General features: G+C 39.3%; 3 long non-coding RNA genes and 1 pseudogene across 3 annotated transcripts; 2 read left to right on the forward strand and 2 right to left on the reverse strand.

The window, feature by feature from the left end:
• The first annotated feature begins 23,702 nt into the window (after positions 1 to 23,702).
• On the forward strand, positions 23,703 to 28,643 carry LOC135758087 (uncharacterized). The gene is made up of 3 exons (XR_010536418.2): positions 23,703 to 23,851; positions 27,270 to 27,341; positions 27,427 to 28,643. It is a non-coding gene; the product is annotated as an uncharacterized lncRNA (long non-coding RNA).
• An 8,712-nt stretch (positions 28,644 to 37,355) lies between these two features.
• LOC135758094 (uncharacterized) lies at positions 37,356 to 45,742 on the forward strand. The gene is made up of 3 exons (XR_010536419.2): positions 37,356 to 37,469; positions 38,252 to 38,905; positions 45,448 to 45,742. It is a non-coding gene; the product is annotated as an uncharacterized lncRNA (long non-coding RNA).
• A 2,351-nt stretch (positions 45,743 to 48,093) lies between these two features.
• On the reverse strand, positions 48,094 to 49,848 carry LOC135758095 (uncharacterized). The gene is made up of 7 exons (XR_010536420.1): positions 49,821 to 49,848; positions 49,081 to 49,142; positions 48,929 to 48,981; positions 48,733 to 48,794; positions 48,570 to 48,644; positions 48,408 to 48,456; positions 48,094 to 48,321 (listed from the first exon to the last, which is right to left on the reverse strand). It is a non-coding gene; the product is annotated as an uncharacterized lncRNA (long non-coding RNA).
• Positions 49,849 to 57,230: 7,382 nt separating this feature from the next.
• Positions 57,231 to 59,185, reverse strand: LOC141282371 (uncharacterized; annotated as a pseudogene).
• Between the last annotated feature and the right edge of the window lie 12,904 nt (positions 59,186 to 72,089).

Genomic DNA, 72,089 nt, shown 5'->3' on the forward strand with positions numbered 1-72,089 from the left:
CAGTCGAGCCACTTCAGATCGCTTGGAGAATAATGCAGAAGGTTGGCTAGTGTCAGGAGTAACCATCCTGAAGGAGCACTACGCTAAGGTGCAGAGGGAGATGCTAAAGGAATTGGAGGAATTACAATTGGGTCAAGATCAGAGGATGAGAGCGTTTGAGGTGGCGTTTAGGTGGGCAAGCAGAGACATCAGGGCCCTTAGCCAGCAGGTGCTGCAGGGAGTCTCTGCGAAGTTACTGCTGGATGGGGGCTTGGGATTAAGGGGAGACGGAGGAGAGGAGGAGAACCAAGGAGAGACTTTGGTAGGGCCTCTGGTGGACAGTGATGTTTTGGAATCACATCGTCGGGAGAATGGACCCTGGAGCCTCAGAGGGAGGTTTTGGTGATTGGAGACTCGAACATCAGTCGCTTGCCCGATCCGCTACAGGCGGAGGAGGTGCAGAAGGCGAGTTATTGGGAGCACGTTGGACACACGATGGGCCTCTTCTTGCTAAAAAAAACCCCTGCCAGCCCCTCAGTAAGAAAGGTGATCATCTGTTGTGTAGAGGTCTTCATTTTGTACCTGCACAGGGGGTGAAATGGGATAGACTGCATGCGGGGAGAGATTTGACAGAATACCATAGTCGTATCAAACTGGCTGCTTTTTTCAGGATGATGAGGGGGGTGATGAGGATGAGAGAGAGAGAGGAGATTTAACTTGAGGTCAGAATGGGAACCTGAGGGGGATAGGGTACCAGAGGTGGTGTGGGACCTCATACAGAGGGATAATGAAACCATGCAGAACATGGGCGAGAGGAAGGGGAAACCTAATCTATCTGGGGCAGAAATGGGGGCATTAAGATCCCTTCAGAAAAACAAGAGTGTTATTATCAAGCCTGCAGACAAAGGAGGGGTGGTGTGATTATGGATCAGGTCCAGTACAAAAGGGAAGCCTATTGGCAGCTCCAGAATCAGGAGTTTTATCAGAAATTAGACAAACCTATGTATCAGGAGACCGCGGAACTGATTAGAGAAGAGCTACAGGCTCTGGTGGAGTAAAAGGTTCTCACTAAGGAACAGCTACAGTACCTCATAGGGCAAGGGCTACATAGGGCCAGAAGGTTTTACATACTTCCCAAAACTTGTAAGGTTAGGGACTCATGGCCTTTCCCAGACATGCCACCAGGCCGTCCAATTGTGTCGGACTGTGGGAGTGAAAGTTATGGGGTAGCAGAGTGGCTGGATAGCCACCTGAACCCTTTGGCAGCTAAACACCCCAGCTACCTTAGGGACACATGGGACTTCTTGGGGAAAATCAGGACCTTACAAGTAGGGGTTAATTCCAAGCTCTTTTCAATGTATGTGTCTAATTTATATACAGACATCGACATAGGGAAGGGTTTGAGTGCAGTGAGAGAATGGTTGCTGAGGTATCCAATGGAGGGGAGACCAGATATGGCCATTTTAAAGCTACTGGAACTCAGTCTTAGGCGCAATGATTTTGAGTTTGCTGGGGATTTCTTTCTTCAGGTTAAGGGTACAGCTATGGGGAAGAGATTTGCCCCGGCCTATGCCAACATTTACATGGCAGAGTGGGAAGAAACTGTGGCTAGGAAATGTAGGGAGTGGCCCACTGTGTACTGGAGGTACTTGGATGATATTTTCGGCGTTTGGGAGGGTACAGACCAGGGTTTTAAAGATTGGGTAGAAATCCTGAATAGCCACCATGAGTCCATCCGGTTGCAGGTGGAATGTAACGATGTGCAGATTAATTTCTTGGACATGACTGTATACAAGGGACAGGATTTTGAACAGACAGGAAAACTAGAGACTAAAGTGTATTTCAAACCAACTAACAGGCACATGTTGCTACATAGAGCAAGCAGTCATCCCAGACACACTTTTAGGGGGATTGTGAAAGGGCAGTTACTCAGGTTTAAGAGGATTTGCACGAGGGAAAGTGATGAAAGGGAGGCTAGGGTACAACTATTCAACCTTGAGAACCAGGGGTTATCCCAGGAATTTTTTGAGACAGATACAGAAGGAGGTAGAGCAAGGAGAAGGGGCACCCCGAGGGGAGGATGGGGTTAGATGTATAACGTTAGTTCTAGGATATTCTGAGACAAACAAAGTTTTGGCTCACAAATTAAAGGGGAACTTTAGGGAGGTAATGCAGGGCCAAGAGTTGGGTCAAAAGGCTGGGGTGCTTGTGGCCTTCAGGAGGGGGAGAAATCTGAGGAACGTACTTGTCCACAGTAAATTTTCAGAGAACGGTCATAAGAGTATAGTGGTAGGGAGAAGGGCAGAAGTGAAAGCAACTGGGGGGATAACCTATAAATTTCCAAGGGGGACAGAAGAGCTATAGGAATGGAGTTTACCTATTGCAGTGCAGGAGGTGTTGGAAGAAATAAGTGGGGGAAACTGGAGGTAAGATTAGGGACAGGATTTATAGCCACAAGTGTAACATAAGAAAGGGATTTTAGGTAAGGGGCACGTGGTAGCACATTTCAAAAGGCATGGACTTAAGAAATTAGTGTCTAGGGTCATAGAGCACAATGAGGGATGGACAATCCAGGTCAGGAGGAAAAGGGAGAGACTCTGGATTAGGAGGTTGGGCACTACTTACCCAAAAGGTTTAAATATTAGGTTCTGAAGAAATGATGACATTGGGTTAAAAGTTTTTTTGGGAGGAAATAACAATTTATTGTTTAAGTAAGTAAAACTTTTTTCGCATTTGACACTTGTTTTTGGTCATTGGATTGGAAACCCTGTTAGGGGTTAGATGGGAAAGAGTAACTCTAAAATAAGAACAAGATTAATACGACTACCAGGTTGGGGTAGGGGTTATTATGGTGACACCAAGTCGGTAGTGCGTGGGTTCGAGTCCGAGGTGGGATTATTAGTTTTTGAGAGCAGGAAAGGTTAGGGTTAGGTTAGGGTTAGGAGTTAGGGTCCACTCTGGCAATACTGGAAAAAAGGTGACATTGGCGTTAGATAAGCTGAAAAGGACAATGATGGAGATAGACAAGTCAAGTCAAAGCAAACTTATTTGTATGGCACATTTCATACACAGAGGTCATTCAAAGTGCTTGTAACATCTGGCTGGACGTCAACTGGAGGTCTCTTCAGTCTGGGTCGTTAACAGTTTCATGCTGTGACCCTAGATTGAATTTTGTCACCAGGTCTGCTCAGACGCTTTCATCAGAAGATCCTAATCTCCTGATAACACACATTTCCAGACCTATCGACTCTCTCTCTGGCTGTTTTATTGTGTCAATCTAAGCAAATTAACACCTCAAAGCAAACTTCAAACCGTGAGCAGAGACGAAGCAGCCATGACACAAAAATGTGTCTGTCTAAGATCACAGCTAAGACCAAAATAAATTGGTTTAAATTGTATATATTATATATCCTTGTATTGCATGTTTGTATCTGTGATGAACCAATTTCTTGTAACACTATAGGGATGCTTTGTTCATCTTAGCATGTCTCATAATTCACATTCATGAGATTACTATTTGATGTGTGTTTCAAACCATATTAATAATCCCCTTTTCCTTTCCTGATCAATGATGTGCATCATCTTACCATAACTGATATCAAACTTGTTAAATATTAATCAAAATTATTATTTAACAAAATCTTTAGCATAGTCCATCTATGCAAATGAGTCTGGTAAAACAAAGACAAAGTTTTCCTACTCTATCAACACCCTTTTGGATTGGTCATCTGAACTTCAAGGGGTTGGTCTAAACTCAGGTTAAGAGGCCTGCACCCCAATTCATCGATGCTCACCGCACACAGCTCACACACAGCACGCCACACGGCTGCTCAACAGCAAGGCCATGGCGCCCAGCCGGGCTCGCTGTGAGACCTGTCCCTCTCTCGGATAGTTTTCACGGGCACCCTGACACTTGGACAAACTTCAACAAATTGGACAAATTAATCGCTGCAGATTAACCAGACTGACGGATTAACCCAAAAAGGAACAACTACGGACACCTCCAAGGACTCAAAAACTCATAAACTCAGGAACTCTCTTTCTCGCATACGCGCCCATACAGCTGGACATACACACGTGCCTCACAAAAGCCAAACGCAAGTATCGCTTGTTCATTCGCTGTAAAAGTTATTGCCCCTTTTAATTAAGGTGATTCTTAGAGTTCTGATGATTTGTGCAGAAGTTAAGTCTATAGTGATATTGCCCTTCTTTTACTCTCTCTCTCTCTCTCTCTCTCTCTCTCTCTCTCTCTCTCTCTCTCTCTTAATTTTCCATTCTTTCTCTTTCATATATGTTTCTTGTTTGTTGTTTGTATGTATAGTTAGTCTTGTGTGTTTTTGTAGTGTAACGTAGTTTAATAAACCGGTTTTGCCTTTCACAATTGAATTGTTTCTGTGTTCAATGCTCATGAAATAAATGTCACTTAATCTGCCGTTAAGATCTTAAAGCTACATGCTTAAAAATACTTTATAGCAGTAAGAATGTTATTTTCTAAAGGCCACGGAATTAACTTCTTAAATGTACAATTATGAGTATTTGTTGGACAAATACATTAATTAATTGTTATTATTATTCTGCTAAATCAGTTTAAAATCTTAATAATTTGTATAATTAATTAGTTAATTGTACTTATTATTCCATTTAAGCTAAATATGGGAATTTCCCCAAATTCCCTTAAATTCCCATAGTGTTTCGGTCGGAGGTTTATGGTGTTTTAAATAACGCCGTTCTCCTCCTCCCGCTGATTCGCTACATGCTTAAAATAGAAATGAAAAAAAAAATATATAAGAGAAAAAAGTATGTAGAAATAAGAGACATGATAATTAAAAATATCAATAAAAAAATTATGTGATTTTAATAAAAACAATTATGTGAAAAAGTATAAAACAGGAATAAAAATCACAATATATATATGATATCTTCTTCCCCCGCGCTGCTCACTACCCTTTCACAGACTCTTCACAATTTCTGTCATGTGGCCCGTCACACTGAGCACTTTTGGGATTCCCGTGCTGTTCATTACACTTTTCATAGACTCCTTCGCAAGTACTGCCTTGTAGCCCGTCATACTGAACATTTTTGGAATGTAATTCTCGTGCTGCCCTGCACCAGACAATTTCGCAATTATTGCTGTGTTACTCTAAAGAAACACAGCTAAAGGCCCTATGGCCCATGGTGGTTAGGCGAGCAGAAGGTGTATGAAGGAGACCCAATGAGGAGGAGCGAAGAGTTCGAGCGAGGGGCTGGGGCTGAAAGAGGTCGGAAAGGTAAGGTGGAGGGAGGCTATGAAGAGATTTGTATGTGAGGAGGAGAATTTTAAATTCAATTCAGGATTTGATTTTTCTACTGACGTCATTAAAGCAGGAAGTAGAGAGCTGTAGTCCACACCAACCATTCGCTGTAGGCTTTGAAAAGGAAATTCTGTTAAAGAAAATATATCGCCTGGCAATGAACTTCATAATTTTACAGGTATTATTTATGCTATTATAGCAACATTACACACTAACTAGGATTTACATTTACATTTATTCATTTAGCTGACACTTTTATCTAAAGCGACTTACAATGGCTTCTGGTAGTGAACGGTGGCGCACATTTGGCTGCTGCTGCTCCGGTTGGATTATACTCACTAGTGTTTTAAGTTGTTTTGAACTGGATTTTAAACTGTTTTAATCTGGATTTTATCCGTTATTGCACATACTTGGCGTTTTTATTAAACCCACGTTCTTGTGTATTACGGTAGCGTCTTCCTGGAGTTGCTGTCGCTTGTGTGCTTGTTGCACGAGGATAATGGGGTTTAAAAAACTTCCAATATGGCTTGTATCTTCCTGGATTACTATCAGCATACTCTTGAATACCGTGGCTTCAACGTATCAATACTCGGCAGTGGAGTTATTACAGCTGAGGTTTAGTCACGCCGAACTGCCTCTTGCCCTGCACTTCCATCAGGATATTATTTACCAGCCACGACGTAAATATATTTAACGGGGATCTCGCCGCAACTTTAAAACTGAACCCTCCTCAAGTATATTAAAATCCTTCTGGTCCTCTGCTCATCGTTCCCCAAGGAAACCTTTACGAGCTGTTAACTACGCGGTGCTGAGAAAGCTATCTGGATCTACGGGTACATCTAATGGTAAGACTGATTTAAATTTTGGTCAATGGAATATTTGCTCGCTCTCAAATAAAGGCCCTTTTGTGTGTGACCTGCTTTCAGATCGTAAATTTGACTTTCTCTGTTTGACGAAAACATGGCAACAAAACAATGACTTTTCCAATCTCAATGACTCTACACCCCCGGGCAATGTTTATAACTGTAAGCCTCAAGCAACTGGCCGCGGAGGAGGTGTAGCCGTACTCTACAACGAGAAATGGAAAGTCCTTAGTTTATCTCTGCCAGACTACACCTCTTTCGAAGTGCTCGCTATGCAAATTAAAGGGGCAACTCCAACGATTATTGCAACTGTATATCGTCCTCCTAAGGCAAATACTTTATTCATACCGGAATTTTCTGCCTTGCTAACATACTTGTGTGCCCTGACAAACAATGTTATTCTGTTAGGTGATTTTAATATTCACGTTGATCGTACGACTTGCACACTTACGAAGGACTTTCTACACTGTTTGGAGAGTTTCGTTACAAAACTATATATAAATGCTCCAACCCATATAAAAGGGCACACACTGGATCTTGTATGCTGTTCTGGCATAACACCTTCTAATTGTACTGTGACTAATATGTCAATATCAGATCATATGTTGATATCTTTTAGAGCCCAGGTGCCAGTTTTAAGCATAATTTTCCTCGCACTATTACCTTCAGGAATATAAAGAATATGGACAAAATGTCATTTTCACATGAAATAGCCTTTCTATCTGATACTGTATCCCAGCTGTCTGCTGATGAATTAGTATTGCATTACAACACTGGTCTCCAGAGTATTTTGAATGGTTTTGCGCCATTGAAAACTAGATGTGTCACCTTTGTTAACTCCACTCCGTGGTTTTCCCCGGAACTATGTGAACTAAAACACAAGGGCTGTCGCCTAGAGCAGTGATTACCAACCAGGGGTTACGCGTACCCCAGGGGGTACGTGTAGAGTTTCCAGGGGGTACGCGAAAAGATTTACATTTTGCTTTGATCTCATTTACTTTTAATAAAAATGTCTTTCGTTTGTCCAGTCATTTACCTAAGATTGATTTTTGTGAGGAAAGCATTGTAAAAAGGACAACTTTGTAATTTTAATCTTATCATTAATATAATTAGCCGTCAAGAGTAAATGCGCTGCATGATCCAAAATGCAATAGCGATGTCCAACTCAAGAACGATCTGACTATTTTCAATGAACCTGAATAGTTTCTAAAGACACAAAGTTTATAAACTATAAATAATGTTCAAATAATGCTATAATATACATTCCTGCTGCCATTACATTTTCAAATTATGCAAAAAAACTTTTGCATTGTTTTTGGCTAACATATATTGTCCCGTATGACGTCTTTTGTATTTATAAAGAATGTCTTAACACATTTTGTTTCTCTTTATATTTGAACAGAATAATTTAACTTATTTGCACACTTTAATTATCAGTAACTTAAATTGAGATTTTAGTAAATTTAGGGCATTTACTAAAAAGGACGTGAGAGCTCAATTCCAAATAAGCGCCGGAGTGGATAATTTGCGTGTGATTTACTACAAAGGCGCAAATAAAATACACAAGCACAATAATGACATAAGCACATTTCTATAATGACCACTGCAATCTATTAGAGCAGCGCAAATTAGTACAGGGTCGCAAATAAGAGAACTCGGCAGGACATCGCAATGAAAATGCGGACTGCGGAGTGTGAAATTCCAACTAAGTGAAAGTAAGACGAAAGATGAACGGTAAAAGAAGTTTTGAAATACCTGATTTGACTTCTCCTCGTGACTTCTCCTCCTCTTTCCTCCAGCAAATTAAACATAGCTTGGCTTGGCAAACTATATACATATATTTTTTTAAGTATGTTCCTCTGGCAAAATTTAATACTCTCCTCTTTCCTCCAGCAAATTTCCTCCAGCAAATTAAACATAGCTTGGCTTGGCAAACTATATACATATATTTTTTTAAGTATGTTCCTCTGGCAAAATTTAATACTCTCCTCGCATTAATGTTGCTTCAAAAGAAAAACTTCCACAAATGCAAATGCAATAAGGTCGCAAAAATAACACCTTTTCAGAGCTAAATATCTACTGCGTGTCTTTAGTAAGTTCAGTCGTTATTTAACACCAAAATGATGGTTTGCGCAAGCTGTTAGTAAATCTGGCCCTTAAAGGGGTCATATGATGAAATTTTTTAATTTGTAAAATAAGTCTTTGGCGTTCCCAGAGTCCATATGTGAAGTTTTATCTCAAAACATCCTACAGATAATTAATTATAGTATGTCAAAATTGCCATTTTGTAGGGCTGAGTAAAATGTGCCGTTTTTGGGTGTGTCTTTTAAAATGCAAATGAGCTGATAAAATGCAAACACTGATCGCAATGATAGTGGTTTGTTGAAATAAACATGCTTCATCAGTCAGTGCTTTTTACGTTAATGTTTAAAATTAATAAATATTACTAATTATTTGTCTTTAAAACACAACTTAGGTATAGTTTCGATGAAGGGGTACTTGAGCCTTACTGATAGGGCTGTGGGGGTACTTAGAGCAAAAAAGGTTGGGAACCACTGGCCTAGAGCGTCTGTGTTCTTAAACTGGACTTGTGTTATGCTGAACATTTGCAGACTTATAAAACTGCTTTGCATACAGCTAAAACTGAGCACTATGCAGGACTAATTTATTCTACCGAAGGAAATACAAAAAAATTATTTTCTGTGATGAATACCATTTTAAAACCTTTGGATGTATTTCCTTCTCATGTGTGCTCCGTTGATCTTTAATGACAAAATACAAAATATTCACCAACAGATTGCATCCTTAAATTTGAGACCTAGTTTTTTTAATGAGTCTTCCGGTCTGCCTGTACCTTCACTACTATCTACCTTCCAAGCCCCAACTACTTTGGATATAATTCGGATGATAAAGAAAGCTAAATCTACTACCTGTCATCTAGATCCCATCCCAACATATTTGGTTAAAGCTTGTCTACCCTCTCTTTCACCTTTAATCAATGACATTATTTATACCTCACTTATGTCTGATATAGTCCTTGACTCTTTTAAAACAGCTGTCATTATTCCAATCCCCAAGAAACCAGGGGCTGACCTGAGTGACTTCAATGACTTTCGTCCTATCTCAAACCTACCGTTTCTCTCTAAAATACTTAAACGGGTTGTTGCTAATCAACTCCAGGAACATCTTTCCACAAATAACTTATACGAACAGTTTCAGTCTGGTTTTTGCCCTTCACATAGTGTTGAGACAGCTTTAGTTAAGATCTCCAATGACTTATTGATTGCTGCTGACGCAGGGAGTCTGACATTACTTGTTTTACTTGTAAGCGTTTACCGCAGCGTTCAATATGGTTTCTCATTCCATTTTACTGAACAGACTGGGGTTTATTAGGATCACAGGTACTGTTATGTCATGGTTCCATTCCTACTAAACTGGGCGTTCCCAATTTGTTCAGCTGAAACAGTATATATCAAAGTCCACTTATGTAGCCACTGGAGTCCCTCAGGGATCGTCCTCGGTCCTCTTTTGTTTATTATTTATCTATTGCCCCTTGGTAGTATTTTTAGAAAGCATGGCATTCAATTTCGTTGTTACGCCAATGACACCCAGCTTTATCTTTCTTCAGACACTACTTAAAATTTTCCATTATCGAAATTTACAGACTGTCTTGCTGAGATCAAAGAGTGGTCTACATTTAAATTTCTTAAATTAAACAGTGGAAAAACTGAGATCTTGCTAATTGGCTCAAAACCCAATTTAGCAAAATATAAATGTGCCGCAATGTTTGTTGATGGTCCACTAGTTCGAGTACCTACAAAGGTTAAAACCTTGGGTGTCATTTTCGATAGCACTTTATCATTTGAAGCACATATAAATAACGTGGTACGTACTGCATACTTTCATCTTCGCAATATAAACCGTCTGCGGCCTGCTCTATCAAGAGAAAGTACTGTGACCTTGGTTCACGCTTTAGTTAACTCGCAAATTGATTTTTGTAATTCACTACTGTATGGCCTACCTGCAAGTGTCCTAAACAAATTACAACTGGTCCAAAACGCAGCCGCACGTATAATTAGTAAGTCCCGTTTAGCTGATCATATTACTCCAGTATTTAACCCTAACCCTAACTTTATCTCTATAACATTCCAGATGTACATACATCCTCCCACTGATGGTAAAACTCAGTGTCTTTGTTCTCTAGCACATCATACAACTATTTCGCTATCCTTACCAAGGACACCCTTATCTCCTCCAGGCCCAGCTGTGGAACAACACATTCATGTGCAAAAGCATAAACAAATTAAAAGCAAACCATATAAACCATTTAGACTAATCTGTAAAATAAAACACTCAAAATTTCTCTACCATAGGACGAGTGAAAATCTGACTATTTTTAAAACTAGACTAGAGACCCATCTTTTTAGGCAGGCATTTATGTGATTATTTGTGTAACTGATTTAGGACTTATTTGTATTATGTATTTTGATTGTATTGTTTTTATTATAAGGTGTCCTTGTATGTCGTGAAAGGCGCCCACAAATAAAGTTAATTATTATTATTATTATTATAATTTTTACAATTGCTATATATGTCTGAGGTCGCACGCCTCTGAAGCAACTAGGGCTTAAGTGTCTTGCTCAGGGACACAATGGAGTGTTACAGTGGATTCGAACCCGGGTCACCAAAGGCGTGTGTCTTATCCACTGCACCATCACCACCCCTTAAAAAATGAGATCAGAAAGAATATGACCTTTAAGGTTATCAAAGGCTACCTGAGCCTGATGGTTCCACCTTAATGAAATCTTCGAGGAGGTTAGGGCGGTAAAAGGTTAGGCTATCTGGCCGAAGCCACGGATATATCGCTAATAAAAGCGCCTTACGAGACTCGGGAATGTGCCACTCAGCAACTGCTCTGATCTTGGCAGGATCAGGCTCCATACCTCTGGGAGAGAAAATGTGACCAAGGAATGAAACTGTGTTGTGTGGAATTCGCACTTATTTGCCTTGACTTCACACACACGTGTTGGTTATGCACCTGGAGAGAGGGGGAAAAATGAGATTGTCATCCAGGTATACGAAAAAAAAATGTTTTGGGCGCATGCTCGTGCGGCGACCAGCAGATGGATTTTCAGCGTCCTGTGTGTTATGTTTTTAGCGAGTTTCTCCTTTGTTTTTATGTTAAACTGTGTATGATTGTCATGAACAAGTGCTTTTAGATATTGCACCATCTTTCTAAACCAATGGAGTTTTTAATTATCACTGCTCTGTGGACCTTGGCCAAATTAATTTTCGCTTGTCAAGGGATTACACTTCAATCTCCGAGGATACAATATACTAGAGATCAGCTGTTACAATGGAGCATGTACACTCCTATCATCGGACTTCAGACGGATCGCCAGTATCCCAAGTGTATTCAACGAAAGGATTCTAATAAAACTACAATTTAAGAAAATCCCGGCAAAGCTAAGAAAAGGAAGCGTGGGAAAAGAGGAGGAGTTAAACTGCGACAAAGGAATCAACAACTTTCTCGTATTCCCTTGCCCTCCTTGGTTATGGGAAATGTTCAGTCCTTACAAAATAAACTTGATGAGTTGCAAGGGAACGTTCGTTACCTTCGAGAATATAGAGACAGTTGTGTCATGGCATTTACAGAGTCTTGGCTTAACGAGCAGGATTTGGACATCGATCTGTTTATCGATGGATTTGGTACTCTCCGCCAGGACCGGAGAGCTGAGGTAACAGGTAAATCACGTGGAGGGGGCGTGTGTCTCTATGTCAACAAGCGCTACTGTTCCTCTGTGACTGTTAGAGAAAGACTCTGTACGCCTGATATTGAATTGTTATCAGTATCGCTACGTCCATTTTATCTGCATCGCGAATTCCCGCAAATATTTATAACAACTGTACATATACATCCAAAAGCAAATCATGTTTCTGCAACGAGCACTTTATTTGATGTGGTCCAAAAACTTCAGAACATTTCACCTGAAGCACCCAATCTCATTCTTGGAGATTTTAATCATGTGTCACTAAAAAAGACTTTGACACATTTTTATCACTATGTTACTTGCCCAACCAGGCAGAACAAGACTTTGGATTTCTGTTAAAGGACTATCAAGGGAGCATATAAATCAGTACCCTTGCCTGCTTTAGGTTCAGCTGACCATAACTGTGTTCTGCTTCTTCCTACGTATAAATCTGTCCTTAAAAGAGAAAAAAATCAGACAAAAGAGGTTAAAATCTGATCGGAAGAATCCATTGCTTGTCTTCAGGGATGCTTTAATTGTACCGATTGGGAGATGTTTAAAGACTCTAGCAAGGACATTGATGAACTTACTGATGTAGTCTGCTCTTATGTTACTTTCTGTGAGAGAATGACTATTACTACTAAAAAGATCAAAGTTAAAGGTAGTTTACAGAAGAAGAATCTGTCATATAGTCTAGGAGGGATCTTAGAAAGAGAAGCAGCAAAAAAGGAGGTTAAAGTAGAAATTTTAAAAGCGAAACAAATTTATAAAACTAAAGTAGAGCCTAAACTGGCTGAGAAGAATATTGCTTTTGCATGGTCTGGAATGAAAACTATAATAGGTATACAGCAAAGTGTGAATAGAACTGATATTGCCATGGATGTTTATGGGTAAATTGTGAACTCGCTAATACACTAAATAATTTTTATTTGAGATTTGATCAGATTAATTTTGAGAATGAAATTAAGGAATTGAGATGTAAAATTAAAGATAATCAACATCTCGTCCTAGACCAGAGAGCAGTTGAAAAATCTTTTCTTTCTCTAAAGTTAAATAAGAGTCCTGGTCCAGACAATATCTGTGGCAAAGTATTGAAATATTGTGCAGGGCAATTAAGTAATATCTTTTGTGATATTTTTAATATGTCCTTATACCTACAACATGTTCCTAACATGTGGAAGCTGGCTGACATTATCCCGGCTCCTAAAAATAACTGTCATAAGGCTATAAATGATTTGAGGCCAATTGCCCTCACTTCTCTTCTAATGAAGTCATTTGAAAAGCTTGTAAAAACAGAGATTGTGAGGCAAACTGAGCAAGCTCTTGACTCTATGCAGTTTGCTTATACAGTAGGGCACATAGAGGAGTCGAGGATGCTACAATTACTCTACTTAATCTTCTGTCTAAGCATTTGGAAGGGAAAAATACTCATGCTAGACTTTTGTTTATTGACTTTTCCTCAGCTTTTAATACTATCCAACCTCACATTTTAGCTATGAGACTTATCGAGCAGTTTAAGCTGACAAAGAATTTAGTAGGTTGGATACTGGATTTCCTGACAAATAGAACCCAGAGGGTAAAAGTAAATGGCATTTTATCAGATTTATTATGTTCGTCCACTGGTTCACCCCAGGGCTGTGTTCTTTCCCCGTTATTTTATATCTTGTATACTAACATGTGTCAAAGTAATCATGTAAACAGGACCATATTGAAATTTGCTGATGACACTGTTGTTGTTAGTTTGTAACATGAAAATGAGTCTGGCCATGGTCCTGTTATTGAGGAGTTCGTCACCTGGTGTGATGAATCCTATTTGGAGTTAAATATTACTAAAACAAATTCAATTCAATTTTATTCATATAGCGCTTTTCACAATTGTTAATTGTTGTAAAGCAGCTTTACATGAGTAGATGTAGAGGAGAACACTGAAAAATAATAGATAGTATAGGAAGTAGAATATAGCGGCTAAGGATAAACCGTACAAGTGAGCGTATTAATAATGTAACGTATACAGTAAAGTGCTAAGTTAAGCCAAAGTTGGATGACTCTCCCTGGGACAAAAAAAAACCCCTTAGGAGAAAACCCGGTGGGAAAAACTCCTAGGACAAAAAACCCTAGGGAGAAATTAATATATATATATATATATATATATATATAGACACGGTAGGGATAGGAAGCGGGTAAGCGGATTAAACTGGTTCAGCCAGTGGTCGTTGGTCGCGCATCGGCTGGGCATCATGTTGAAGGACAGCCAGTAGATCAGTGGTGCCATGACCTTCACAGCTACAGGAACTGGGTCTGTTTGTCTCATTGTCCTCAGGGTCGAGGAATCAATCTTGTCATTCTCCCTTGTAGCGTGGTTCGGAAATTTGTCTTTGAAGAACAAAAACTATTTAAATCAAATTATTAGGTGGGCAAGTAAGATCATAGGTGAACCACAGCTTAACTTAGCAGACCTTTATTCCAATTTTTTAAAGCGCAAGGCGAGTTTTATAATTAAAGATTGGTCCCACCCTTTACATGATGAGTTCCAGCTTCTCCCCTCTGGATGTCGGTGTGTGGCCCCTAGGTGGAGAAATAAACGATATAGGAACACTTTTGTACCTGCTGCTATAAAATTATTGAACAAAAAAGCAGGAGATGATATGTATGGTTATTTTATATATTTTAGTTGGGTGTTGAGGGTGTGTGCAGAAGAAAATTGTCATGACCTTTTTACATATTGTAATATTTTATTGTTATTGTATGTTATTATGTCTTATGAATTGTTTTTAAGGATGGATTGCTGAATGTCTGGTCTGAGCAACAAATTTACTTTTGGGTACCAATAAATATACCTTGACCTTGAAGAAAAAACGTTTGATCATGAAGATGGCCGGTGTATTGGTCATTCCGAAACGGAGAACCAAGTATTCGTAGTGCCCCGATGGAGTGTTGAAGGCCCTCTTCCACTTTTCACCCTAGCAAATGCAGACCAGATGATAGGCATTGCGTAGGTCTAGCTTAATTAACACCTCGGCTTCCTGCAATAATTCAAAGGCGGTAGACATGAGAGGTAAGGGGTATTTGTTCCTGACAGTAATCTCATTCAAACCTCTGTAATCGATACAGGGATGCAAGGAGTTATCTTTCTTCTGTACGAAGAAGAAGCCTGCACCGGCTGGCGAGGAGGAGTGGCGAATGAGCCCAGACTGGAGACAATTGTGAATGTATTTGTCCATGGCCTCTCTTTCAGGAGCAAACAAGGAGTACAAGCGACCCTTAGGTGGAGAAGTGCCCAGGAGGAGTTAAATGGCACAGTTGTAGTGGCGATGCAGAGGCAGGAAGGTGGCTCATGACTTGCTAAAGACCGAGCACAGATCGTGATACTCCTCTGGCACCCTGATCAAATCAGCTGACGTGACCTGAAAAACAGCAGAGACAGAGACAGGAGACACGGCAGGACCAAGACAAGACACATGACAAAATGGACTCCAAGCTAACACTGAATTATTGGCCCAATCCATGTGAGGATTATGCTGTGACAACCAAGGATGCACCAGGATTGTAGGAATCTTGGGAGAATCAAGGATGTACAGCCTTATTTTCTCACAGTGGTTCCCGGAAAGAAACAGGCTTATGTGAAGGGTGACATGAGTTATGGTGGTGAAAGGGGAACCCGTTTGTCACCAGACAGTCACTTCCGGGAGGACGCTGTGTCAAGAAAGTTCCCTTCAGCCCCAGAGTCAATGAGAGCCTGTCCAGACATTTCCCGACCTTCGAAAGCAAGACAACAGGGCAGCAGGGTGTGGGATGTAGGGGAAGAAACTGGGATGACGCCCACCTGTATTCCCCGTACTACAGGTGAGCGCACCCTTTTAGCGGGCACTGGGCTGCCTGATGACCCGGTCCCGCAGTACAGGCAAAGACCCTGGAGGAGGGGCTGTTTTTTTTGAAGTGGCGTGAGGCAGGTACGCCCAAGCTGCATGGGCTCGGCCCTGCTGACTTGAGTTGGGGTGACTGTAGGAGGGACTGAGTCTCGGTTACGCCAAGCCAGCGGAGAACGTTGGCGAAGGCGGCATCACTTCAGTCGGCTCTCGACACGAAGGCACAAGTTGGTGAGCTCCTCCAAATCAGAGGGTAGGTTGAGGGTCTCTCGATAGAGTAGTGCAGTACCTTGAGAAATCGCGCTTGAAGGGCCGCAACATACCAGTTACAGGTCACCGTCAACATATGGAACCGGACTGAATACTCTGTAATTGATCCCCTTCCCTGTGTCAACCTGGAAAGTCGAGATGCTGCCTCATCCCAGTGCATCAAAACCTTAACCCCCCGGGGTTCAGTCATTTCTGTCTCTGCCAGCTGTCTCTCAAAACACGTTACAAAAATCTATTGAAACTCCATGAATACTCGTCACACAAACATTATACACATATCCAAAGAAAGCCTGAAATGTCTACTTTCAAGTTAATTATAATAAAAAAATGTTGCCTGTTTATATAATCTGCATTGAAGTAAAGATAGGACAGTTTTTCAGAGCTGACTTCATTATCTCTAATGCGGTCACGCCGACAGGTTAGGTTGTCGTTCGACCCTGATGATCCCACGGTTTCTGCCCGCATCTCGGCATGCCTAAGGGACATCTCACTCTGGATAAAGGATCACCATGTCCAGCTTAACCTTGCGAAGACAGAACTGCTCGTCATATCATCTGAACCAAAGATTCAGCACAACCTTTCCATTCAGCTAGGTTCCTCGACCATCACGCCTTCCAGGAAGGCCAAAAACCTGGGAGTGGTCATTGATGATCAGCTTAGCTTCACGGGGCATGTTGCCAGCACCGCTCCCTCTTGTAGATTCATCTTTTACAATATTAGGAAAATTTGACTTTTCCTAAATGAGCATGCTATGCAGGTCCTAGTCAAAGCTCTTGTCCTGTCCAGGCTGGATTACTGCAATGTGCTACTGGCTGGGCTTCCAGCCTGCACCACCAAATCCCTACAGATGATTCAGAATGCAAGTGGCATGAGTGGTCTTCAATGAGCCAAAGAGGGCACACGTCACTCCTCTCTTTGTCAAGTTACACTGGCTTCCTATAGCAGCTCGCATCAAATTTAAAGCTCTGCTCCTAGCCTTTAAAACCACCACTGGGTCAGCACCCCCTTACCTTCACTTACTTATAGAGCCTTATATATCCTCTTGATCCCTGCGCTCTGCCACAGAGCGACAAAAAAACATTAGCGTGTACCTTCTCAGGAGCTGTTCCACAACTGTGGAATGATCTGCCCGTCCTGACACAATCTGCTGACTCTGTAGATGTCTTTAAGACTCAGCTCACTTCCTAATATAGGACTTACTATCTTTCTCTATTTTTCCTCTCTCTTTATCTGTACATTTCTTTAAAAAAATACTAACCAACCCTCGTCTATGTATACTGTGTTATTGCTGTTCTTGGGTTGCTATAATTGCTTCTATTGTTTACCTCATTTGTAAGTCGCTTTGGACAAAAGCGTCTGCTAAATGACTTAATGTAAATGTTGTAACAAATATAAGAGAGAACCGAGATGAAAGTAACAAAACTATTTTCTCCTGGCCCTGATTGCTTTACAAACTAGGTCCAGAAAGCTGTTTTCAACCATGAAAAGTAAATTCCTAAAGTGGTCATTTTTTTCTTATAACGGGTGGTGTTTCTTGTTTCATGTGTTTCAAGTACTGATCAGTTTACGGTTATTTAGTGCCCTAACACATCCTGAAGTTTGACTTCTCAGAGTTTTTCAAAATAATAGTAAATCGGGTTTAAATGTCAGGAGTTCCTGTCGGGACAAGAGTAGCATTTTAAACCAGATTGTTACTTTTGTCCTGCTGCTAATACTGTTGCATTATGTCAAAAAATTACATTATTGTCACAGGTCGGAGCGGACCACCAATGTCGTGAATCTCGCTCCTCCCTCAGTTTCCACCCCGAGGAGGTCCCAAAAACACCCCAATGACCAGACGGACGAGAGCAAGTAAAATAAAACAATATTTATTAATTTAAAAAGGTAAGGGAAAGGGGTTCTTAAAATGACCAAGCTCTCTGGGACTGGAGAACTTTGTATCAGAGTCGCTTCTGACTCTCACAGGGATTTGCAGGTAGGTATTCACAACTTCCTCTCTCCCTCTCTTTATTCACACGTGAATTACAGGTGAGTATTTTCAGCTTTCGCTCCTTGTGTCTTCCAGGTGGACTACAGGTAAACACTCCAACCTCCCTTCCTGGACGTAAAGAGCAAATACATGTGAGCACACTGGTGAGTGGATAGGTAAGTACCTTTACTGGCAGCCTTAGGCGTGTAGGGGGGTACGCTGGGCTTGCAGCATGGGCGTCCAGAAGGTATACAGGTGCGTGTCTGGGCTTGGAGATGTCTAGAAGGTATTCGGTAGGTACATTGGGCTGGGGCTTTGGGCGTCCAGAAGGTATACAGGTGCATGCCTGGGCTTGGAGCTGGAGACGTCTAGAAGGTATACGGGTAAGTACACTGCACTTGGAGCTTTGGGGCGTACAGGTAGATATGCAGAGAAGTACCTGAGCTCGGGCTTTGGGCATACAGGTAGGTATACAGGGGAGTACGCTGGGCTTAGACTTGGAGGTACAGGGGAATACATGGGCTTGGAGTTTCGGGCGTACAGGTAAGTATACCAGGGAGTACACTGGGGGTGGACTTTAGGTGTACAGGTGAGTATACAGGTGAATACACTGGGCTTGGAGCTTTGGGCATACAGGTAAGTATGCAGGGGAATACCCTGGGCTTGGAGCTTTTGGGCGTAGAGGTAAGCTTACAGTTGAGTATCCTAAGCTTTTAGCTGGAATGGATTCAATTCACAGGCCCGTGGATAGGCATATGTCGGCTTTAGCTCTTCGAGGCTCAGGTGGCTGGAGAGGAGGTATATGCCCACAGCAAACTTCAAGCCTTCCTCACTACGACAGACTTCAGAAGAACACTTTGACGTTGACTTCCCAACACGTAGTGGAACAGTCCCACGACGACACAGAGCCCTTGGCTCGGACCTGCAGACTGGCAGCAGACAAACACACAGATTCCCTTTTACAGTATAATACTCCAGTGAACATTTATGGAGAGATACAACCCCGTCTTTGCTTCGGGCAAGAAGGACAGATGGAGATACAGGTCAAGACTGATGCAACGTTGGACCTAGTACGCCCACAGATGGTACCACAAAGGTGGGTAGGTTGAGGTAAGGCGCCACACCATGTACTGTACTGCCCGAGTGGGCCAGTCGCTTCCACTCTCCTCTCTTCCAAACAGCGGGGCAAGAAGTCTAGATGTGGCCGGTCATCTGGAAGCACTCAACAGATGTATAATGATACACAAAGACAGCAAGTACACTTCTTCCATACAGCAGGCAGTTACACATTCTCCCTCTTTCGATATTCCACACAATAATCACAGCAAATCCTTACTTCAACAGTTGCCACACCACCACACCAGGCGGGGGAAGGAGGTTAATGAGTCGCAGTCGGGTGTATATATATATATATGACAGCCGGCCAACATCACCACTCCACTCTTCTATGACAGGGCTCTCACTTCGGCCTAGGAAGTGATCGCTGACAACACTGACACAGCACAACACTACAATTTCTCAGGTGTACACATGTCAAAAGACTCACCCACCGCACTCCACACACTCACGGTGAATTAAGGTCAGAATCACAACTTTGGGTCGGGGGCTATCGTCCTGGATAGTCGAAAGGCTGGTGAAGAGGACGACCATGTGATAAAGTCGAGACCACGATCTTCAAGCCCACTCCTTCCTCTTCTTGGCCGGTTCCGGCTCACCCACCGATCCTTGACACGGGTGGGGCCACTCACACACTGATCGGACACACAGGGAATACACTGGGATACAGTATTAGCAAGGGTGTCGCTGGCAAGACAACAACAAGACAAATTCCAACGTAACTCACAGTTTCCTTTGACACTTAATACTTCACTCTCTCTTCCAGATGTCTGGTGTATCCAAGGCCGGAATTACAACAATTCCTCCATTCCTTCCTCTTCTCAATGCGTTTCCGGTGACTTCTCAATGTACACGGTCTCTTCAAGGTAAACAGTACATATCAGCACAAATACTTCAAAAGGAAATGATTTAACACTTAGCTCTGTTTTTCTTCAGCCCAATCCTTTGTTTTGATTTCGCCTAGTCTGCAATATCCGCATCAATACGTCTCTTCAAACACACCGATCGCTTCCGTCTCACCCACAGCGTTGCCGGAATAAACTTCTCCCTTTGCTGTTCTCCGGATGCCTTATTTATGTGCCTCCTCTTCTCTGAAATGCCCAATCACCAATCGCCACGTTCACTTCGCACAACTGTTCCTAATAATCCCCAAATTTGTTTTCCCGGAGTTGCTGGAACTGGCTGTGTGTTTCAAGGACAATGGTCCGGGTGGAACTCTTTCTGCCATTTTGAGTTCGCTGTATGAAGTCACTCTGTGACATTATTCTAATTTGATTTAACTTAATTTTATAGTGTCCAAACTATTAAAAAAAGGTTTAATTTTCTACAAGTTTGTACTGTCATTTTGCTGTTGAAACATTTGATAAAACTGAAATTTGAAATAAAAAATGTATTTCATTTTTTGCAAAGATAAATGATCAAGTATGTTTGCAGTTACATATACAAGGTCACAGTCATGTATATTTACTAAAAACAAGTGTAACACAAAAATCTATCTGTTTTGTGTGTTACTTTTGACCGACTTGTGTTTTACTTTCATCCCTGCTGACAAGGTCAAAAGTAACAATGTGCTACTTATGTTCAAAGTGAAATTATACTGAAGTCGTTTCACATTTGTTCAAAATTCACCTGGTATTGATAGACCATACTTGTAAGTTACTGACCACATCAAACATTATGTTATGAAATGACATTTTTTCAAAAAAATTGTACGTTCGCCCCTGCTCTCCCCTACATTGTCTAACTACGCACATGCCCGCACACACGGTTTCAAAATCTAAAGGCACTTACACAATCCTGTTTATGGATAATCTGGCTCTGCCAGTACCGCTTGCCGGACTTCATGAGAGTGAAGAAATTTTGAATGGCATTGGCAAATTTATTTATATAGCACTATTACTACAACCCAGGTTGACCAATGTGCTTTACAACAGAATAACCCTGACCCCGATAATTATGTAATCTTGAGATTACAAAATATATCTCCCCATGCTCCGAATCTAATTATGGGTGATTTTAATACATGTTCCATGAAAAAGTGTCTAAAAAACTTTGATCAGTATGTCTTCTGTCCCACACGTCTTAAGACTCTAGACCTCTGTTATGGCTCAATTAAAGGAGCATATAAGTCTGTGGCTAAACCTTCTGTGGGTGTAGCAGATCATAATGCCGTACTGTTTGCCCCAGTATCCTTGCAAGGATGCTTGGAATGTACAGACTAGAATGTGTTCTACGGCTCTTGAACGGAGATAGATGAACTCACTGACATTGTTAGTCAGTGCCGGTCCTAGATGCTGGGGGGCCCTAAGCAAAGCTTTGTGAGGGGCCCCCTGTCAGTGCATTCAGACCCTTATAGCATAGCACACATACATCTCGGAGACGTCTATTTGATGTCTGCGTTTACATCTGCAAGATGTCTTATTTAAATTGTTTTCTCATCTGCAATACGTCTGTGAGACGTCTCCTAAAAGATGTCATATAGACATATTGAAGATGTCTGCAAGACGTTTTTGATTTAGAATGTATGTAAACCAGCTCTTTTCCTTCCCAGGTGAAAAAAAAGTTGTATTTAATGTATTAAAAATATACCTAAAATTTAAGTAATATGTTTTTAGTACATTTGTATTCCCAACGTGCTTATTCAAAGTGTATTAAAAATATGTTAAATAGCTTTTAAATGTATTTCAAAAAAGTGTACTACAAGTACATTGGTAATAAATATATGCTTAATTACACTTTTTAAAAGTATGCTAAACTCAAGCATACTTTTAATGTATTTCTAAAAAGTGCACTAGATGTAAGTTGGTAATAATTATATCTTTAATTACACTTTTTATAAGTATGCTAAACTCAAGCATACTTTTAATGTATTTCTAAAAAGTGCACTAGAGGTACGCTGGTAATAATTATATCTTTAATTACACTTTTAAAAAGTATGCTAAACTCAAGCATACTTTTAATGTATTTCTAAAAAGTGCACTAGAGGTACGCTGGTAATAATTATATCTTTAATTACACTTTTAAAAAGTATGCTAAACTCAAGCATACTTTTAATGTATTTCTAAAAAGTGCACTAGAGGTACACTGGTAATAAATATATCTTTAATTACACTTTTTATAAGTATGCTAAACTCAAGCATACTTTTAATGTATTTCTAAAAAGTATACTAGAGGTACGCTGGTAATAATTATATCTTTAATTACACTTTAAAAAAGTATGCTAAACTCAAGCATACTTTTAATGTATTTCTAAAAAGTGCACTAGAGGTACACTGGTAATAAATATATCTTTAATTACACTTTTAAAAAGTATGCTAAACTCAAGCATACTTTTAATTTATTTCTAAAAAGTGCACTAGAGGTACACTGGTAATAAATATATCTTTAATTACACTTTTTATAAGTATGCTAAACTCAAGCATACTTTTAATGTATTTCTAAAAAGTATACTAGAGGTACGCTGGTAATAATTATATCTTTAATTACACTTTAAAAAAGTATGCTAAACTCAAGCATACTTTTAATGTATTTCTAAAAAGTGCACTAGAGGTACACTGGTAATAAATATATTTTTAATTACACTTTTTACAAGTATGCTAAACTCAAGCATACTTTTAATGTATTTCTAAAAAGTACACTAGAGGTACGCTGGTAATAATTATATCTTTAATTACACTTTAAAAAAGTATGCTAAACTCAAGCATACTTTTAATGTATTTCTAAAAAGTGCATTAGAGGTACACTGGTAATAAATATATTTTTATTTACACTTTTTATAAGTCTGCTAAACTCAAGCATACATTTAACGTATTTCTAAAAAGAGCACTAGAGGTACGCTGGGAAAAAATATATGTTTAATTACACATTTAAAAAAAAAAGTATGTTAAACACAAGCATACTTTTACAGAGGTTTTAGTGTATTTAGAAAAAAACATATATTTTTTTAAACATGTACATTAATTTTAATAGGCTAACATTGCAATTTCAACATCATATCATTGAACTTGCATTATATATTGATTTCACAAAGTTAGTCCACATAAATTTGTTAGTGTTTATATTCAAACAACACACGTGACGGACCTGACTAAACCTCATTGGTTCTTGGGATTCAGTACGTCACATTGGCTTCCTGATTCAGTTGTTCGATACACAACGTGCGTGATCGTTGGTAAATGTGGATTAAAAGTTGAAACTAAAACTGTTAAATATAGTGATCATCAGAGGACTTGGCTGAAACAACGCGATTCACATGGATTACTTCGGCGATGTTTTTTATTGCTGTTGCGATTAACTTTTTGAAATGTGAGCAGTTTTTAAGTAGGTTATCAAGTGGATCTGACATCGAGGGGAAATATACGTTTCTTGGATTTCATTAAAGTACATCGGTTTTTGTTTGAAGATGAATGAGAGAACATAAGGGTAAGTTAAGTGATGACAGATTTTTGCTTTTTATTTTTAGTGAACTATTAAATAAGTAGAACTTTTAGTATTACAGTATGTCTTAATTTTAACCCAGCTTCTTAAAGCGTGTATGTTGTGTGGCTTTTGGAACGTAACGTTACATTTTTTTTGTGAGTAAAGTTAGGCATTTCATTTCTCTTGTTGTATTTCAGAAATCATAACAGCCTGTCTTTTTTTAGCACAGCGGCATTTAAATTGACCAATCAGAGCCGAGAATATCTAATAAGTCGAAGTAGAGATGAACAGATGAAGATACAGCCCGTAAAAATACTTATTCTTGGTGGTAAGTTTTTAGTTCTACAGTATTTGTATAACATTTAGATAACTTTTACGTTTTTCTAATGCTAATGTTTAAAGAGTAACTAAACCCTAAACCAACTTTTTTAGTTAATGATCTGTAAGAATGATGCTTTATTAGTGTAAGTTTTTTGACATTTGGATATAAAGTGTTTCAATACTACAATATATGTTGTAAAAACGTCTGAGTGCTGCCCTCTTCAGGTTGAACGGTGGCTACTGGCAGGGCTCGAAATTGCGAATATTTTGGTCGCATATGCGACCGAAATTTAATCTGTGCGATCTTAAAATATATTTGGGAGCATTTCTGCGACTGCCCATTTTGTTGTGGTGCGACTTGATTTAGATTGTGATGCTGCGTGCTGCTGTCCCAGGTTCAGTGTTCTCTCCAACGTTACATAACCAATCAAATTTCACCATTAAGTTCTTACGTTTAATGAAGACCGCAGATTGGCTAATATGAGCGTCAGTCATTCCTTGTTGCCGTGCTACGTTGGTACGTGAAGCGCGAAAATGAGATGCACCGCGAGCATGACGAGAACAAACCGACTACAGCCAATGTTACTACTGTAATTAATCAGACGATCCGGATTCAAATGCGACTCCACCACCGGAAAATAAGACTTGACGTTAAACCTTTCAGAGAGAGTGGCTTAAAGATTTCGAGATTTCCGCTATGAAAATGGCTCGATGTAACTTAATGTGTTTACTGTAAATCCTGTAAAACGGCGTTGGTGGCGGAATCAAAACATTTTAAGCGCCAGACCTTGCTTAAACATGGCGAAAGTGCCAAAAACACAAATAGTGTCATGACAAATGTGTTCATTATTGATGGAGACACCGACCTGTCTATCAAAGAGTGTTTGATAGTGTATGTGCGCATGCGCTGGTGAATGGACATCTGACAAACATCCTTGTGGTCCATGTTGATGTGGTACACGACAATGTTGATGGTATGTTTTTATAAAAAAATATATTTTTTAAAACATATTTAGTAGTAATAGCATCCTGGTAATGCAGTTATCAATACCAATATTAGCCTTCTATATTAAGCCTTCTATATTAAGGTCACTTTTGTAAATGTCCCAATTAATCAGTGTTTTACGTGTTTGCTAGATTTTCTATTGTAATCTTAATCATTTTACCTGTAATCTGTAATTGGTAAATTTAGGGCTGCACGATTCCAGGAAAAATGATGATCACGATTGTTTTGCTCAAACTTTTGATCACGATTAGACATCACGATCATTCTCTAAGTGAAGAACTTCTATTCACTTCAGTATTTTTATTACACTTTACAGCCATGTATATAATATTAGGCTATATATATTTTATATATTATAAAATATTTTATTGTTTTGTAATATTCACAGCTACCATTCTCTTTTTAAAACATTTAAAATCATTCTGCAAAATTCTGCAAAGATTTTGCAAAAGAAATCAGCAGAAATAGCAAAAATAACTCACACACTTACACAGATTCAATTGAAGCTGATACTCTTACAGCAATTAAAGCAGTTTAGTTTTGTTTTAACTGTCAAAATAATTAAATATCATTTATTTCTTACATTTTAGAGCATTTTGTGTTTGTTAAATTAAGGTTTTTGATGATAACCAAGCAGTTAGCGGCCGACTGCAAGTTATCGGCATGTTTGATCAATTGAGCCTCTCAAATTAACACTTCACTTGCTTAAAATAACATTTGTATAAAATATATATTTTTTCAGCATATAACAACGTTTGTTAAAATGTTTATTATCAACACAACTATTTTTAAAAAGCGGAGGCAGGCTGCTCTGCTGCTCGCAGTCGCGACGGAGTGCAGAAAAATAATGAAAAGGGCTAGGCTATACAAAACTAAACTAAATAAACAAACAAGAAAAAATTACACAGCATTCTTACATGACTACAGGAAGACGTTTGTGTCTTAGATGCTGTGTGCATAGATTGTGCGCACTGCGCAGTATTTAAGGTTTTAATCCAGTCCTCCATTTATATTTTCTCCCGGTGCTGCGGTCGGAGACACTAAACACGTTTGCAACAGGTGCATTGTGAATGTATGTGTGTGCGTAGCGGACTCGTGCGATGGCTGGGGTTTTTTATGGTTGCGGCTTGTGTCTTCAGCTTTGAAAAATCTTGATATTTCACGTTTGGATGAAACAAAAGCAGAGTTTCACAAGACTCGTAACTTATCTAATCAACATCACTTTCCTCAAATCCGAAATATCCAAACAATGGACTATACGACCCTTTTCTGGAACAAACGTACGTATTTCTGCACTTTCTTCTTGTTGCTCTGCCATTATGTTCGTTCAAGATGAATGACTGTAAATCTCGTGATGCCAACTTATAACACAGCCTGCGCTTGCAAATATCCACTCCGTATACTCTGACTTCGCCCATATTAAGCAAACACATTGCTTGATTTTAGACCGTCTGCATTGTGTATGGTCTTTACACATTAATCGCGACGATTGTCTTTAACTAATCGTGGGGCGCACATATCGTTATCATGATAAAAATACGATTAATCGTGCAGCCCTAGGTAAATTATTATACTATTTCAAAAGCAGTTGGGTATTAATTTAGGAATCTATGCAGTAAAAAAAATAAAAGACCAAATTTTAAAAGCTGGCCATAGGATATGTAAAGCCTGGTGGTTGCATTTTATTTTAATAAAATAAATCTATTAACATATACATTGTAGTTGTGGTGCTTTTTAATTTTTGGATGGATGCGCCTAAATTTTTGCTGGTTCTCCTAACTCTTTAAAGTTGTGAGCACCAGTGCTACAAAAAAAAAGTTAATTTTGAGCCCTGTACTGCAGTTGAATTTTCCTATTGGATGTTGGACCGGACACTTTTAGACAACATTACAAAGACAATAATATATTACTAACGTGATTAGCCTGCTGGACGAATTGTAAAAAACAGCACAATGTAAGCACTGCTAGTACAGGCTAGCTGAATATATCTTAATGATTACAGAGATAAAACAACACATAAAACTTGCAACCTTTCTCAGTTTGCACATCTGGACAATTCTTCACACATCATAGGTTGTAAATTTGGGTAAATCCAGCAAACAAGTAATTTTAGCGATTCTGCTGTCACTCTGCTTTAAATCTCCCGCATCAGAAACTTAAGAGCAGCCTTGAGTCAAATGTGGAAGTTAAGCGTGCATAGAGTCCATTGGCATGACTTCTGATTTCCTTAAATCTCCTTAAACAGAGGTGAACTTTTCTTGTAAGCAAGACCACAATAGACATGTCAATGGAAAATGCCCTTGGTTAAAATAAAACACAATTATCAAAGTAAAGAATATCCTGTAATACACACAGGTTGCATTATATCAGTGTCAGTGAGTTAAGCCTCCTATAACCCTATGTTCAATGTAACTTGTAGAGTGCCATGTAGCGACGGATCAAACGGACACTCATGTCAAGCTTGATGAGGACACAGTCAAAGCTTTAAAAGGTAAACTGAGAAGTTAACAAAATTCTAATGCATATGTTCATTAATTATTGGTTAATTTTGTATATATTCTGTTTCCTTTTCACAGACCTTGTGATTAAGTCTTCAGTGTCTGAATGGCAAGAAGAAGTGACCCTCCACTTAAACGTGACATTTAAACTGCTCTGTGTTTTGGTTCAGCCATTTGTAGGTTTATCTCGAGTAAGTTCAAATGCACTTCTGCATTTGTCCAGTAACTTTTTGTTTAGAGAATTACATCATTATGATTATATAATTATTCAATGGTTGCATATTCATAGTGTACTTTTCATATTGATGTATTAATGTTCCACAATTTGATAAAAGTAGCTCATTGCATTTCACTGATCTTTGTTTTATATTGTAAAATCATTTCAATAGCAGTGAATACATACTTAGTTGTTTCTTTAACATTTAATTAGTTGTTAATGATGGAAGAAACCGGTTCGTATGTATGAATACAGAATAGGTATCATTTTAGAATGAGTTAAAACATGTTTTGGTGGCAAACATGCAGGTAAAATAGTACATAACATTCTAATAGTAAACTTGACTGTAATTCAAATGTCACATACAGTACATTAGAAATGATTTATTTTATGTATACAAATGTGTGGGCAATATATTATTATTTCATTTTGTATGCTATATTATTTATGTAATATTATTATATCTGAAATTATTAAATTACATTTATAAATGTTTAAAAGGTGGGTTCAAATGTGCTTCAAGTTGTAACTGAATACAATTTTAGAAAATAGCACAGTTGAGTACACTTAGATTGTCTTAAGTTTGTCTTAACAAGTACTAAATACTACTTTTTAGTATATTAAGCACAATTTACTGCACGAAAATAAAGAGCTTTTGGTACCTTAAGGTTGTGAACTTAAAGTGTATTTTAGTGAACTTTTTCACTTGGGAATACATTTGGTATATTATTTTAACATACTACTAGTATATTTTAAAGTAGATTCGTAAATGTTTAAAGGTGGGTTCAAGTTGTAATTAAAGATATTTTTTAAATACAGACCTAGTATGTTAAAATTACATTTTAGTTCAACTTCATGGTGTCTCAAAAAAGCACAGTTGAGTACACTAAGATGGTTTTAAGTTCATCTTAAAAAGTACTTAATACTACTTTTTAGTATACTAAGTTCAAAATTAGTGTGTGAAAATAGAGCACTTTTAGTATAATGTGGAAAGTGTACTTAAATAGTGTATTTTAGTGAACTTGTTTCACCTGGGAATACATTTGGAATATTATTTTAACATACCATTAGTATACTTTAAAGTATATTTAAAAATGCTTAAAAGTGGGTTCAAGTGTACTTTTAGTTATAATGAAATATATTTTTTTGAATACAGACATAGTATGTTAAAAATACATTTTAGTTCAACTTCATGGTGTCTCAAAATAGCACAGTTGAGTACACTAAGATGGTATTAAGTTCATCTTAAGAAGCATTAAATACTACTTTTTAGTATACTAAGTTCAAAATTAGTGTGCGAAAATAAAGCACTTTTAGTATATTGTGGAAAGTGTACTTAAATAGTGTATTTTAGTGAACTTTTTTCACCTGGGAATACATTTGGAATATTATTTTAACTTACCATTAGTATACTTTAAAGTATATTTAAAAATGCTTAAAGGTGGGTTCAAGTGTACTTCAAGTTATAATTAAATATATTTTTTTTAAATACAGACCTAGTATGTTAAAAATACATTTTAGTTCAACTTCATGGTGTCTCAAAATAGCACAGTTGAGTACACTAAGATGGTATTAAGTTCATCTTAAGAAGTACTAAATACTACTTTTTAGTATACTAAGTTCAAAATTAGTGTGCGAAAATAGAGCACTTTTAGTATATTGTGGAAAAGTGTACTAAGTGTACTTAAATAAAGTGTATTTTAGTGCACTTTTTTTTCACCTGGGTTTATAAGATGTTTTTACACACCAGATGTATTCCAGATCTCCAGATCTTTACCAGACATCTCACAGACGTACCTGTGCTATCTGGGTAAAACCCAGTCAATGTTGCTGTTAGTTAGTTGTTAACTAACCACATAGTGTATTATCTTATAGCTGTATAATATTCCCATATGCACATTACTTTGAAACCCTGACTGATAAACTTGCTGATTATAACATGAAACATGTATTTGCTGATAAGTTGTTTTGATTTAAAATGTGTTGTGAGAAGCACTAAAAAATTAACCTGATCTAAATGAATGTAATGAATCAAATTAAATTACATATAAATACATACTGTTAATACACAGGGGTTAAATTGGGATTTGTTATGTGGGGGGGGGCTCTGTGGGGAGTGGTACTTCGAGGGGTAACATGTTTAATACTGATGACAGCAAAGCCACTGGTGTGTTTCAATGACATTCTGGACCTCTGATAGGATTTGATAAGTTTCAGCTTTAAAAGAGCATTTCACCCGTAGAAACATTAATCTTTATTGAAAATGTTATATTTGTAGTCGAAATGTAACATACATTTAGAATTTGGTGCCTATTTTACAGAGAAAAGGGGTGTTTGTAGTCTCATTCCCTCAACAAAGACATTGCACTTCCTTCTTTCAGTGATGCAAAATGATGATTTTTACATCATTGAAATAAGGATGTGCAACACTGAAATCTGTATTTCTCCAGTCTCAGCGGCAACTGAGGAAATGATGCATGACCATTCAAAAACATGACTGGAGTTCTAACTATACAAAGCTTAATGCAAATGGGTGAAGTGTCCCTTTAAAGCTGTCACAGAGGTTGACCCCAAATATTTTAAAAATAGTGTCTGATTTTAAATATTGCAAATCTATGAGTTTGACACCCTATATCCATTTGTTGCACATGTCATTATGCACAACTGATCAAACTTTAAAGGAAGTTAAAAGAATCAATCTCCTTGAATAATTCTAGGCATAAGATGCCCAAAAAGACTCAATTAACAAGATAAGGTACAACACACAGTACTGTATCAGCAACATGTCTTAGAAATTAGCCATAGAGATTCCCTATGCTGGTCAGCAGCTACAATCATATAGTTAGGTTTGATTTGTGTAATCAAAATACATTATTTTATTATCTATACAATGAGTTATATCCAGTGTTATCCAGTTAACATACTGTAATTAAACGAGTGACATATACTTTAATCCTTTACAAATTTCAAGTCTTCTATTAAGTTTTCTCGACGTGGGCACCATTCTTACCTCTCTCTCTCTCTCTCTCTCTCTCTCTCTCTCTCTCTCTCTCTCTCTCTCTCTCTCTCTCTCTCTCTCTCTCTCTCTCGTCAAATTATCCTGCACGAGAGCGCGTTCTTGAAGTTCAAAGGAAAAAGCGCGTGTTTTCGCGGCAATTGCGTCACCCAATTCGCGTCATTTGAATCGCCCCATGCTAGGACGCGTGTCTTTACATTGACTTAATCTGCTCGCGCAAATCCTTTATCTTGTTCCCTTGCTTCACGTTTTTTTCCCTTTATTCTGCTCCAGACGGATAGCTTTGTCTTTGTTTTAAATCAATGGTGGGCATATAATATGCGCATCGTTACCAAATCACTCTTCTGCGTCATGCACGCGGCCGTTTCTAAATTTGAAGGCTGCAACCTCCGGATCATGTCGCATATGCGCGCTGCATACGTCATCAAGCCTGATTTATTTAAGTTAAATAAGCATTTCATTTGCAAGTCATAAGCATAATATAACAATTAACCATTAACTAAGTATAATAGTCAACATTATAATTGTTAATATTCTAAAATACGTTTTTATGACGCATATGCAGCCTACAAATGTGACCTCTGAAGGCTGCAGCCTTCGGATTGAGAAACTGCCTGCATGTTGTCCGAGTACATATCAGTGATTTAAGAAATCATTAAGTATTTTTAAAAACCCGCACAAATTTGGAAGTTTGCAAATTATTTAAATTATAGCGTCTTGTTTTCATGAAACATAATAATAATTTTTCTTTGATATAATGGTTTTAAATAATTCTGAGATCAAGGGGGCCCTCTAGTGGTGCGGGGCCCTATGCAAATTGCGTACTTTGCGTATAGGAAAGACCGGCACTGTTGTTAGTGTATTGAACTCACTGACGTTGTTTGTATTGAGATGGATTCAGATATTCTACTTTGATGAAACATTGATGAAATTTGTGCGTTTACAGATTAGCGTAACTATATAGTTACTACGTCTACACAACCGAAAGTGTGCTTAAACTAATTCTGATGTAAACACGTTTTCTCACTGGTGAATGAGACATGAGATGTGAATGTCTGAGCTGTGCTTGTTCGTGTGTTTTGAAAGAGGCGTGACTTTGGATGGTGATTTGACTAGAGGGTGGGATCGTGATTTCATTGCTAGGCGGCTACTGTTAGCATTTTTTAGGGATGGCTGCCGCGAAACTGACGTTTCGACCCTGTGTCGAGATCCCGAAACGTAAATGTTTCGAAACACTGCTCCGAAATGTGATTCGAAACACCCGTATGTCATGTGATGAAGTGATTCGAAACACCAAAGTCACGTGACTATGGCTAAACGAAGCGGTGCATTTCACAAGTGTTTCGAAAGGTGGCGTACCTGTCGAATCTGCGTTGAATCTTTTTTCCTCATTTGTATGTAACAGTTAGGCTACTTACAAAAAATTGCATGTCAGCAACAAGTGTCCCTTGTGTGAGAATTTTATGTAAAAAAGAAGCTGGCTGAGTCCATCAACAAAGAACAATTTATATATTTGAATAAAGATCTTTATATGTAAACAATGTGGCATATTATGGCTTGATATATTTTATGAAGCTCTTGTTATTTATTTGGTATATCTCTATTCCATTTTTTTTATTAAATAGACCCGAATACCCTATCGACAATTGTGAGCCTTAAAGCTCATTTAGTTGTCAAACAGATGTTAAAACAACAACAAAAAATGTATTTTATTATGATGGGTTTGCCGGGTTCGATCCTAAGATCTTTGCATGAGAGTCGAGAACACTATCCACTCTCCCATTCTATCACTTGTGTGTCAATCAAACAACATGTGAGATACAATTTGTCAGCGCTCATCTAAAATCTTGCCAAGACTGCTTCATGTAAAGACATGCAAATGACCGCTAGGTGTCACTGTGGAGGCGGTTTCGGATTGATGTTTCGAAGCCTCAAAACATACGGCACAATTGATTCAACTGTTTCAGTGTTTAATGAAGCCTCGCTCTGCCCACCACTAGCATTTTTCAAAATGTGATACCCTACTTTTAACTTGTTAACCTGAATCCCCGTTTTTGAACCCCCCACAAAAAACTGTCATAGCCAAACTAAAATAGATACAGTTTATGAAGTCTTTGCACTAAAAGCATAAGTTTGATCTCATTTGAAAGCAGACACTTGGAAGTTTATTACCCTCTGGGGTCCGACCATTTTGGGACACTGTCAGAGGTTTTGACATGCTCTTACTATTACGGTGTAGCGGCGGTGAAGGTGTAAAGTCAATGACAATAGCAGAGTATATCCAATCCAGGTGTTTATTTTCGTGCAAAACTTGTGGTTCCCAAGCAAATTGAAAAACATAAACTGACAAAACTATGCAGGGCAATAAAGAAAGAAAAATGATATATATAGGCCTAGAAACACAGTACTTTCACATACACACACAATGTAAGTACAACAGCATTCTAAATCTATATGTACAGTTGTTGCATGGGGAAATAAACTGTTGTTTGTAAAAGAGTTTGCGGAGTTTTGTGTTTTACATCCTGTAACAAAACATTGAAACAAAGCAAAGGCTACAATGGCATATGACTCCACATAAACAAAAGTAGACACAGTTAACAATCTATAATATCTGATGTTATTTTGCCGGCATCTAGATTGTGTCTGTATAATGATGGAAATTGTTAATGTGAGTGCATGCATTTCAGCAGTCCTTTTAAAATATAAGTTATAGGTCATAGTTAATCTGTGACATTTCTCCCTCCCTCTCCTGACACCTCTTGAGGTGTTCTGGAGAGAAAATCAGCAGTGCAGTTCTGTGTTCCAGCCCTGTACAGCAGATCAAAATCAAATGGCTGAATAGCTAGAAACCACCTAGTTATCCAGGCATTAGTGTCTCTCATTTTGCCCAACCAGGCCTGTGCACAATGGTCAGTCTCCAGCCGAAACTTACGTCCCAGCATATAGTAACGCAGAGAGTCCAACGCCCATTTAACTGCAAGGCATTCCTTTTCCACTGTTGAATACTTTGTCTCCCAGGGAAGAAGCTTCCTGCTAATATAGGCAATTGGGCGTAATTGTCCTTGTTCACCCTGCAACAATACAGCTCCCAGGCCATGCTCTGAAGCATCAGTCTGCCCAGTGAACATTTGCTCAAAGTTAGGACTTTGAAGCATTGGTTCCTTACATAACGAGTCCTTTAAATCCTGAAAACCCATTTCACAGTCCATAGTCCAATTCACCTTGTTCGGGTGGCACTTTTTGGTGAGGTTAGTCAGGGCATTTGCCCGGGCTGAGAAGTTTGGTACAAACCGTCTGTACCAGCCAACAAGTCCTAAGAAGGACAGAACCTGCTTTTTGGTTACAGGCCTCTCAGCATTCTTAATAACTTCGATTTTACCGACTTGTGGTCGGACCACCCCATATCCCAGTACATATCTCAGGTATTGGGTCTCAGCCTTAGCCAGGGCACACTTATCTGGGCGAATGGTCAACCCAGCAGTCTTTATCCTTTTCAACACCTCTTGGAGATGTCTTAGGTGTTCCTCCCAGCTCTGGCTAAAAATGATGATATCGTCCAAGTAGGCTGCAGCAAACATTTCAAAGGAACTTGCCAATACCCCTTGCAGAGATCGAGAGTGCTGAGGTATTTTGTTCGACCAAGTCTTTCAACCAGGTCATCGACTCTTGGCATGGGGTAAGGGTCAAACTTACTGACACTATTCAGTTTTCGGAAGTCCAGGCAGAACCGGAGAGTGCCATCCTTCTTGGGTACTAGCACTGTGGGGCTGCTCCACACGCTGGTGGATGGTTCCATTACCCCCAGACTCGTCATTATCTCTAGCTCCTCTTTCATCACTGGTAGCAGTCTTTCAGGCACACGATAGACAGGCTGTCGGATGGGTTTAGGATCGTTTAAGATGATGGTATGATAGATCAGTTCTGTCCTACCTGGTGACTCCATGAAAAGTTGGTCAGGTAAGCATTGCACCAGCTGTCGTTTCTGTTTCTCTGGCAAGTGATCAAGATTCAACTTGCTCTTTACTGGATGTCCAGGAATGTATTGTTCTTCAACCTCTTCCTCCTCTTCTACTGCTCTCACAAACATAGCATTGTCAGTTACTAGGCCTGGTGTGCCTTCGGTCATATCTGTTGATGGTATATGGGTATGCCATTTCTTTAGCATGTTGATATGGAAGACCTGCAGAGGCTGGCTCCTTGAAGGAATTTCAATTTCGTAGGTCACGGGACCCACTTTCCGCTTCACTTCATAGGGACCTTGCCACTTCGCTACCAACTTGTTTTCTGACGTTGGCAACAACAAGAGGATTTTGTCACCAGGCTGAAAACTGCGTGTTCGGGCTGCCTTGTCATACCATTTTTTCTGCTGGGTTTAGGACTGAAGCAAGTTCTTTTGTGCTTGAGCAGTGGTCTTTTGGAGCTGCTCCCTCATTTTGAGGATATAAGTAAGGACGTTCTGCTTATTGGACTTATGTGCGCCCTCCCAGCTCTCTTTCAGTACATCCAAGGGTCCTCTAACAGGGTAGGCATAAAGAAGCTCAAAGGGGGAAAATCCTGTTGAGGCCTGAGGTACTTTCCAAAAGGCAAAAAGAAGGAAAGGCAGCCATTTGTCCCAGTCTTTGCCCGTTTCAGAGACAAACTTTTTGAGCATGGATTTTAGGGTTTGATTAAAACGTTCGACCAGCTCATCAGTCTGAGGGTGATAGGGGGTGGTTCGCACTCTCTTAATCCCTAACAGTTTATATACCTGTTGTAGGGTATGGCTCATGAAGTTAGAACCTTTGTCTGTAAGGACCTCTCGGGGTATTCCTACTTGTGAAAAGAATCTCAAAAGTGCTGTGGATATCTGTTTGGTAGTGACCTCTCTAAGTGGATAAGCTTCAGGGTACCGTGTGGCATAGTCACAAATTACTAAAATGAATTGATTTCCTGCCTGACTTCTTTCCAGTGGGCCAACAATATCCACTCCTATCCTTTCGAATGGAGAGTCAACAACCGGCAATGGTATGAGTGGGGCATAAGCAGGGGTACGACCATCAGCAAGCTGGCACTCAGGGCATGTCTTACAGTACTCCTTAACCTCGCAGTACATTCTGGGCCAATAAAACCTCTTGGCAATCCTCATTAAGGTTTTCATAAACCCCAAGTGACCTGCCCAAGGGATGGAGTGTCCTAGATTTAATATCTCCCTTCTCTGTGTTTTTGGTCCTACCAACTGCATGCCGTCCTCCTTACTTTCTCTGTACAAAAGTCCATTGCTCACTAAAAATCCCTCACCCAACATAGCATTCACCCCTTCCTTCTCTGTTAACTGCTTAAAACAGTCAGCTAAGGTGGGATCTTCATTCTGGAGCGGAGCTAGATTATTTGGGATGATAATGTCTGTGTCACTCAATTCAGGTTCATCTGCCTCTAACTCAGCTTGCTCTGCATTCTCCATCAAACTTTCCACACACTCTCTACGTAGCTTTAGCCTATCCTCCTCTGTAGATCTTGGCTGTGTGACAATATCCTCAGAATAAAAAGGCATTGATTTCAGTGCCTTATCAGTGTCTTGGGATGGTGTGTTTTGTACTTGCTGCTTAGACTGAGCTCTTGTCACTGCTCTACACCATGCAGTCTCCTGCACCAAATCAACCAATACTGGTAGATATGTGCCTAGCAAAATGGGGTATGGCAGACTCTGAGCTATTCCAACCTTCATAAGATACAGCTGATTATGCACCTCAATGTAGACCTCAGCTGTTGGCAAGTTATTACTATTCCCATGAACACAACAAACAGTCACAGTTTCCTCTTGTGTCCAGCTAAGCTGGAAGTGGTTTTCATTCAACAACACAGTGACAACTGGCTTGAAGTCCTGCTTAGGGGTAGTATGCTGTACTAGCTGTGGGACATAACAGAGACCAGCTGTCTTAGGCTTTTTTAAGGGGAAATGTGGCCTAGTATGCCCTAGTTCACCACAATTATAACACACAACTTCATTTTTTTTCTGTGGTTTGAGGTAGGGGAACAGGTGTTGGGGGTTTAACGTATGTGGATTTTATAATCTTAGATTTGCTTTGAGAGTTTGAAACCCCCCAATCCCTCAGACTTACCCTTAGTGGCCTGCAGGATGCCAGAATAGTGAAAGTTTCCTGGACCCCTCCTTGCTGCGATATAGACTTCCACCAGGTTAGCAGCCTCCAGAGCAGTGGTTGGATTCCGTTCCTTGACCCAAGTTCTCACCTCTGATGTAAGACCCGCAGGTACTGTTCAAGCACAATAGCCTCCATAATGTTGTCTTTCCTGCATTTGTTGAACTGGACCCACTTGCAGAACAAATCCTAAAGGCAAGTATAGAGTTCTTGTGGTGACTCATTCATAGGGGTATTTAGGGAATGAAACCTCAGACGATAGGTCTCAGTGCTGATCTCATACTTTTTCAGTATGCGCCTTCCTCAGGGTGACTCCTTAGTTTGGGAGGCATATCAGGAGGAATGGAATCTCGCCATACTTCACTTGACCGGTACTGATCCCACTTCTGACACCACTTGTTAGGGTGTACTGGCGGTGAAGTTGTAAAGTCAATGACAATAGCAGAGTATATCCAATCCAGGTGTTTATTTTCGTGCAAAACTTGTGGTTCACAAGCAAATTGAAAAACATAAACTGCCAAAACTATGTGTGGCAGATTAGTTAGATCCTCCCTGTAGTGACGTCATGTTATTGGTAGCCTATCGTCCCGCAGGGAGGTGTGTATAAATGGCTGTTTGGTGCGGGCCGGATGTGCGTCTTTGTCTGATACCGGATTATGGTATAGTAACACTAGTGCTTTGTGTCATTTGTAGTCTATTGTAAACAACCGTTACGTGCTGTCTGGCTCGTTACACTGCCTAGTCCCAGGTACGTAAGATTTAGTATTGCCAGAGGTTTTAGGTGATGTGGTGTGGGGGTCAGTTATGTTTATCTTTACTGCAGCATTCCCGTGTGTTTACCGTTTGAGTTGGGACATCCAATATATGCTGTTTGGCATCTACTTCATTTCTATCCCGTGGATACTGACGTCAGCTCTGCTTTTTGGTGTGGCAAGCGGCGGCATTATTTGGTATGTGCGTTTATATTTCCGATTGCTGTTTATAAACTATAACTAGTTTACTAATCATCTTATTATCTGTTAGGGCTAAGACTGTGCGTGCTGCATTCCCCTACTACATATAGAAGCACGCTGCTGTTTTGTTCCTGCTTGATTTACTTCCGTTTCTTTTTCTTTATATTTTTGCTGTGTGTTTTCATCATTTTTGTCCTGGGTGATTTAGCGCAGCCCGATTTTGGAGTTGTTGGTTAAAACCTGCTCCTACTGTGACTGTATTTAAAGATCTTTTCCTCGTACGTTGGGAAACAACGAGTTCGAGGGCCGCGCTCATTCAGATTATTTATTTCTTCATTTTTCCTTTGTTCTGTTTCTCATTTTGGACTGCTTTAGAATGCTGAGATTTTCTTTTGGACACTGTTGTCTTTAAATTTCTTTTCCTTTTTCTTTTGTGTTATTATCTAGCTGTTTAAGCTAGAATATATTTATTTTTCTTTATGTTGGAAGGGCTTCTTTTGCTCCCCTGCATTTAATAAGTTTTCATTGATTATTTTCTATTGATTTTGATTGATTTTGTTTTGTATCACAATTACAGGAGCTGTGTGTCCGACGGCAGTGAGGCTTTCCTTCACCGTGTGCTGTGTTATGCTGTGTGAGCACCACTGATAAAATCACGGGTATTGGAGTGAGTGTGTGTGTGCGTGTGTGCACTTAGTGTGATTCTCCTCTTTTGCTCCCTCTCTTAGCCTATCTGATGCCAATAGGCTACAGCTCTGAAACAATTGTGAATCCTTATTGTGGATTGTGATTTCCAGCTTTAGTAATTTGCTGGGTGACTATTATTCCTGCATTTTAAACTTTTGTACAAATAAACAAACTCTATTTTGCTACCCACGTCTCTTGCTCATTTTATTCAGTGGAATGTACCTGGGTTCCTTATAATATTTTAAGTGAACTGATTCCCTGGTCTAGTCCCAGGGTGGCGTAGTCTATTGTATATCTTTTGAGTATTGAATATTACTGCAAAAAGACCACTTTGCCACATTTTGGCGTAGTCGGCAGGGCTCCACTAAATTGAACAGAGACGTGGGGGAATATTACTTTACCAGCTGGTATTGCCATTATTTGTTTTCTTATCATTTCACAGGAACAAGACAGCAGCGTAGACTCTCTTTGAAGGGTCTCTTTGGCCATCTCTCCTGATTGTGTTTCAGGTCCAAATTTACTTCCTGCCCCGCCTTGCCTGGTGGTAAGTGTTTTACTAAAATTTAGCTATGGCAGAAGAATTACAAGAACTTCGGGATCTTGTGGCCCAATTAAGAGCTGATAATGAGAGACTTAGACAAGAACAGACCCAGATTGTTATTCCAGGTCCCAGTACAGCTCCTATTTCTACCACCTTACCCTCTGGTTCACCGCAATCTGCTGGTGCAAATGCCCCATCTACTGAGAGATTTGTGTTTGTACCCCGAGATAGGAAGTGTCCAAAATTTAGCGGTAGACCCGGTATTACCATTAATGAATGGGTAGAGGAGGCCCAGGCCTGTATGCGGGTTCGCCATTTGTCCAGAGCTGATCAAGCATTCTTTCTTTTCGATAATCTAGAGGGAGAAGCTCGGGATGAGATCAGGTATCGGTCTGAGGCAGAGAGGGGGGATCCAGATAAGATAATTCAGGCCTTAAAGGAACTGTACGGGTGTTCTTTATCATATGTAGCATTGCAACAGGCCTTTTTCTCCAGGAGGCAGCAGGAAGGAGAAACACTTTTAGAGTTCTCTATTGCATTGATGGGCCTCCTGGAGGGGGTAAAACAGCAGTCGCCACATGCCATACCAAATGCAGAAGCTCTATTGCGTGACCAGTTTGTCGAGCATGTGCTCGATATTGGTCTTCGTCGGGAACTTAAACAGTTAGTCCGCCGTGACCCTACCTCTTCCCTCTTAGATGTTCGTAGCGAGGCAATGCGCTGGGAGCGGGAGGGAATGCCTGGGGGTGCGAGAGGGCGAAGTCAGTCCGTACCAGTGGCCTATGGGGTTCAGTATGCCATACAGGGCGAGTCGCAGGCAGTTTGTTTGAGCTCCCCTCCCAAATCGGAGCTAGCAGAGTTACGGGAAATGTTGAAGGCACAACAAGAACAGTTAAACCAACTTACCCAAGGTTTCGCTCGCTTGCAGGTCCCTAATTCATATAGCCGGTCCCACGTTACAGTAATATAGTATGCCGGAGGTGCCAACGTTCTGGCCATTTTGCCCGGGAGTGTGATGGAGAACGTGTTCTCCCTCGCTCTCCAGCAGTAGGTACATCTTCGACTGGGGCTAGGCAAGTTCGATCTTCACAGCCGTCGGAAAACTAATCCCCACCGGGCTGCGGAGTCACAGCGCGGATGGGGAGTCGTTTGGCTCAAATGTTGTAAACCGTCTAAATTCTGTCTCTCGTTTGGTGTCCTCCTGCCCTCATCTTAACGTGCTCATCGGTGGTGTTCAAGTGCCATGTTTAGTGGATACCCGTTCTATGGTGTCCACGATCACCGAGAGTTGCTTTCATCAGCATTTTGAACGATGGGGGCAGGAGCGTCTTAGGTCTTGTCAATGGTTGCAACTTACCGCGGCGAATGGTCTTGCGATTCCTTATATCGGGTATATGGAGCTCGATGTCGAACTTTGTGGTAAGGTAGTACCGGAGTGTGGAGTGCTGGTTGTCCGAGATCCTCCTGGTGGCGCCGGTGGGCATGTCCCGGGTGTTTTGGGGATGAATGTCCTTGGCCGGTGCTACCAGGAACTCTTTGGGCAACACGGTACATCCCTTTTTGATTTACCGGCAGTGTCACAGGCCCCTAGTCCCGTCACAAGGGCATTACAACATTGTAGTAAGGTTAGTGTCCAGACCTCTGTTGATCGTGTTGGTGGGGTTAGGGTGCGGGGGCAGGGGGTGTGTCACATTCCAGGTGGTACGATGAAGTTGGTAGCGGCAACCTGCTCAGAACATTATGCTACTGGTACCGTGCTGTTCGAGCCTCCAGATGCAGGCTTACCTGCTGGTTTGTTGGCCTCCCCCGCACTGGTTCAAGTGACCCGGGGCACGGTGTATATCCCGGTTGTGAACGTGGGTACCACTGAAATAATTCTTTACCCCAGGACGTCTTTAGGCACATTGAGTGGTGTCTTTGTCATTAGTTTGCCAGAAGGTATTACTGAAGTACGATCCTTAACGGCTACTGTAGCCTCCCATAGTTCCTTGGTCCCCTCTATTGTGGAGGACCAGATTGATGCCATAGATTTGTCAGTTTTGGCAGGGGAAGAGCAAAGCCGGGTCCGGGCCTTGCTTCACAAATACAAATTTGTGTTTTCAGCCCATGAGGGTGATCTGGGGTGCACTAACCTCTTGTCCCATGATATTCCGCTTCTGGACGATACCCCTGTCAGGCAACGGTACAGGCGTATACCACCTTCGGAATATGAGGTAGTAAAGTCCCACATTAATCAACTTCTTGAGGCACAGGTTATCAGAGAAAGCTGCAGCCCCTATGCGTCGCCCATTGTTTTGGTTAAGAAAAAGGACGGTAGTCTACGAATGTGCGTTGACTATCGTCAACTTAATTCTAAAACTAGGAAGGATGCCTTCCCTTTGCCTCGTATTGAGGAGTCCCTTGATGCCCTGACCGGTGCCCGCTGGTTCTCCACTATGGATTTAGCCAGCGGGTACAATCAGGTGCCTGTTACTGAAGCTGACCGGCCTAAGACTGCTTTCTGTACCCCATTTGGCCTATTCGAGTGGAATAGGATGCCATTTGGTCTTTGTAACGCTCCCAGCACCTTCCAACGTCTGATGGAGAGGTTGTTTGGTGACCAACCATGCCAATCTTTGCTTTTGTACCTAGATGACATTGTGGTGTTCTCTTCCTCAGTGGCTCAACATCTGGAGCGTCTGGAAGTGGTCTTGGGTCGGTTAGGGGCTGAAGGACTAAAAGCCAAGTTAGGGAAGTGTGCATTCTTTCAACGTGAGGTAAAGTATTTAGGGCATGTGGTGTCGTCCCAAGGTGTGTCCACAGACCCAAGTAAAATCGAGGTGGTATCTCAGTGGCGCACTCCTACAAGTCTGTCTGAGTTGCGTTCGTTCCTGGGTTTTGCCAGTTATTACCGCCGTTTTGTCGAGGGGTTTGCCAAGTTGGCGGCCCCTCTGCATAAATTGGTGGCCGAATTGGCAGGTGGTAAGACAAAGAAACGTAGAGAGGTGAGTTTTAATGGTGCCTGGGATGAGATTTGTCAGGATAGTTTTGAAGCTTTAAAGCGGAAACTCACCTCTGCCCCTGTGCTTGCCTACGCAGATTTTACTTTACCATTTATTCTGGAGGTTGACGCAAGTTTTAGTGGTCTGGGGGCAGTTCTTTCCCAAGAGCAGGGTGGAACCGTGCGGCCAATTGCGTATGCCAGCCGCAGTCTTCGGCCCACTGAGCGCAATATGAACAACTATAGCTCTATGAAATTAGAGTTTTTGGCGCTCAAGTGGGCCATGGCTGAAAAGTTCCGGGAATATTTGTTGGGGCACAAATGTGTTGTCTTCACCGACAACAATCCCCTTAGCCATCTATCATCGGCAAAGCTTGGGGCGACTGAACAGCGTTGGGCAGCACAACTTGCAGCTTTTGATTTTGAGGTGAGGTATCGATCAGGCAGATGTAATAGAAACGCAGATGCTCTGTCGAGGCAGCACCCACTCGACTCTAGCATGTTAGGGGACTTGCTTCCAGGCACTGCAGTTCCTCGTGCTGTACAGCAGGGGGCTGGTACGCAGGTAGCCGTTCAAGCCACTCAAGCAGTGATCACAGCCCTGCCCAGTTATACCACTGCAGAATTGAGCTCTTTGCAACAGGCAGACCCTGTGATTAATGAAATTTTGCCCTTTTGGAAACGAAAGGTGTTCCCTAGAGCGGAAGAATGCAAACGGTTGTCTAGGCTGGGATTGATCCTGCTTCGTCAGTGGGATCGGTTCATTGAGAGAGAGGGTGTATTGTATCGACGAGTGTTCCGCTCTGATGGGGGTGAGGAGCGTTTTCAATTGATTTTACCCACTACCTTAAAATCTGAGGTTTTGAGGCAGCTTCATCAGGAGCATGGGCACCAGGGGAATGAGCGTACCACTGAGTTGGTACAGCAGCAGTGCTATTGGCCTGGAATGTCCTCAGAAGTGGCACGATGGTGCCAGGAGTGTGAAAGGTGCCAAGTCGCTAAGCATGGGGGTCCCACTGCCCGTAGTTTTATGGGCCATTTGTTGGCGTCAAGACCTAACGAGATCGTAGCCATTGACTTCACTGTGCTTGAACCCTCTCGTTCAGGAGTTGAAAACGTCATCGTGATGACTGATGTCTTCACGAAGTACACCATGGCTGTCCCCACACGGGACCAACGGGCGGAGACTGTGGCCCAGGTTCTTGTGGCCGAGTGGTTTTACAAGTTTGGGGTCCCTGGTCGGATTCATTCCGATCAGGGCCGAAACTTTGAATCCTCTCTCATCCAGCAGCTCTGTCAGTTGTACAAGGTCGAGAAGTCTCGCACTACTCCTTACCATCCGGCTGGTAATGGCCAATGCGAGCGCTTCAATAGGACGTTGCATAATCTCCTCCGCACATTGCCTGTTTCTCGGAAGAGGGACTGGGTGTCTTGCCTTCCACAAGTACTTTTCTGTTATAACACCACCCCGCATCAGACCACTGGTGAGTCCCCATATTTTCTAATGTTTGGGCAAGAACCACGGCTCCCAGTTGACTTTTTGTTGGGCAGAGTTCAGGAGGTGGGGGTAGGTAATGTTCATGAGTGGGTTGTGGAACATCAAACTAGGCTCCATGTGGCCTTTGAAGGGGCACGTGATCGGCTAAGGGTGGCAGCGGAGAGACGTAAAATACATCATGATCAGAATGTGCGGTGTGTGTCACTTAAGGAGGGCCAGTTGGTTTACCTCCGTGAGTGTGGCATGAGAGGTCGCCATAAGATCCAAGACTTGTGGAGCCCAGTTGTGTATAAAGTAGTGAAGGCACCTGTTGAAGGGGGTTCAGTATATACAATTGCACCGGTTGATGAGTTGGGTAAGGTAAGGCATGTTCATCGCTCTTTGTTGAAGGCCAAGATTTTAGGGGACCGTCCAGTTTCGAGCCCTCAGGATAGGCCTTTGGCGGATGGGGCGCTGCCTTTAGAGGATGAGCCAGACGAGGGCGATTTGCTACTGTTCGTCCCTGAAATCCCCCAGGCTCAGAGTCCGGCTGTTAGTGATTTAGTCCCTGCAGCTGTTCAAGCTCCCTTTGATATCTTGGACCCTTGCCCCCAAGTGACGGTACCTGGGATACCAGTAGCCCAAGGACAGCACCGTTCTGGAGAGATGGGTCTCGCTCCGGCATCTGTTACTGTGTCTGTAGGCCCACCAGGCACTGAGGTAATGGCTTTGCGGAGATCAACGAGACCCAGAGCAGGCCAGCACTCCAATGTCCATCACCTGCCACGGTCAGTGGAGGTGCCTGGTGAGGCTGTGCCCCTAGGTGGGTCTGTCTCTAGTGGGATCTCTGTCATTTTCAGGCCTTGGAATTGATAAGTGGAATTGTGGGGTTGCCGTATTCTATCGTCGGGGCGACGATACAAAAAGTAGGGGTAGATTGTGGCAGATTAGTTAGATCCTCCCTGTAGTGACGTCATGTTATTGGTAGCCTATCGTCCCGCAGGGAGGTGTGTATAAATGGCTGTTTGGTGCGGGCCGGATGTGCGTCATCTGTTCTGTGCCTGCGCTCTTCCTGTTTACCGGCATTCAACAGAGGTCTGTGGTTAAAACACAGCCGTGTGGACATTCTAACACCGCTTGTGTCATTTGGTAGGGCTTTGTGTACACTGAAGAGGTAAGCATCTTTAGCATTCGTCTTTGTCTGATACCGGATTATGGTATAGTAACACTAGTGCTTTGTGTCATTTGTAGTCTATTGTAAACAACCGTTACGTGCTGTCTGGGTCGTTACACTGCCTAGTCCCAGGTACGTAAGATTTAGTATTGCCAGAGGTTTTAGGTGATGTGGTGTGGGGGTCAGTTATGTTTATCTTTACTGCAGCATTCCCGTGTGTTTACCGTTTGAGTTGGGACATCCAATATATGCTGTTTGGCATCTACTTCATTTCTATCCCGTGGATACTGACGTCAGCTCTGCTTTTTGGTGTGGCAAGCGGCGGCATTATTTGGTATGTGCGTTTATATTTCCGATTGCTGTTTATAAACTATAACTAGTTTACTAATCATCTTATTATCTGTTAGGGATAAGACTGTGCGTGCTGCATTCCCCTACTACATATAGAAGCACGCTGCTGTTTTGTTCCTGCTTGATTTACTTCCGTTTCTTTTTCTTTATATTTTTGCTGTGTGTTTTCATCATTTTTGTCCTGGGTGATTTAGCGCGGCCCGATTTTGGAGTTGTTGGTTAAAACCTGCTCCTACTGTGACTGTATTTAAAGATCTTTTCCTCGTACGTTGGGAAACAACGAGTTCGAGGGCCGCGCTCATTCAGATTATTTATTTCTTCATTTTTCCTTTGTTCTGTTTCTCATTTTGGACTGCTTTAGAATGCTGAGATTTTCTTTTGGACATTGTTGTCTTTAAATTTCTTTTCCTTTTTCTTTTGTGTTATTATCTAGCTGTTTAAGCTAGAATATATTTATTTTTCTTTATGTTGGAAGGGCTTCTTTTGCTCCCCTGCATTTAATAAGTTTTCATTGATTATTTTCTATTGATTTTGATTGATTTTGTTTTGTATCACAATTACAGGAGCTGTGTGTCCGACGGCAGTGAGGCTTTCCTTCACCGTGTGCTGTGTTATGCTGTGTGAGCACCACTGATAAAATCACGGGTATTGGAGTGAGTGTGTGTGTGCGTGTGTGCACTTAGTGTGATTCTCCTCTTTTGCTCCCTCTCTTAGCCTATCTGATGCCAATAGGCTACAGCTCTGAAACAATTGTGAATCCTTATTGTGGATTGTGATTTCCAGCTTTAGTAATTTGCTGGGTGACTATTATTCCTGCATTTTAAACTTTTGTACAAATAAACAAACTCTATTTTGCTACCCACGTCTCTTGCTCATTTTATTCAGTGGAATGTACCTGGGTTCCTTATAATATTTTAAGTGAACTGATTCCCTGGTCTAGTCCCAGGGTGGCGTAGTCTATTGTATATCTTTTGAGTATTGAATATTACTGCAAAAAGACCAGAAAAATGATATATATATATTTATAGATACATATACAGTACATGTGTACTTTGACTATGCCAGTGTCTAGACCCAGAAACACAGTACTTTCACATACAACAAAAACCCTCCTCAAAATGGCTACCAAAGGCCTTTTATAGAGTTAGGCTCCTCTCACTTTTGGAACATACCATGTGGTATTTTATAAAACATCGTATAACTACACAAATACACAAAATATACAGTATTAATGTGTAGCAAATGCGCCAAACTATTGATCAGAAAGTAAATTGCAAACATTGCAAACAGAAAACCATGGGAAATCCTAGTTTTTCAAATTCCCCCCTGTGATGTCACTAAAAATGGTAGTACCCTTCCTACTGGCCAAATGTAAGCCTTTAAAATGGCAGCTTTAGCTCCACATGGGTCTGGCCACTGAGAATTCACACACAATGTAAGTACAACAGCATTCTAAATCTATATGTGCAGTTGTTACATGGGGAAATAAACTGTTGTTTGTAAAAGAGTTTGAGTTTTCTTTGTGTTTTACATCCTGTAACAAAACATTGAAACAAAGCAAAGGCTACAATGGCATATGACTCCACATAAACAAAAGTAGACACAGCTAACAATCTATAATATCTGATGTTATTTTGCCGGCATCTAGATTGTGTGTTTATAATGATGGAAATTGTTAATGTCAGTGCATGCATTTCAGCAGTCCTTTTAAAATATAAGTTATAGGTCACAGTTAATCTGTGACACTAACATTTTGTCCTTTTTATGTTGCTTTAAAACATAATAATGGCAAGTGTCTCATAACATTGCGTTCAGCACAAACTCAGATTTTTTATATTATTATTTGAGTTACATGTATGTACATGAAAATGTTTATGGGTGGTTTTTAAAAAAGCCAATTTTTTAAGTCACTGATATAAGTCAACAAAACCCATACTAAACATGTTTTAATAAGACTTTTCTAAACAGAATCTAGTAGTCTAGAGTTTTTCTTTAAAATGATGTGAAAATCATCCTGCCTATTCATTCACATAAAACAATATATTGATTTAGAAATTGTAAGACACTTCCCAGATAGAAAAATTTTTCAGGGCCAGAAATGGCTGAGTTCAGGCTGTTCTTTTGGCACACATGCCGCCACGGCTTGCGGTCCTTGATTGGTCCCAGAGCTGCTTGCCTTAAGTAATCCAGAATCTAGCCGAAAGCAGACCATAATTTAGCCGCAACCCTTTCACACCTCGAGAAATCAGCCACAGCTCTCCCGGAATCTCCAGATAACAACCAGAAAAGAGCCCAAATTACCACATTTATCCCCAAACTTACCCACAACTTTTCCAGAAACCCCAAATGTAACCCAGAAAATAACCAAAATTACCATATTTACCCAAGAACCCACCCACAACTTATCCAGATGCCCCAGAAAATAGCCATAAAGTGAACAAAATATATTTATATCCCGTAAAATGTATAATTGAAAAACACAGATATAAAGCAAATATAGAGTTTTATTGATGCTGACAAGAATAATTTCAGATAACAGCAAAATAAATTAAATGTCAAATGTTCTGCCAAATAAACAAATAACAGTAGAAGGATCAAATAAAAGCAAAGAAATAGCCAAAGTAACATAAAAGCTAACAGAGAAACATTAACTTAATTGTTTTAAACAATAAACAGGCAAAAAAACAGATGTAATAACAGAAAGCAATATACAACAACTGGTTAAATATAAAAAACATGCAATATAAAATGAATGTTTACAGATGTGCAAATGTGTATTAGATAAATACATTTGAAAATAATACCATGTTATGTCACCAGCTAGAAAAAAAGCAACATTTAGTAACTTTAATCTCCAGTCATGTCTGTGCACACAAAGGACTTCTTACAGCCTACAGAAAAAAATCATAAAATACAGTTAGAAAATACATTTACATAAAATGAATAAGAGTAAGGACAAAAATGACATAGTACACACTGCAAGTCCAAGAACTGATACTTTTAACATTCAATTCAAGACATGGGAAAAAATATGTTTGCAGATTTCAGAGTTCCAGAAGGATTTCTAAATTACCAATTAAATAAAGCACTTACCAAGTACAAAAATTGTTTTAGTCAAGCATTTTCATTTCCTGCTTCATTATTTTCCAGCGTTCACTCCAAACAATCCAAGATAAGTACCTGGAATATTTTTAAAACATGGTGTCACTTTTAAGCCAAAACTTGTGCTTTTGTAACTTATATGAATATTAGACAAATTACCCTAATAAGAGACTTAACAAATTAGATATAGACAATAATGTAATTCATCAAATCAAACTGCACAAAGATAAATAATGAACATAATATACATCATCTTACTTAATTTTCTGTTTTGATGTCCATGTCGTTGTCTCTGTCTGGAGAATGGTTTGCTGTTCTCCAAGAGGCAGTAATGTCTATCAAATACAGAAGTCAAAAATCAAATCACACACATTTGTTTACTCTTTTAAACTGATAAATTTTTTAACGAAGTTAAACTCACATCAGTCTTTACCCAGACAGCTGGAACAACATAGTCTGGTATAGGACTTCTGCAAACAAAAAACAAGTACAAGTAAACTTTATATTGTAAAAAGGTAAAATAAAAGAATAAGACAAGCAATAAAGACAACATTTATAACTCTTAGGTATAAAATTTCTTTACAAAAGCAATGGATGTCCTCATGTCTTTGTCTCCGTCTGGAGTACAGTCTGCTGTTTTCCCAAGAGGCAGTAATATCTATTAAATAGAGAAGTCAAACATCTGATCAGACACACATTTGTTTAATATTTAAACCATTACATATTAAATGAAGTATTAAACTCACATTATTCTTCATCCAGATTGCAGGAACAACATGCATTGTTGACAAAGTGTGGTACATGACTTCTACAAACAAAAAACAAGTACAAGTAAACTTTATATTGTTAAAATGTCAAATAAAAGATTAAGACAAACAATAAAGACAACATTTATAACTCTTGGGTATAAAATTCCTTTACAAAAGCAATAGATGTCCTCACGTCTTTGTCTCTGTCTGGAGTACGGTCGGCTGTTCTCCAAGAGGCAGTAATATCTATTAAATAGAGGAGTCAAACACAAACATCTTAACACACACATTTGTTTATTATTTAAACGGTTAGGTTTATTAACCTCATTATTATTCTTTACTCACATTATTCTTTATCCAGATTGCAGAAACAACATTTATTGTTGACAAAGTGTGGTACATGACTTCTGCAAACAAAATGCAAATATAATTAAACTTTATACTGTAAAATAAAAGATTAAAACAAAAACATACAAAATGCATGACTCTTGCATATTAAATTCTTTACAAAAGCATGTGGTTATTCTTCAAGTGGGGTTGGTTATGTTACACCATAAAATAAAGCAAATAAATCTGGCCTCTTAACAACACAATCTTGTAAACTGCACTGAGCAGGACTGAAGAGAATAAGAGATCATAGTAAACCATCTTTATTAAGCTAAAACTTGAATACATGCCTTTCTAGAATATCAAAAACATTGTTTTACTAAGATATAAATAGTAGGAATGAGTCACTTTGTAACTGTTATGATTACCAGCAAATGCTGATTTGTGGTTTGGAACAGAAAACATCTCATCTTCGTTTGGCTTCTTTGGGGTTCAGCATTCATTTATTTTTAAAGATTCAAACTTCTTATTGATTATTTTATCATCCCGGTCATGCATGTTGCGTCTCTTACTGTAAAAACATGCATGTTCAACGTTATCTACGTTAAATGGCGACTGATGATAAAATACTTGCACTTACACGAAAATACATCACAGAAAAGAATAACAAACAAAAACGAAAACCAACTGGGTATCGCGCTGTAGAACAATAAGTGCAATCTACGTGGATTTAAAAGAAAAGTATCTTAATAACTTACCTTACTGTGTTATATAAAACTCCACAAGCATTATGGGAAAGGTAGTCCAATTTTCCACGGCGGATTGAACTCTGTTGAGGTTAAATGACTACTGTTTCCAAGATGCATTGCAATATATGTCATTGTTTTAGGAACGAAAGTGCACCAATAAATATTAGTATTAGTTAGTTGTATTTTTTAATTGTAAACACAATTTAATGTAAAGTCTTATTTATTTATAAAAATAAAATACAAAACTAAAAAGACTTAAACAAGCACACATACTTAAAATACTTTTGTATATTAGTGCAGACTGAATTATTAATTTATCTGTTTATTGCATTGTTTGTATATTGCACATTGACACCTTTGGATTAACTGCCCAAAATAAAATTTTCTACATTTCGTCTTTTAATAAGGATAAACATATTTATTATTGCCTTAAATATTAACTTTGATGTTTTTATCAATTGTAAATATGATTTTATATAAATAGGTTTTGAAAAGTGTCTGCTATTTAATAAATAAATATTGTCAATGGTTTTTGACATGACAAAGCCATTTAATTTAGACTTTTTACATTTACAAAAACTTTTTGGTGTTTTTTTACTCTTTGGCCAACCAAACCTTAGCCAGAACTCTGCCATATATTTACTATTTTCTGGCAGACCACACTTAAGCCAGGACTCAGCCAAAAATGTACCTTTTGCTTTTGGCTGGCTAGCCTCACCCCACAACTCCCTCGAAAGCTGTTTCACACAAAGGTGTGAACAAAAGAGAGCCTAAATTTAGCCATAAATGCCCAATGTAAGCCAGATTTGTGCCAGAAACTTTGTTATCTGGGTTTTTGTTTAGAGGGGCCGTATGTAAGAAGGATTGATTGACAGCTGAGCAACAAAAGACTGGCATAATGAGCTGCACAATGAGCCTTTAGGCAGGAATGTGAGAGGGAACTACAGTAAAGAATGTAGAGGACAAAAGGAATATATGGTAAATGGACTGCATTTATATAGCGCTTTTAACAGACCTATGGCCATCCAAAGCGCTTTACAATTAGCCTCACATTCACCCATTCACTCACACGTCATAAACCGACGGTATATACATATACATGTTTGTTTGTGGTTTATTAAGAAGAAGTTAACAATAAAAGCTGTTTTCAGAATAAAACTGTTTTCAGCGGTTTTCAAAGCTTGTTGTCCTAGTCGCTTTTTTTAACTAAAGTCGCTAAAGTGATCTAGCAACAAAGTAACCAAGTTGTTCAGACTTTTTTACACTGCCCGGAGTCGGACTGTGCGTGCTTATGTGTGAACTCTGCCTCTGGTTGGCTAAAGATGAAAATTAAGCCAATCATCATCAGCTATGTGGTTGTCCCACCCCCTCTAACATACACACACCAATCATCATCAGTTATGTTTCTCCCAACACACAAACATACACACACACCTAGACGGGTGAAAATCACTTCAGTGAAATAAATTTTAGTAACTCGTAGCATTTTCATGTCAGTAACGTTAACGGCGTTGTAACGGGGAAACTGTAATTTATTTGATTACTAAATCCTGAAAAAAATAACGCCGTTAGTAACACCGATTACTTGTAACGGTTATTCCCATCACTGCAAGACTCATTAAATAAGCATCCAGATGAGTCATTAACCCATAAGAGATCCTAGGAACATTTTGTGCCATTTTGATTTTTAAACCATCTTGACTGTAAAGATTGAATATTGCTCAAAATTGCCAGAGGCTAATTATTTTTTATATATTTTAGAATTTTGGTTTCAGTTTTTTAATTAGCTTAAAATGGCTAAGCTACGCAAAAACCGACACGTGATCCTAGGGACAAAAAATGCCCCATTGAAAACCATAATAACTACCATTTTTGATCCCCCATTTATCTTAACATAAACTAATACATACCTTTAAGTCAATTTATCATTTTGAACTACTGGCATTTAAGTTTTGATTTTTATACTTGTCCACCAGGTGGTGCTACTCCTTACCATTTCATGCATTCATCAAAATGTCAAAAAGTTTGCTGTTTTCTGGAGGCCACATTGCTACTGACAAGATAAACCTTTAATGTTGAAAATTGGTGTGTGTGTAAAAAAGTGTGTCTGAGTGGTAAGGGGGTGGGGTCAGTGTTGAGTGGGGCAGGGGGGCATATTCAACATGTCCAAATTCTTCTCTCTTTGAAGGCCACATTCTGCATTATAAACAAATTCAGTTATAAAAACGATGAGAGGCCAGAACCAAAACAAAATCAATCTTCATTTTGGTTCTCGCTCATGTTGTATATGCAAGTACACTGCTATAAGTATGAACAGTATAGCAGAAGTAGTGAAAATGGCAAGGCATTACAGCACACATAAGGCTCTAGAAATAATCATGCACTAATCATCTAAATTCATTAGAGGGATCTTTAGAAGACTTCTCAGAAGGTGAGAGCGGAGAGGAGATGGATAAAGTGGCGGCAGGATGGACGTCAAAAATGAAAAAATCTTCTGGTCTCCCACAAACACGGAGACGCTCTGCTACTTCTCAGCAGCCAGAGATTTGATCCCAGGGCTCACACACTATGCCACTGCCCGAATCAGTGCCCTGACTTCAAGCTTTTCATTGATGCTGATGCATGAAATCCTGCAGCATATTGGGGCCATGACAAACCTAACATGGGAGACAATCACAGACTGAAGAGATCTTGAAACAGAGAATCTGAAGGCTTATGTGGGGCTGCTCATTCTGGCCGGTGTTTACAGATAAAAAAATCAGCCCTCAGCCTTTGGAGAGAGAAATCAGGATGGGGCACTTTCCCGGCTACGATGTCCCACAAAAGGTTTCACGACATCAGCCGAACACTGTGGTTCAATTATAGTTAAAGCAACACTATGTAGTTTCCATGTAAAATTGACTTACGGCTCCCCATGTGGTTGAAAACTGCAACAGTGCTTGGTATCAGACACTCTTCTGCAGGCAGGGGAAGGGCCGGGCTGTGTGCACTACCCTCCACCTCGACTTTCAGAGTGTGCTTGTAGCAGCTAGGAGGCTGCTCGGGTTGCAGCAGCAGTAGAATTTGTCCAGTTAAAAGTTGTTCTATCACTAAAATAATTTTAGAGACATTATTTAAAGGTTGAAAACTACATAGTGTTGCTTTAACATATTGGCATATAAAGGGTTAAAATTTCCACAAATGTAATTAATATTTGATATGTATGTGTCAGGCAGTAGTAGTTCTAAAAGATAAGAAAAAATATTGACGTTTGATATTTTTAGAGCAGGTTTTGGAAAGGTGTCATTTTGTGGCCTTAGGATCACAAGTGTGAGTTTGTTATGAAATCTGACCTTGTTCAAAAAATTACAATGCATCAAAATCAATGTTGCTACCAATCTTTGACCCATTCCAGGGTATAATAATAATAATAATAATCACATGGTAGTTCAAATGTGTTTTTTTTTTCTGTTAAAAATTAATTAAGTTTAATTAATATTTGATATGCATGTTTCAGAAAGTAGTAGTTCTAAAAGACTGAATCGTTTAAAATGAAAAAAATATAAATATTGATGTATGATATTTTTAAAGCAGTTTTCGGGAAGTTGTCATTTTTTGGCAGTAGGAACACTTACGTAAGTTTTTTTAAGGATCACTTGAGGGTTAACAGCTTTTAATCCGGGATATGACTGTCTAAATGTTTATTTAATTATTATTATTATTAATTACTCATACATTCTATTTAGTGCTTTATTCCCTCCTTTCTTTGATCAAAAGCCTCAATTCACTTTTTATTAAATGCCTTTCTCACAAAAAGAAACTTATCTAAAAAACAGTCAAAATTATTCCTAAAAACATAACTCAAATCTTCAGACAGCAGATGTTTACAGAACAGTTAGTACGTTAGCTTAGCATGCCATCAAAACACGACAAATAAAGGGATTTATAATAAAACTCACTTTATTACATCAAAAGTTGAGTGCCGTAAATAACCATGCGTGAACTGATGTGGCTTTGGATCACAAAATGAGACAGAAAATAAAAAAATTTATGCTATTTATGCTGTAAGCTATGCTCGATAAGCATAGCATTATTAATATACAGTACTGTTATGAAAATACCAGACATAGCATGAAAAAACACAGATTAACCATATATAATCTTAATCGTGTTTATTGTCTCCATGTTTCAAAACATCAGAACATATTTATTTGCCTGTTATTGAACAAAACAACGATCTGCATGTGACTGTTCATGGACACATCTGACACTAGGCATGGCAAACTTGATTCCTTTTAAGTATCCGTGTTATTGTGAGTCACTCACTAAAGTGATCCGGGTTGTGTGAGTCACTTGAGTCAGTATTGCTAAATCTGAGTGAGAATTTCGAGTAGGGATGTAACGATACTTCGCAGTGCGATACTTCGCGATACAAAAAAAAAAAAACCAAATGTCACGATGTTGCATCGTGCATGATGGGGGTATTAATACGATGACATTCTTTTAATTTTATTCGTTGACCGGTCAACACGTGATCTACTCTGCGCCAGCGTCACCTGTGTTTCACCGCAGTCACACAGACATCGCTTGAATCACCCGCAGATTGAACTAAAGGTCAGCAACATGACTTCAGTAGAAACAGAAATTGATATAGATAATGCCCCGTCATCTTTTAAGTCCAACGTCTGGCAGCATTTTGTTTTCATATCACTCGACAGGAATCTAAACAATCGCACGGATGCGTACACGCACCAAAACATGTCGAGACTCGCGCTTCTGTCCGTTCAGCCGTGCGCAGTCGCTTACGAAAACATAACAAAACTATAGTAAGTTTCTAAATAATAATGATAATCTTATTTGACTCAATCACTATTGGCTCCTGTAGATGGACATCATAAATGTTTTGTGCAAAGCAGGGAAAGGGAAGCAGAAAGGGGAGATGATGAGTTTAAAGTAGTTTAATCCTAACCCAGTCAGGTCTTAAACATTAGAGGAAAAATCTCAAGTAAACCTCTGTCAAGTCTATAGAATTGCATTGTTGCTGAAAAAATCAACACATGTATGTGTAATACTATTCTGTATTTTCAGATATGAAATTAATATTTAGTGTATAGCTGTAGGACACAGTTGGCAGTAACTATGACTGAGATTATTTTAGTATAGCAGTCAAAAAAATGAATGGTTTCTTAAAATATTGCTATTGTAAAAATATTCTTCTAAAAAATATGTTATTAATTATTGTTGTATTTGTATAATGTAAAATGCAAATGTGCAAGAAAATATGTTAATTTCCCAACCTTTTATGCCATTTACGCCTCCAAACATGTTAACAATGTTGAGGTTAAGTATAATGAACATGATACATAAATATTTTTAAATACATGTTGGAATAGTGTGTTAAGCAAAGGACATTGTATAGAATAGGGTTGTGACAATTAATCTGGCAAATGCGCGTTTTCTCAATGAATGAATTTGAATGAATTACGGTGAAATGCCGCCACATTCAAAGCCACGGGGCGCTTTCCTGTAGAAACTCCATTTGTGCCACAGAAGAAGAATCATAACAAACACTATTCCAGGAAATGTCTACAGGAATTTTTATATCGCTGTTCTTCAGATTGTTTCAGGTATTTTCTTGATAATAGAGAATATTTTGAATGATTGTGTTTGACGAGTGTTGCTTTTTTAAATACTCGTTATAAACGAGTCAAACTCATAGTGATTTTAGATTGATAAGGACTTCCTACTGATCACGGAGCCGTAGTACATGCACAAGGTGTGCATGAAACACTGAATCGGAGCCTTACGATTCAGAATCGATTTTTAGACCGGTCTTTTCAATGGGAACGCGATGCATCGATGCACATCCCTAGTATAGAAGTCTTAGGCTTTAAAAAAAATTAGGGGGCCTGTGCCACAGTAGAGCTTTATATCTAACAACGCCCCTGCTAAGTCCCTTAATTCTAATTTTATGTAAAAAAATTTAGTGACAGACCTGCAGTACAGAAGATTTAGGCCTTAAAATGATAAAATTCTTTATTAAGTTTTATGTACAACAAAAAAATTACTGAAATTGTAAAAAAAAACCCTCGTGATGTGTATCGTATCGCGAGCCTAGCATCGAGATATAGATCGAACCGTGAGCTTAGTGTATCGTTACACCCCTAATCTTGAGTAAGACAGTTTGCGCGGATCAGCCGGAGCCGGTTAGTGGATCTACAGAGCTACTGAAGTCTCCTCAAAAGCAAATCCACAACAAAAGCCTTTCACTTCTGAAATAGCATGCTTATAGGTTTTAGGTTTGGTGTGTATAGTCGACCATTTAAAAAAATAGGCCTAATAATAATAGCATAATAATATAGAGAACATATTGGAAAAAAACGTTCCAATTTAAATTTAAATCACCTTTTATATGTTGTTGCAAGAGTCCTCTAATGCATAAATAAATGGGGTTTTACAATTTTGTACATTTTAGTAAGTTTTTATGTAAACGTTTTAATATTGGGTAGCAGAATTTCAGTAATTCACTCACTGTCTGAACAAATGTAACGTAGAGAACATCTAAGAGTTCATTAGCAGGGTGTCCTCCTTATGTAGTCCAATAACAGACAGAGTCGAGCCGGAGATTCTCGAATCTGCAATGTTTCTGGCAGATCTGCGAATCTGCAGTGTTTCCGGCTCTGACTCGAGACAGTTCGCGCAGATCAGCCGGTTACGAGTTGAGAGATTCTCTATCAAAGCCGGAAACATTGCAGATTTGCATGTCCTCGAATCCGCAATGTTTTCAGCTCTGAGTGAGAATCTCAGGTCAGTTTGTGGCTCTTGCGGATCAGCAGGTTTCTCGGGTTTGCAATGTTTCCAGCTCTGAGTGAGAATCTCGGGTCAGTTCTCACGCAGATCAGCCAGTTACGAGCGGATCTGTAGAGCGAGCGAAGTCTCATCAATAATGTTGCAAGAGGTTTGTGTGTGTGGTGGCGCTGTTTATGGTTTTACATTGAATTGTAGTAGGACTCTGAACTGATCCAGGTTAATGATACTAGAGACTCGCGACTCATGAGTTAAAGATCCGGGTAAAAGATCTGAGTGAGTCACGACTCAAACAGGTCTATCTGACACCTGATCTCTGATATTTTCTTCTGAGTGTCATAATAAGACTGTATGACTCTAGCGCCCTCAGGCTTCATGTATGAATGAAACGAACTGAGTGTGAATGACTGTAGACTCCAGCTGCTTATATCGCCATGTTTGGATTAAAAATGCATTAAAAATTTGAAGTAAACATATAAAATTGAATCAATATTTTTTCCAAATATGCACACTTTGAATTAAAAGCCTGATGGATGTTGTTTTATCGAGTGCTTTCATGATGATCACATAGGAGTATTTTTATCAATGAGTGTTGCTGAGGGTCATATTTCAAATTAAAGGTATGTACTCAGTTTTATTTTCATAACTCCTGACAAAAATGAAGAAATTACTGTCTGTGACGGATGTCAGCGTTAACGCCCCCGGTACTCAACCCTCACATTCACCCGAATTCTAACCGGACTACATTTCCATCATTCCCCACGTCACGCTAATTATGCTCCACCTGTAGCATATTAGCGGGCCTATTTAGCCTGGCACTCACACACACACACTAGTTGCAAAGTCTTGTTTGAGCATTTTCCTTGTGTAGAACCGTGTTTGCTTTCTTGTTATTACCTGGATTTACGTTTATGATTGTCATCTGCCTGCCCCGATCTTGGACTGGATTTACGTATATGACTCCTATCTGCCTGCCCCGATCTTGGACTGGATTTACATTTATGATTGTTATCTGCCTGTCCCGATATTGGACTAGATTCACGTTTACGTGAGATTTACCTGAGAGGTACGACTTGAACCATAGAAGCGCTGTGTCAGAGACACCCATAGACATGAGGGTCGACAGGAGGATGCGGTGATTGACCATGTCAAAAGTGGCAGATAGATCCAGTAAGATCAGCACAGATGATTTGGAGGCTGCCCTTGCCTGCCTTAGGGCTTCAATGACTGAGAGCAGCCCAGTCTCAGTGGAGTGACCGCTTCTGAAACCAGACTGATTGTTATCCAGGAGGTTACTTTGTGTGAAGAAAGAGGAGAGCTGGTTGGACACCACGCGTTCAAGAGTCTTTGCAATGAAAAGAAGAAGAGAAAAGGGTCTGTAGTTCTCTAGCATAGCATGATTGAGTGTGGGTTTCTTCAGCAGCGGGGTAATCTGAGCCTCTTTAAATGCTACGGGGAAGGTGCCAGTGGAAAGGGGTGAATTGATAATGTGGGTGAGAGCATGGATAACCAATGGATAGATTGCCTGAAGGAGATGGGTGGGTATGGGATCTAGTGGGCAGGTAGTCGGGTGGTTAGAAGCAAAGACCTTGGAAACATCCGCTTCAGATAGAAGAGAGAAGGATGGGAGAGAGCATGTCTCAGAGGTTTGAGTATGCGCAAGAAGCACCGGCTCGGAGAACTGACTGCTGATAGTTTTTGTTTTCTTCACAAAGGAAGAAGCAAAATCATCAGCCGTTAGGTCAGATGAAGGTGGGGGGCAGGGGGAAAAAGAAGAGTAGAGAAGGTCTTGAAGAGAATGTGAGAGTCAGGTGAGTTGTTAATCTTTGAATGATAGTATAGGGTCTTAGTAGAGGAGATATCCGTGGAGAAGGCAAGAAGAGACTGATAGAGACAGAGGTCAGAAGGATTTTTTGATCTGCGCCACTTCCTCTCTGCAGCCCTGAGTCTGGAGCGATCCTCACAGAGAACCTCAGATAGCCAAGGGGCAGATGGTGTGGCCCTTGCCGGTCCAGATGTCAAGAGGGCATAATGTGTCTAAGGCAGGATGTAAGAGTGGAACAAAGTGTGTCGGTGGTGTTGTCAGTATCTAACAGAGAGAGTTTGTTGGAAGGGGGGGCGTGGAAGCGACCACAGAGGATAAGCGGGAGGGAGAGAGCATGCGCAGGTTGCGCCGGAACGTGACCAATGGGGGATCGTGTGCAGTAACTGGGGGAGTAAGGTCGAGCTCAAGAGTAATGAGGAAGTGATCAAATGTGTGTAGTGGGGTGACTGTTGTGGTTTTCCTTTTCCTCAAATGAAACAATCTTCAGTCTTAGGTTTTGATTTCAAGAGATAGACTTTTATTATCCGGACAAATAAAAAGCCGAGACCACCCTGGTGAATCCCCCCCAGAACCAGAGTGTGGTCCTGGGAGGGTCCTCCAAAATCAGTCTGACCCTCTGAGCCCTGGCTTGGTAATATATAGGTTTTGGTTCCCTCCCCTCCTCCATGCTTAAAACAATATGTTTCTGTTCAGGCAGGAACCACATGACATTCCTCAGACCAGTGTCTTCTTCCCGTGACCTATTTGACCCTGGGCTATTCATTAGACTAGGCCCACCTCAGGCTACTCATATTAAGACCTCAAACTATGCAGTAGGCTTACACAATGTATGCCAAACTTTCCCACACATGATTGCAATGAATATATATAATGATAAATTAATTTATACAGATAATATATAATGGTAAAATGATTGATACACATAATATATAATGGTAAATTATCATTCATGTAGATTGGGATTAAAATAAAATTCTTCATAATCCCCGCTCTGAGGCTTAATTTAGCCTCACTTTTTTTTGTTATTTTAATCCGGAGTGCAGTCTCATAATTCAGCATCTCCCTTATTACTATCTTGTGTCTAAAGATAGCCACTATACATTACCAATTACCAACTTATGCTACTGCACTTCGAACTATGGACAATAGGGGTGTAACGATATTACGAACCGAACCGAACGATCGCGATACACCACCCACGATACGAATCGCGAACCTCCCGTGTCGTGTCGCGGTACTCTCACGCCTCCTGCTGCCCATTGTTGAGGTTAAGGTCACTTATCTCTGACTAACTAATCTATTTATTAAAAAAATATATTTGCATATATTTGATTAAATTGTATTAGTAACGACTAATAAGAACTTTTAAAATGCTGTTCTAAATAGTATATTCCAAAGTTACTGTTTTCCAAGTGCATGTCATGTCATGTCACGTGACTTGGGAGTGAGCGCAGGCACAGGATGGCTGCTCCGCCTGAGATTGCAGATCCCCGGACACATTTAAGTCTCTTGTGTGGGAACATTGTGTGGTTTCCAGTGGAGTACAGGAATGGAATTCGTGTCGTAGACAAATCACCACAATCTGTCGTAACTGTGCGTGTGCTTGCGTTCGCGTGTGTGTGTGCGCTTGCGTGTCAGATCAGGTTAACCGAAGTGAAATAGAAGAGCGCGAGATCATTCTCCAGAACAAAAGTAAAAATGTAACAAGACGTCGTCTGTTTGAGGTAAAAACAGAGGGTTTACACGTTTGTTGCTATTTTAATCGCAACAGAGATTTGATTTGTTTATTTTTGCCTGTTCAGCACAAGTTCGCGTGTTTAATCGCCTCCGCTGTCACTGTGAGAAAAAAATCAATAATTCATCTGTTTCATGATGTTAAACATGTAAAGTAATGCATGGTCTCTGTTCCTCTGTTCTCTTCTTCACAAATAATTAAACACATTTTAACTTGAATGCTCGTTTTGTAAGTCCATGATTAAAAATGAACATGTAAACAAAAACAATTATTATCATTAAAGCATGAAATGACGAATAATAAGTGATGGCAGAATTTTTAAAAGTGAAAGTCTAACGCGACCTCTGGTGTGTGTGTGTGTGTGTGTGTGTGTGTGTGTGTGTGTGTGTGTGATGATTACCTTGATGAGTTCATTACTGATAATAAACCCACATTATACTCAGATTTACAGATTCATAGTACATTTATTTCATGCATTAGTTGACTTCACAAGTAACATTTTCAGCATTTTAGCTAAGGTATTATATTCATCACCTGATAAACAGCTAATTAGAGTCCTGCATTACTAAAGTTAAAGTCTGATTTTAAGTTTGTTTGCCAAAGTTAATAAAGAAAACGTCAAGTTGTTTTTGTTGTTGTTATTAAGTTAAGTTAATCTATTGTTCCTTAGCATTGCTGGTAAAAGGACAGGAACCCTACACACACAGCAAACCGAACCGAATCGGACCGAACCGTGGCTCAAAAACCGTAAACCGATCCGAACCGTGCAATTGGTGTATCGTTACACCCCTAATGGACAATAAGACAAACATCTTTCCATTCACATTTTGACTTGAATGTAAAAGTAAAAGAACTTAAGTCCTAAACAATTGGTGGGCAATTGGTTCTGCGCCTGCTATTGGTTGTCACCATTATGTAGAATATATAATAAAATAACGTAAAAGTAACCAAAATAAAAGCAAAGAAACCCAAAAAGCAAATAAAACAAAAATTACTAAAAATAAAAACAAAAAGTAAATCATTCATAATACGACATATTTGTTTCAATACAAATACAGCTTATTCCTCTTCTTCGTCATCATCATCATCATCAAAGGTACTTGAATATTATCTACCAGTTGTAAATTCAATACTATTTTGTAAAGTAAGTTCTGATACCATTCTTGTTGATTTCAAATTAATTTTTCCATCCTCCTAATATTTTAACTTTTGTTTGATTTTTCTAAAAAGATACCTACACCTTATTTACCCACTAACCTCTAATTAAAATGTATTCAGAATATGTCTTGTATTTCTACTGGCTTCATCTAGTTGTTTTCCTAAGATAAATTAATGCCTTATTGGTAAACTTAATAATCTACTTTTGATTGTAGTACCGTACATAATTCATTTATTCTGTATTTTTATTCTGACAAAACTTTACTAAATTCCGTATTTAGCTTAATTCCATACCTTAATCTAATTTGGTACCCATTTGGTTGATTGACAGAATCTACATATAATTTTATGATTAATTGTTTTTGTCATCCTTTAATGAGGATTCCGAATTCCCTTCTATTGTACTGATTTCCATGTTACCATTATATTTAAGTACTTTTTCTCTCCCTCCTAATGATAACGAGGTCAAGCATTTTCTTTTTCTACAAATCCAAAATAATTCTCCAATCGATCTATTTGATCTTCAAATACCTTCATTGAATATGTTGCTCTGATTTGATTATACTATTCTTCTAATAGCATCTCTCTTCTCACTTTTACACCTTAAGCTAGAATCTTTGATGTCTTCATAATATATATAGAGTTTTATAGTTGATTCGTTCAAGATTCCTGTTATAAAGCATTTCATATTGACTTTTGCTAATTCCATAATTCCATAAGGTTAATATTTTCTTGATTGTAATCCTACTGTACCGTTCTAAAAAATCTCTATCCTTCCTTTTTTTTTATGTTTTGTGAACATACTACCATTGACACAAATTTCTAAATTGTGGCCTGTAAAATGTATTTTTAAACTCAGAATTTCCCAAAAGACCTAAATATTATTCTGACCTTAACTTTTCTCTTATCCATTAGAATTCTTGTTGAATTTATCACCTTTATCATATTTATGTGGACTTGAAATTTTTAGTACCTTATTAAAAGCTGGTTTAGTTTAAAGCATAAAAAGCAACTTTGCAAACCTATTTCCTTGACTTTAAATAGTCCCCATTTGTATCATTTGTTATCTTTGGGATGTTTCCCATAAAATGTCCCCCTTTTGTTCTCTGTTCAATGTCTCTGTTTTCAGTCTTTCTTTCAGATTCTGTTCCTTTGAGATTGTTGCAGATCTTTCACTGGGCCTCGTTTAAGGTAAAAGTCCATCGCCAGGAAGTTTAATTGACTGTAGCATTGCAAATCTTCTGTAGTAATCGGCTTCGTTCTTTAATTGACTGTAGCAATGCAAATCTTCTGTAGTAATTAGCTTCGTTCTTTTCAATTCAATTTCTTCTGACAATTTCTCTTTTTCACTTCTTCCTCTCGGTGCTCAAAACTTTGCTCTCCATCCGTCGGTATACTTGAATTGCTTTTACTTTGATTTGGTTTGGTTTTGATGTTTTTTCATATCATGGCATTCTTTCTCCTTCTCTCCTTCCTAAGAGCTCTGCTACATTGGCTGCTCCTCCCACTTTGGACATTTCTGGGGTCGCTCTCATCCTTCTGTCTCCCCCAGTTTAGGCCCCTGTAGCCGTGTTTAAGCTTCTCCGATCTGTCGACTCTCAGATAAGCAAGATCATCTCGCACAATGAGGCATGTTGTCTCATCTCCTCCTCCTCCTGCTCCTTTTATTTTCTGTACACAAATAGCTCAATAGATAGACAATTAGTTTCTTTATATAACACTTAACTCCATATTTCCTCAATACACATAGGTCGATCGGCGAATATTTCATGCAGTGTTAAAGGTGTACTTTTGTTAGTTTACATGCTCATTAATACAAGGTAAAACATCAATTCTGTTACGATTAGTATTTTCACACATTTTGTTAAGTATGGCTTTGATGACAATTTATTTTCTATACCTTTTTATCTTCCATCCCTTGCAATTATAGATGATAGTCAAATTTTTCTTCACTTTTATCCGTCAAATCAGTTTTTTCGTTCTTATCACAACTCAAAATCTTCATTCTTATCACAAATCAAATACTAAATTTTCATTCCACTTATTCACCCCATGTACATCTATGATAATAATATTTATGACTGAGATTTTTCACTTCTATACTATCTAAAAAGATCTACTGACACTCTGAGGCCCTTTTTATCTTCCACATCTGTTTGCCCGTGCCGGCACCATCAACTGTTTTCCTGTGAGCCTATTATATTCAATGACAACCAATCACTTGATCAACCATTTAGCGTTAATCAACCAGACTAACTTTTCAGCATGTTGGAATGGCGGTTCATCCATTCTATACCTGTATAATGTTTTCCCTTATAATTAAATAAGTAAATGCAAGTATTTCCTTCTTATGCAAATCATATTTCACAGTGAAAATGTTTATCAAATGGAGAACACTTGTCAGCAAAGTATGTAGTTTCTGGAACATCAATCTTTTCTTGTCATTAATTGCTCTTAAATCGTAGACTAGATACAATTTAGATTTATTTGCTTGATATGCTAAGTTTGTTACAATAATTAATTACTTCTTTTCTCTATTCTCACAGCTTTTTCTTGTTTACCTATGGTGTTATTTCAATTTACTTATTTTATCTATTTTATTTCCCTTTCTGCCATAGCTGTTCTATGTCATTTATATTTGCTTTTTAGCTTAGTACCATCATTGGAGTTCTAACTTCCTCTGTAGAATACCAAATTCAAAAAACCCCAATTTTCATTATGCATTTCTTCCTGTAAGATTAATAGGAGTCTGATTTGATTTCAGAACAGGTAGTCACACCTAACAACATCAGTTCTTGATCAGCCTTTAAATTTGTCTAGCTGATTTTCACCTAAAGATTGTATGTGTCCCTATAGTTATAAGGTCCTAGCTAAACATTGAACGACGGCTGTTTCACTCTTTCCCTTTTCACCCAAAGGCTTGTATGAAGAATCAAAAGTATAGTCCAGTTTTTTTCTTGTCTCCAAGAACAATATTGTCTTTGTGGGTCTCCTTCTGGATTCCACTCAGTCTTTTTGTTGTTTGTTTGTAATTGTCTCTTGAACATATGCGCAGTGCCCCCTTCACTGCTTGAGATCAGTTATAGTCCCATTAATGTACAGTAGGATGTGTCCACAGCTTAGTTTATGAGTTCTCCTCTTTTTGCAACTCCAACACTTTGATGTCACACAGTTTTTGCCATTGTCTTTGCATCGCCAGCTTTTATTCACTTTCTTGAATGTCAAAGGATCAGAGCTTTCAGCCTTTCAAGGTTTAACTTAACCCATTGCAAAATATTGCCTTTCAATTTAAAATAAAATTTATTTTGTGACCACCTTCAATCATCAGATGAAGACTCCTCTTCATTTTGTTAAATCTTTTTTTCCTTTATATAATTTATCTGTGTCATTCACCTTTTAATAATTTTTCTGTCCTTTTTAATTTTTCATCTTTATTTCCACCTTTAATAACTTGGTCTCTACTCTTTTTTTCTCTAATTTGTTGTTTTTCTTTCAAAGCTTCGCTTCTGTCTTTCTGCTAGATTTTGCTTAATCCCACAATTCCCTCGAGCTATGGGAGTTGACCTTTACAGGTCAAATCTGGTGACAATTTAAAACCCCCCTCCCTTTCTCTCTCTCTCTCTCTCTCTCTCTTTCTCCCTTTGAGCATTTCTTTGTCTGTTAATTATCTCCTCTTATCTTTCATTAGTTTATATTTTTATTTAGTTCTATTTCTCCTCACACAATGCCACATCAAATGTTTCCTCATTTGAACATCCAATTATTCTATTTTCTAATTCCCCACACAACAGTTGTTTAATCCTTATTTTTCCATTAATGTGACTGCCATAATCTTTTCTTTGCAATATAACACACCTCATTTTTTATAATTATTTCTCATTTAACCACTTCACAAACTTATTGTTTTTATTTGTCCAATTTATCTACTCTCCAAATAGTTACTCAGATTCCCGATGTGTCTTTTAAAATAAGATTTCCTTTAGAATATTTTGTAATATTTTGTCAAATAATGTCAAATACCATCACCAACATCTGTCCTTTTTTGGACAAGCAATCTTTTCCTATTGAGCACAATTTTTTATTTTAATCAATCATTTAAACGAATTATTTTATTTCTAGAAGTAGCTGTATACTTCACTGTAATAACTAATATTTTTGGCTACAATACCTCAGAACCACAATGTCTTCAAATCTAATCTTTAATACCCAGCATTTATAACTGTCTCTTATCCATACTCATATTCTCAACCTTTAAACTTTATTCCCTTTTTTATAGTTTTAAACAATCTTCACTCCTGTAACACAACACCTCTCTGTGGGCTCTTTAGAGCCACAGGAGAAAGACACACTCACTACTCACTCAGCCCCCACCTTTCCTCATCTCAGACTTGCTCTCACACAGACTCATGCTAGCACAGACACATTGCATTCTCACACAAATAAAATAAAACAACTCTATCTAGACTACCTGGCCAAGTTCATCTTTCCATTACACTTCAGTCGACATGGAAAAGATTCACTTACACAATTTACCAATACGACATGACAAATAAAACAAAAACAATATCTCTTATCAGCCCGGGCCTTCCAAAACAACAAAACAAATAACACATAGACCGTACCTGACCTACAGGACTTAATAACTCTTCTCTCCAAACCCCAACGTGTCTGCCCCGACACGGTAACACTCAGGTTCTTCACTGCTCTTTCGCGAAACTTCTTAGGCGTCTTCTCAACTTAACATTAAATCTTCATCAAAGCCACTCAAATGACAAAATAAAACTCATTCACACAATAAACCATCATCTGTCCTAGCACACATTCCTTTTGAAAATGAAACCCTTTATTCTTACATTTAATCTAGTAATCTTTAATTTCCCCTTTTTATTCTTAAATTTGGAAGAGCATTTGAGATTTGACCCCCACGAGCCATCTCAGGTGAACAATACAATCTTTAAACAAGCAAAACTGCTCATCTCTGTAGGTGGCCACCTGATTGCATTGTCCATTGAGAAAGCCAGCTGTGGTCTCAGGTTCTGTGCTCCTTTTGATGTCCCATCTGGTGTCAATTGTTTTTACCAAACCTTAAATTTCAAATGTATGTTTGATAACCTATAAACCAAATTGTTAACCCAACCATTTTTCAGTAATAACCCATTGGCATTTATGTACAACCCTTTATGTATTTAATTGGGCTCTATTTATTTTATTTATTTATTTCCTTAGGGCTCATTCTTCCACACTATAACACAGTAGTTATTTACCCTACACTCACAGGATACACTTGCACCCCCCTTAACAACCCGCAGAGACTGCCTAAGGGAAACTCTCTCCCTGCCTGCCAGATGCACGTTCACATTTCTCTCACTAACACACAAACTGCAGCTGCATACACACTCAAAATTCAAACACACAGAGTACATATATTTTCATACATAAAACCTTGTATGCCACCTCTTGATATCACCTTATATACCCAAATCGAATGACCATTACACCTCCTACAACATGGTCGTTAACTAAAACAATAAAATATACCACTTTTACACGGTATACTGTCAATATCGATAAACACTTCCAACCACACGACATTGACCTCTATACCATGCACCTCCGACCACTGGTACAGACTTCTGTATCATACACTTACACCGACAGATACAGGCAACTCTTACGCGTTCTCTTCACTTAAAATCTGTTTCAATTCACCTTGATCATCAAAGCCAAAGTAATTTAATACAGATTCATGCATAAATGCCTTAATTAGATTGTACCCTTAAAATCAAAACCCAGTTCACATATATGGTTCTTAACTTTAGAAGAGCTTAAAATTTCTCACCATGTTGAGCAAATTCTGGCAAACAACACAAACCTAATAAATAAGCAAAAAGTGCCTACCTTATGGCCATACGTTGTTTGTGTTGCTCGTCAGGTTCGCCCAGGCGGTGTGACTGTCCAGCTCTTTTCTATCCCGGGTTTCGGCACCAAATGTTGTGGTTTTCCTTTTCCTCAAATGAAACAATCTTCAGTCTTAGGTTTTGATTTCAAGAGATAGACTTTTATTATCCGGACAAATAAAAAGCCGAGACCGCCCTGGTGAATCCCCCCCAGAACCAGAGTGTGGTCCTGGGAGAGTCCTCCAAAATCAGTCTGACCCTCTGAGCCCTGGCTTGGTAATATATAGGTTTTGGTTCCCTCCCCTCCTCCATGCTTAAAACAATATGTTTCTGTTCAGGCAGGAACCACATGACATTCCTCAGACCAGTGTCTTCTTCCCGTGACCTATTTGACCCTGGGCTATTCATTAGACTAGGCCCACCTCAGGCTACTCATATTAAGACCTCAAACTATGCAGTAGGCTTACACAATGTATGCCAAACTTTCCCACACATGATTGCAATGAATATATATAATGATAAATTAATTGATACAGATAATATATAATGGTAAAATGATTGATACACATAATATATAATGGTAAATTATCATTCATGTAGATTGGGATTAAAATAAACTTCTTCATGACCTGAGTGTGGTAAGTGGAACAGCAGCGTGTGTAGATAAGATCTTAAAGATTACCAGACCTGTTGGTTGGTGAAGTAGGGACTCGCTTGAGGTCAAATTACGCAGTCAGGGTGTTGAAGTCAGCTGCCTGTGGTTTTTCAAGTTGGATGTTGAAGTCACCAAGTACTACCAAAGGAGTACCATCCTCTGGGAATGAAGACAGAAGTACCTCCAACTCCTCCAAGAAGTGTCCAAGTTGACCTGGGAGGTGATAGATAACTAAAAAATGGATTTTAGTAGAGTGGATGATAGTAACAACTTGCGACTCAAAAGAGCTGCTGTCACATGAGGATGTTTGCTGTTGGAATTTCCAGTTCTTTGGAATGAGCAGACCGGTCCCTCCACCCCTTCCTGTTTGTGTGAGGACTGTGGGAGAAAGTGTAGTTGTTGGAGAGGGCGGCCAGAGTGGCAGTGTCCTCTGGTTTAATCCATGTCTCAGTAAGTGCTAAAACAGAAAGGACAAAACGTGAAGCAATAGCAGTAATGAAATCTGCTTTGTTGACAGCAGATTGGCAGTTCCATAAGCCAATGAGAAAAGTCAGTGAGGCGGTAGTGGAAGGAGGGAGAGTGCGGATGTTATTAAAATTTCATCCGCGGTGACGTGATACAACTGATTTAAGAGTTGTAATGACAGTAGAGATTTGAAAACACATAGTAAAAATAGAAGAATAGGAAATGTGCAAGAGAGAAAAAGAGTGATAAATAGAGAAATATAAAAAGTTAGTACAAAAAGTACAATACTCAATTGCCCTGTCGGTGTCCCTGCTCGGTGGAGTCGCGCAGGTAGAGTCGATGGTCTTTACACTCTTCAGTCTTCACGCGATGAGGCTGCCGCGGTGGACTGACCGCGTAAATAAGTGCTTGAATTGTGGCCTGACAACAATCAACAACTAAGTTAATGTCCGAAACTAATACACTAACACGCGCGAGGATGCACGGAAACAAAGACGATTGCAGCACGTGAGACAAAGGTAAACAAGTTATTATTGTTTGGTTATTACAAAAATAACCAAAAACTGTTGAATCACCCCTGTGGGCAGAGATGGGCAGTATTTTTGAAACATGTATTTGAAATACGTATTTCAAATACAAAACAGTATTTTATAATTTGTATTTGATAGGGTTGATGAAAATGCCTTTGTAGTTTGTATCAAAATACTTTATAGTGTTTTGTATTTTTAAAATACTGTTAAATTCTTTGTAAGAAGTGTACATGATGGTTGGAGTTTAGTTAATACCCCTAGAGGAGTTTTGTATACTTTCAGATTAAATTTATGGCTACATCTATAATCTAAAAATAATGATGATTAAATGTTTGCTTTCAACTTCTAAATAGGTGTCCAATTATTTGATAAATAAATAATTGATTGCAGAGTATTGTTCCCCTAGATGAAGTGGCTGTTTAGTAGGATTTTGGTTTACATACTATTGTATGAATGACTGCCTTTTGTTAATACTTTGAAAAATATGCAAAATATGCTGGTCCAAATTATGCAGAATGGACTTTAACCAAATTTATAATGATATAATGGATTATAATTATCCAAAAACAGATATCTGTCAAATGTGCTGCATGGACACAAAACATTGTCAAAAATGTAGTGAACAGCGTACAACAAAGCATTCCAGACCCTTCCCCAAATGCAATATTTGGAGTGGATTTTGGTCGGTTAACATAAGCATGTTTCGGGTCAATCTGATAAGGCTGCTCTGACATCTTTATGCCTGACCTTCGTGCCAAAGCGGAGAAGGAGAGGACATTTTGAATGGCCCACACCATTTCTGTTTCTCATCTTTTTTTCGCCATTAGAAGGAAGGCCAATCGTAAATTCCTTCAGCACACAGCAAGGCTTTACAAAGTATTGGCTAAACTAAAGGACACATCTTTACATCCTTCCACCACCAAAATGGACTTAAAACCCTTACCTTTTGAGTTCATACTCGTTTAATGCATTCTGAATTAAATCTTTAAGTTGTGAAAATAATCACAGTTATTAACAAATAAATGAATGCAAATTTGATATGGTAACGTTTTGCTGTCATGTACTTTATACACTCAGGACAATGCCAATGGAATTTTGGAAATGGCTTGTTAAGTGGAAAAAAGGATAAATGAAATTCTAAAGACAAAGTTAAACTCTGTAATTTATGCAATGAAAATGAGTTCCTCACCAGTGTTGCCAAGTCCGCTTATTATAAGCGAATTTGGGCTTGTTTTTCTGTAAAGTCGCTTACAAATATTGGTAGTCGCGGGTCGCAGTTTTTTTTTTGGGCTTGTATCTAAAGTGTAGTTGCTTATTTGGGCTTGATCCCAGCTCCATAATAAGTTAACATATAGAAAATATCTGATTGACATTTAAACGTAGGAGTCTGTCTAGTCTCTGTCCCTCCCCTTTCCCCATACACACAGGAGACAGGCAGCAGAGTTTTTCCCACCCACATCCTGCTTCTAATTGGCTCTGACCCAGATGGCAACGAGTACTAGCCAATCGGAGGCAGAGCAGGGCAATCTGTGTTTTTTTCTGGTTAGGAAAACGTAGTCAGTGAGTGACGTAAACTTTAAATTAATGTGCACGAGTTGCGTCTGATGGTGACTGACTGGACTGTAGGAGAGTTTTTGGAGGAACAAATGCCTGGGACAAAGTGGGCTAAATATGGGAAGAAATATAACAAAGACTGGGAGAAAGAGAAAGGAGTACAAGAATGGATTCAACATGTCGTGTGGGATGACTCAAAAGCACTGTGCAGAGTATCAGCAGAGGCGGACACTAACTTGTTACATGAGTATTTTAAGTAAATTTTCCAAGCATCTGTGCTTTATCAGAGTGTTTGTCTTGGGAAAAATTTACTTTACTAAAAAATGTTTACTACATTCTAAAGCATAGAATCATACTGTGTATTCATTTTATATTGCATATTAACATTGATTTAATACCTAATTACATAAAAATGGTTTACTTTTACTTAATTGAGTAAAAGTACAAAAGTACTTTTTACTTAAGTAAAAGAAAAAAAACCCTAGATGTTTAATGTACTTAAATATTAAATATAAACCAAAAACTTGTTTATGAAATGTAGTGGAGTAAAAATTATGATAATATGCTTTGGAATGTATGTTTTCCAAAGAAAACCACTGATAAAATACGAATACTTAAAAATATACTTTTATGTAGAAAGTAAAAATACTTACTGTTAGTAATGTCCGCCTCTGATGTGAAATATGTGCACACCACGGGGACCTCGTACAAGATGCTAGCACAGAAACATAAAAAATGCAGCACCGTTCTCCTCAATGAGGCTTACGGACATGGGGGGGAGGGGTGTAAAAAAGTCGCTTGTTTTAGGCTTGTTTTCACAGGCATGGTTGCTTATTTGTCTCGCGAGATCTGGCAACACTGTTCCTCACAGTAAAGAGAGGTGGACAACCTTCTGTGATCTTCCCCTGACATCAACAGCCAATCACAGTTCTGCATCAGGAAAGCGCCAAAATGCAAACTCCTCCTTATCTAAAGTTTTAAAAGTACCTTTTTTCCAGACATTCCTCGTTCTGAGTCTCCTGCCTGTGTGCTAGAGATGGAAACAGGACACAACAACCACCTCAAAGCTCTGAGTCTCCCCCTGAAAAGGGAGACATTAGCAGACTACAAACCAACACCTCTCCCTCTGAGAGAGACAATAACAGATCATTGAAAAACCATCCAAGTTTGTGAATCTCTCTTTGAGATTTTACAGCTCCTCGTTCTGAGTTCGACAACAGAGACTGAACCAGTTCGAGCACAAGTTTCTGGCCCGTGGGTCGGATCACACCACGTTTCGAGCCTCACTTCCAGAAAGGCAATAACTTACGTCTGCAACAAGATAAAGCTCAGAAGCTCTTTTATCTGCGTGTTCCAGATTTTTTAAGGACCTTCTGCACCGACTACCATTTAGCGTCTGCGTGTTCCAGATCGTTAGAATCCTCTCTGTGCTTCCGGGAGATCAGCATTTTCACAGCACTTCATGTTCAAGGCTGTTGAACTGAACCTGACTCTTTCCTCATTGCAGCACGGGAAAAGCCTGATACGTGGCCGGCGTGCCACCAAAGGACTCATTTCGACCCCACAGAATGTAAATATAACAAAAACAAATTTTTCCTGAAACCATGGCATTTGTGTATTCTATTAGTAACTGTTACAATATATGATAACTGATTTATTTAACGTTTATCAGA

Source organism: Paramisgurnus dabryanus, chromosome 6, assembly GCF_030506205.2.
Source record: "Paramisgurnus dabryanus chromosome 6, PD_genome_1.1, whole genome shotgun sequence".
NCBI lineage: Eukaryota > Metazoa > Chordata > Actinopteri > Cypriniformes > Cobitidae > Paramisgurnus > Paramisgurnus dabryanus.